The 61,616-nt window shown below is 41.7% G+C and overlaps 5 protein-coding genes across 11 annotated transcripts; 3 read left to right on the forward strand and 2 right to left on the reverse strand.

Annotated features, from left to right (window-relative positions):
• Nucleotides 1–13,533: 13,533 nt before the first annotated feature.
• Nucleotides 13,534–29,122, reverse strand: LOC117464506 (regulator of G-protein signaling 9-like). Of its 3 annotated transcripts, XM_034106963.1 has the most exons (19): nucleotides 28,991–29,122; nucleotides 26,613–26,709; nucleotides 25,130–25,180; nucleotides 24,919–25,025; nucleotides 23,941–23,992; nucleotides 23,809–23,867; nucleotides 23,657–23,733; nucleotides 23,491–23,572; nucleotides 21,690–21,752; nucleotides 20,329–20,358; nucleotides 20,107–20,168; nucleotides 18,898–19,011; nucleotides 18,706–18,821; nucleotides 18,483–18,570; nucleotides 17,825–17,963; nucleotides 17,657–17,739; nucleotides 17,016–17,133; nucleotides 15,504–15,901; nucleotides 13,534–14,765 (listed from the first exon to the last, which is right to left on the reverse strand). In XM_034106963.1, the coding sequence occupies exons 1-19, from the start codon at nucleotides 29,057–29,059 to the stop codon at nucleotides 14,603–14,605; spliced, it is 1,968 nt and encodes a 655-aa protein (XP_033962854.1). In that variant the 5' UTR covers nucleotides 29,060–29,122; the 3' UTR covers nucleotides 13,534–14,602. The 3 variants fall into 3 exon arrangements, with proteins under 3 accessions (XP_033962854.1, XP_033962857.1, XP_033962856.1); XM_034106965.2 differs by lacking the exons at nucleotides 13,534–14,765; nucleotides 15,504–15,901 and having other exon boundaries at nucleotides 16,465–17,133; XM_034106966.1 differs by lacking the exons at nucleotides 23,491–23,572; nucleotides 23,657–23,733; nucleotides 23,809–23,867; ... (3 more) ...; nucleotides 26,613–26,709; nucleotides 28,991–29,122 and having other exon boundaries at nucleotides 21,683–21,727.
• Nucleotides 29,123–29,888: 766 nt separating this feature from the next.
• On the forward strand, nucleotides 29,889–40,838 carry LOC117464507 (guanine nucleotide-binding protein subunit alpha-13-like). Its single transcript, XM_034106967.1, has 5 exons — nucleotides 29,889–30,240; nucleotides 31,371–31,597; nucleotides 36,753–36,803; nucleotides 37,522–37,722; nucleotides 38,492–40,838. Exons 1-5 carry the CDS (start codon nucleotides 29,958–29,960, stop codon nucleotides 38,861–38,863), a joined length of 1,134 nt encoding a protein of 377 aa, XP_033962858.1. The 5' UTR covers nucleotides 29,889–29,957; the 3' UTR covers nucleotides 38,864–40,838.
• Nucleotides 40,839–42,015: 1,177 nt separating this feature from the next.
• LOC117464361 (uncharacterized) lies at nucleotides 42,016–47,285 on the forward strand. Its single transcript, XM_034106742.2, has 5 exons — nucleotides 42,016–42,229; nucleotides 42,881–44,110; nucleotides 44,686–44,796; nucleotides 45,518–45,634; nucleotides 45,739–47,285. Exons 1-5 carry the CDS (start codon nucleotides 42,220–42,222, stop codon nucleotides 45,765–45,767), a joined length of 1,497 nt encoding a protein of 498 aa, XP_033962633.1. The 5' UTR covers nucleotides 42,016–42,219; the 3' UTR covers nucleotides 45,768–47,285.
• Nucleotides 47,286–47,764: 479 nt separating this feature from the next.
• bicral (BICRA like chromatin remodeling complex associated protein) lies at nucleotides 47,765–57,144 on the reverse strand. 5 transcript variants are annotated; one of them, XM_034106740.2, is made up of 13 exons: nucleotides 57,084–57,144; nucleotides 54,805–54,858; nucleotides 54,573–54,618; nucleotides 54,245–54,293; nucleotides 54,057–54,122; nucleotides 52,675–53,871; nucleotides 52,534–52,582; nucleotides 52,378–52,418; nucleotides 52,137–52,186; nucleotides 51,889–52,034; nucleotides 51,684–51,778; nucleotides 51,491–51,593; nucleotides 47,765–50,049 (listed from the first exon to the last, which is right to left on the reverse strand). In XM_034106740.2, the coding sequence occupies exons 3-13, from the start codon at nucleotides 54,611–54,613 to the stop codon at nucleotides 49,568–49,570; spliced, it is 2,319 nt and encodes a 772-aa protein (XP_033962631.1). In that variant the 5' UTR covers nucleotides 54,614–54,618; nucleotides 54,805–54,858; nucleotides 57,084–57,144; the 3' UTR covers nucleotides 47,765–49,567. The 5 variants fall into 5 exon arrangements, with proteins under 5 accessions (XP_033962631.1, XP_033962630.1, XP_033962632.1 ...); XM_034106739.2 differs by lacking the exon at nucleotides 57,084–57,144 and adding an exon at nucleotides 55,565–57,017; XM_034106741.2 differs by lacking the exon at nucleotides 57,084–57,144 and adding an exon at nucleotides 56,823–56,840.
• An 820-nt stretch (nucleotides 57,145–57,964) lies between these two features.
• Nucleotides 57,965–60,203, forward strand: tbcc (tubulin folding cofactor C). Its single transcript, XM_034107275.2, has one exon. It carries the CDS (start codon nucleotides 58,032–58,034, stop codon nucleotides 59,058–59,060), a length of 1,029 nt encoding a protein of 342 aa, XP_033963166.1. The 5' UTR covers nucleotides 57,965–58,031; the 3' UTR covers nucleotides 59,061–60,203.
• The last annotated feature ends 1,413 nt before the right edge of the window (nucleotides 60,204–61,616 follow it).

Genomic DNA, 61,616 nt, shown 5'->3' on the forward strand with positions numbered 1-61,616 from the left:
TCATGGCATTTCTTGTTCACCAACACGATTTTTAATCTATTGATTCGTGTTCACCAACACGATGTTCCCCCTTTTTTTCGTGTTGCACAGCACGATTTAAAAGCAATGTATTTCTACTGGTAATGTGTTTTGTGCCTGCAGCACGTCTTTTTCTCCGGTCGGGTCGTGGAAGACCGGAAGCTGTGTGGTTCATAAAAACATGTTCTTACTCAATATCAAGCCACAATTATTGCTTTTATTTTAAATCGTATAATTTCGGACCTTTGTTGCCGTCTGTGAGGAAAATAAATGGGGCTCAGACAATAAATGGGGCTCAGAGCCTCAGAATACTGAAATCTGTATTTTTAAATCTTTTTTTCCTTCTAATTTTTTATTCTTTTCAAAATAACACACTGTTATTTACTCACCAATAACACACAATTATCCTTGCTTTTATTTATTGGTTTAATTCCATAATCTCTGGCTTTTTTGGCATCCGTCAGGAACTGAATTTCAAAATAAAATTAACCGGAAACAGACGTAGGCCTATAAGGGACATTTCGAGCATCATTGCGATTGTCAACATTTTGAGTTTAGTATGGCCGAAGACACTACACTACCCATAATCCCCAGCTATCGTTTAGGACTACAGTCCCCGTGATTAATCTTCAAACTCTGGGATTGGATGTGTGGAGTGGCAGTGCGCCAAGGTTACGCCGAGCGTCAAACAGATGTTTGAAATGGAACGAAAACCACGCCAGACTATCCAAAACTGGAATCGAACGCCCCCCCAGAACTACACCATGCTGGCTATTGTGTTTCGCAAAATGTTCTATTGGAAGTCTCTACTGAACGTTTTCGGTTATTTCCCACAATTAGAAGTTGCCAGTATTAAACACATTGGTGTTATCAAATGTAAAACATATAATTAATAAATGGGTGAAAATCGCTTGTGTCCATAATGCGCAGCATTAATATATACCCAGATGACAGCGTCATTGATACTTTGTTAATTCTACTCCACTACAATTCAGAGGTTAACCTGGTATTTTTACTCCACTACACTTATTTGAGTTACTTTGCAGATTCTGATTAATGATGTGAAATATAAACAACCCTTAAAATCAGACTTTAGTTACACCTGAGTAAAATTGCCAACAATCAGGAGAGATATTTGATAGTTGGTGCTTGAGAAGACTAAACATTTATCTTTAATTGACATGAATGGAAACGAGTAATAAAGCATATTCATTACTCGTTATTCTCTACTAATAGTTCATTAAAGACTGTATATTATGGCTATTTTGCACATCCCTTTCAAGATTTCAAAGATTTTCAAAGGTTTATTGACATATCATATACACAACTACGGTGTAGTTATGCAATGAATGAAAAACTTGGGTCACAGGTTCCTCAACAGTGCATTACAAGACATCTATCAATATGGTGTGTACCTCCACCATTAAACTGTCATATTCTGAACATTTCTTATCTATCTAACATACATAAGAGTATAATTCATATGTATAATATCAGTTAAAATAAGTGCTTCAACATAGTTAACATTGCAGGAAAGCAATATATTAGACGTTAAGTACTTTGTCAGGCTTAATATTTATCTGTAGATAGATACCCCCAAAGTCTTTTTCTTATTTAAAAGAAGACCTTAATATGTTATGTAATGTTTAAATAAAGGTTAATTCGTTTTTCTGTTTTGCACCTCCTCCTATTAATATCTTTGTACATCCGGCACTAAACTGTTTTATTGTAGAGATCACTTATAGTATCTTCTTGATTTTTTATATTCTATATTTCTATCACAGACCTTCTACTTTCCCCTTATGAAAGTATGTACTCTTAATATTTTTTTAATCAAATATAACACATAAAAACAATAATTCAATAACGTGCTTTAACCACTAGGCGGTGCACACAAGGTACACACAGCCATAATAACTTTATATTATTAGTGTAGGACACTTATGTATGTACAACATCTGAAGATGTGTAGTTTTGTTCATGCTTTCACATAATTTTACAGCATATTGCTATACTATTTCAGACTCAGTATTTACATTCTTACATTCAAAGAAAATCAGTAATATCTTTAAAAACTCCTTTTATATCAGCTGTGCTGTGTTTATGGTGTAAATATACCTATCTATGAATTAGATCAAATGTAAAAGTCAGCCGAATTAGTGTGATACTGCAGGAGAACGTATTGTGTGAAGAGAAATTGAAGATGTTGTTAAATTGTTGATATATTTATGATCCACGTCAAGTATTCAGTTTCGGCGGCATTTCTTCAGTTTTTCCAAAGGTCTTCTCATCAGGGCTCTATATTAATGCCGTCAAAAATTATCGCGTTAACGGCGGCAATTAATTTTTTTAATGAATTGAATAAAAATATTTAACGCATTTAAACGCATGTGCAGAATGGCCCCGCCCCATACATCCCTCCAGTGGGAGCGCCAGGGTATGGCTGGGGTAGGCTACACCCATACCAAGAAATGGCTTAGCCCCACCATGAAAAATTGATGTTAAAGTAAGCTAAATAAAGTATGCCAACTCGCGCGGAGTAAATTGCACAGACAGCAGTTAGTAAGATTGATTTCAGCAGTCACTTGTCTGGAAATACGAAGACCACAAACGGTTTTGAAAACTTTTGTCACGTAGTGATCGACTTCTCAATAGAACATCTTTGATAATGTCTTCTAGCCAATCAGAATCAAGATAACGGCGTGGTGTTGTTGTAGGAAGTCCCGACGGAGAATACCTTTGCTGTAGTACAGAGGTGCACATAACTGGTACGTAGGTTATGTGCGTAATCTGAAATGCGTACCATCACTTGTGTCACAAAGCGCATTTGCGTACTGACATACTTGTGAAGCTTTTCCAGAAGGCGGTTAGATCACCGGACGACAGAGTCGGTCTCCGTGTGCACAGACAGGGCTGCTGGTAACGTCGGTCTGTACAACGGAATTGTGCCAAAACTACGCCAACAGGCTGCGGAGGGAGACTCCCCCCCTTCACTGGAGAACTGCGCTAAAACAGCTGATCACAAACGTTCACACTCTGTGGTCACGAAGTACTCCACTAGCCCCCCCCCCCGTCCCCCGTCGACTTTCCTGAAGTACTCCCCCGTTGATAGAAATCAACACGTAATGAATTAAGACCCCACAGTTTGATGATTGATAGGTGCTCTCTTTAATTTTGACACGCAGAAAAATGTTATAATAAACATAGATAGGCCTACTGTATGTTAAATGGATATATCCGCCTTCTTTCATTTATCTTTCCATTCCCACAACAATATACATAAAGAAATGGCATATTTTGGACATAGTTCGAATGGTGATTAATCATAATTAATTAATTTTTAAGCTGTGATTAATCTGATTAAAATTAATTTAATCGTTTGACAGCTCTACTATATATAAAGAACTACGGCAGATCTGTAATATGTAATGCAGCCGAATTGTGTATTACAATGCCGTTATGTGATGACTTTCAAAGAGAAAAGCAAGAGCACTCGGAATTAAGTATTCTTTTATTCTTTTAAAATGTTTTCCGGATTTCATATAATATAAACACCAAATCCCAGCATGCATTGCGGCTAAAACATCCAATCAGCGAGCTTAAACCATAGCTGAGGATCTTGGGTAATCGCTCGAAATGCCTACGTCTGTTTCCGGTTAATTCTATTTTGAAATTCAGTTCCTGACAGACGCCAAAAAAAGCCAGAGATTATGGAATTAAACCAATAAATAAAAGCAAGGATAATTGTGTGTTATTGGTGAGTAAATAACAGTGTGTTATTTTGAAAAGAATAACAAATTAGAAGGAAAAAAGATTTAAAAAATACAGATTTCAGTATTCTGAGGCTCTGAGCCCCATTTATTTTCCTCGCAGATGGCAACAAAAATCCGAAATTATACGAATTAAAATAAAAGCAATAATTGTGGCTTAATATTGAGTAAGAACATGTTTTTATGAACCACACAGCTTCCGGTCTTCCACGACTCGACCGGAGAAAAAGACGTGCTGCAGGCACGAAACACATGAAATACAGAAATACATTGCTTTTAAAATCGTGCTGTGCAACACGAAAAAAAGGGGAAAATCATGTTGGTGAACACGAATCAATAGATTAAAAATCGTGTTGGTGAACACGAAATGCCATGAGACTGGGTTGCTCAATCACAAGGTAGCTCTGCCCTAAAGCATTAGCTACATTTACCTTGTTAATTATCATAGACTGTGTAAAAGGAGCGGCCATGTTGATGTCACCAACTGGTTTGTGGACTACAATTTGAAAGTCTCAACATTAGAATTTAAAGTAACCAGCTAGCGCTAGCTAGCTTGGTTAGCAAAATGCTTAGGTTAACTGTACGTTAGCCAATGCTAATTTGGACTAGAAAAAACATGATTTAAACAACTTAACAGAAAAAAATGACAGCTGACTCTTTTGTATGTCTTTCAGCGCAACCTAAAGCTGAATAATGTGGTAGCCACGATTTTAGCAATTTATCAATCACATGGAAGCCCTGCCCTAAAGCCTCCCCTACTTATTTATTTGTATGTAGATGTGACCGCAAATTACCAAATGAATATTATGCTTTTTAAGAATATTGGTGGCATATGCTTCACTTTTTAGACACAGATGTGTTCTTGTCATTATTAGGTATCCATTAGAAATCATAAGATCTCACAACGTCTTACCTAAATAGAAAGTTGGCTTTAAATACTGCATATAAATTATAGGCTATTACAAATACATGTTGTGCGTACCTGTGGTTACAGGGTTTGGCATGTCGAATTGAATCAGCAGAATATGGCTCAGATAACTATCAGAGTCCTGCAGTAGGCTACAGATGAATAGAAGAATAATAAAAGGTTGTAGGCTAACACAAAGGGAGAATAGTAAGTAGGTGTGAAGAGGAGGCCATAAAAGGTGACCTAAATATAGTTCAAGTTTTAAGGTCATTTCTTCTCTTCCTCTTCATCGATGCTCACTTTCTCACATGGTCGGATTTTACGAAGTGGGGGGTCCTAGTAATTATCTGCTCTTGTCAAACCTAGGAGGCTCAGCTAGACGCCAGGTCACCTGTGATTCTGATTGAGGTTCTGGACACACACACACACACACACACACACACACACACACACCACACACACACACACACACACACACACACACACACACACACACACACACACACACACACACACACACACACACACACACACACACACACACAGGGAAGCAGCAGCAGGCGAATGTGCAGCGTTTCATTACGCTTCTGATTTGGTCATTCAACATCGGCCGACACATGCATTACTATACTTGTGGGGACCTACATCTGTTTACATAGTCCCCATAAGGGGAATCATTAATTTTAGGGTGAAGACTTGGTTAGGTTTAGGGTTAGAGTTAGGGTAATGGTTAGGGTTAGGCATGTGTTGGTTATGGTTAAGGTTAGGATACGTCTCTAGGAAATACATGTAAGTCAAGAGCCGCGTTCACACTGCGGTACTTTTCCCACAAAGGTTCATGCGAACTTAGTTCATGCGAACTCTTTAGTTCGCATGAACTAAGTACAGATCGCGTTCACACCAGAAAAAGTCCCTGGGGGTAGATTAGGCAAATGAAGCCGCTGACGTCACTTCTTCTTCTTCTGCTTTGGGTTTACTGGCAGGCTGCAAACCACTTCACGGCGTATCCTGCCGCCCAAAGTCCCCGGCCGGAAGTCCCCGGAGTCGGGGACTGGCTTCAGTAGAAGCTGCTGGGAGTCCCAGCAGCTTCTGAAGCCATCCATCCATCTTCTCCCGCTTATCCGTGGTCGGGTCGCGGGGGTAGCAGTTCCAGCAGAGAGCCCCAAACTTTCTTTTCCCTTCTGAAGCCTTCCGAGTAAATCGCCAGAACGCCAACACCTCCTCATCTCCACCGCTCCCATGTTTTATTTTGTGTTGCCATAAGTTAGTCTCTCTGCGTTTCTGCGCTGGGCTAATGCTAATGCTAATGCGAGGATAATAAAATGGCGGCTTCACAAAACTTTTTGGGAGTTTTACCGGGGCGTGTGTGTGTGTGTGTGTGTGTGTGTGTGTGTGTGTGTGTGTGTGTGTGTGTGTGTGTGTGTGTGTGTGTGTGTGTGTGTGTGTGTGTGTGTGTGTGTGTGTGTGTGTGTGTGTTGGCATGAAAAGGATGCTTTGTTTTCCTGTTTGTCATGTTTCCAATTCAGGTTATGCAAAGAGGAAGTGCCTCTTTAACTGTTTGATTTAAATCAATGTGGCGCAGGTGAAGGGGATTTTATGATTTTTGTTTTACATCTTGTAAAACATATTTTATTTTTATATCCTTAAAGAATGCACATATTGTACAATCGCTTTTAGTGCTTAGGCTAAGCTAATTGCCATGGACTTAATCACTACCTCGCAGGTATCCATATTATTATCTAATTCTCAGCCAAAAAGGTTGTGTAATTACTAAAATGTTTAACTTTTGCTTAATTGAACATAAGGGTGATTTCTAAAGCTTATTGACTCATCAATTTAGTGTATTCAGATAATATGACCTTTTTATTTGACATTTTAGTTGTAATTTCCTTCTTATAAATAGTCTATTTCATTTGTTTTCTTCTTTACAGATGTTATTCCAGCCATTGTTATAAGAAAAATAAAAGCGTAAAAGGTAGAGTACAGATATTTGAGAAATGTACAAATCAAACTGAGGCTGTGTGCCTGTAAAAAAATTAAAAATAACATAAAAGCCATGATAAGATGCATAGGCTACCTCTTGAAAAACTCATTCAGGTGTAACACCAAATACCAAGGGCCTTATTAAAAGATGCTTGCACGCAAATATATTTTAATATAGGCACACCTCAAATGAATGTTAAATGCATTGCATAAATTCCCTCTGCCTTGGTGAGCTAATGTATGAATGGACTGTGTGTCGATGTCCCTGTGTGGGTATTGCGAAATAGCAATTGGATGGTTCTGCACAAACAAACACAAACACAAACACAAACACACACACACACACACACACACACACACACACACACACACACACACACACACACACACACACACACACACACACACACACAGAGAGAGATCAAAGCTATGCTCCGTCCTCAGATCAGTAACCTTGGTGTAGGCATAACTAATGTTTACTACACGTTTTATGTTTTAATGTATTCTGCAACCTTTTGGATATTGGAGCAGTACTGTCCTGCTCATACTTACCAAACATATTGACCTTGGTTAGGTTTATGTGGAAATTAGATGTCAGGGGATCAGATTCCAGATTTCCCTCAAATTTGTTTCTGCCTCTGGTTAAGAATATTTCCCTTTTTCTAAATTATAAGTAAGAAAACCTTTATAAAAATATTTTTGATACATTTAAAACACTGATTGTCTCGGATTTAATATTGTAGGTTTCAGTGAAGTAATGCACCTGCATTTTGTATTCCCTGCAGCAGCTTGTATACGTAATGTAACTGTTGCCTTATTCCATCCCTGTTGTTATTTTGCCACCTTGTGGCCATCCACTATCATCACTAAATACTGAGGATGAAGAAGAATGTTATTGCACATCAGATAAACAAATGGTTGTATTGCATGAGTTGTTGTTGATTAGCAGAGCAGTTTGTGAATAGTTTCAAATTGATTGCAACACTTTCTATCAAATAAATAGTCCCTCTATTTAAATAGTCCCTCTATGTAAACTGTTAGGTGTGACTTAGCTGTGACTTAGCTCAGAAGATTTAAGAACCTGAAAACAAAATAAAATCTAAATTAGATATAGATATGCTGGAAAATGTTACTTTTTTATTGTAGGTAGATCAAGAAGGTAAGCCTTTTTTGTTAAGACTTTTATTTAGGCACTTCACACAAGCTGTGGAATGTACAAATCAAATACAACAAATTAAAAGGTACTTTTCACATTCTTGCATCTGTAAACATTGTAAAGATAATACATTCTGACAGTAAATTCACATTGTACTGTATCCCCCTCAAAGGAGATATGTGAGAAAAATACCAAAACCTCGCTCAGAGTAGTGCACAGCAACAGCTACAAAACATTAGTGAAGCTAAGTACAAAACTCTTACCCGGCCCCCATTACAGTAACAAAAAAGCAACATGCAGACGGTCTGTTCATGTGCTCTCATTTTAACCTGAACTGCATCTATTTATTTTCACATAATGTGTGTAAGAGGTAAGTAAAATGTGGACGAAGCATCTAAATCTAATGAGCAGCACAAAAACACTTCTCTACTTCAAAGATCATTATTCAATTGTTAGCAGGCATGTGCACAGGCAGAATCAAATGTGTCTGCCTACAAGATGTAAACATCATATTATCTGTATTATATAACGTTTATTCATGGTTCTTGACAATCACAAAAATAATATTTCTTCTCATTTATATTTTGTATCTTTAGGCCTAAATATCTGTGTACATGCGTGTGTACATGCAAGGATAAGGCTGCTGTCGGGCTACTGTTTGTTAATAAATACAGAATGAGTTTTGAATGTGAAAGCTAAAGCTCAAGAGTCCATAACTTGTGGTTCTATTTCGTCCCTACTGACCGCCAGAGGCGGTGCTTTAGCACTGGATATGTCCATCGCGCGCATGCGCAGCTCGAGTACCAATAACAACAAAGTCACCTGTGACCCACGTGACACCGGCTGTTCCTTTTCATCTTCTCGCTGCGCGAGAGTACCTTGGCTACATTTTTTGTAGCCTACAGCGTTCGTTCGTTCGGAACATTTGTTAAGGATTCTCTGCAAACAGCTGGCTGCGTGTAGCTTCGCGACTCATCCAGTCGGGGCCGCGGGATTACCCGTCCTCCAGGAGCTGCGGCTGGCTGCGCAGAGACTTCGTTCGGACAGGTTGGTGTCGGCTTGGTTGGCGACGGCAGTGTTTCTACTCCCTCTCCCAGCCTAGTTGTCCTGATTTCTGTCTGTTTGCTGAGTCTTTTGGTGACGGAGGTGTTTTCGCTCCCTCTCCCAGGAGTATTGCTGTGCTTTTGTACTGTTTTGGCCGCGGCGCTGAGCCAAACGTCATTAGCATTGAGCTAAACCTCATTAGCATTGAGCTAAACTTCATTAGCATTCAGCTAAACTTCATTAGCATTGAGCTAAACTTCATTGGCATTGAGCTGTACTGGCTAGTTAGCAGTAGCGGCTGCAGCCACTCGGCGGACGCTGGGTTGAGCACCGGAGTTTCCCGTGCCGTTCTTTTTTCTTTAGCTACAGCTGGCATTCGCCTTTGATTTAACGCTAAAGTTGCCGTGTTTATCCTGTTAAACAAGTAGCTGGTGAAGTCTGTGTTCCCACACCCGCTCCCGGTTACGCTGCATCTGGCGTTCGTCTTCAGTTTAACCAGTGAAGGCAGTGTTTGCGCCCCCGCTCCTGGTAGGCGCTAAACGGCCTGTTTTTTTCCGTTAAGCAGGTAGCTGGTGAAGGCTGTGCTCCCGCACCCGCTCCCGGTTACGCTGCGTCTGGCATTCGTCTGTAAATTAACCAGTGAAGGCAGTGTTCTCGCCCCCGCTCCTGGTAGACGCTAAACTGCCTGGTGTTTTCTGTTAAGCAGGTAGCTGGTGAAGGCTGTGTTCCCGCACCCGCTCCCGGTTACGCTGCATCAGGCATTCGTCTGTAAATTAACCAGTGAAGGCAGTGTTCTCGCCCCCGCTCCTGGTAGACGCTAACTGCCTTGTGTTTTGGTTTAAGCAGGTAGCTGGTGAAGGCTGCGTTCCCGCACCCGCTCCCGGTTACGCTGCATCTGGCACTCGCCTCGGCTCAACCAGTGAAGGGCAGGTAGCTGGTGAAGGCTGTGTTCCCGCTCCCGCTTCTCTGCATCTGGCTACCTACAGAATGGCTAATTCATGTAGCGCCTGTATGGCTTCTCTCGAGCCCGAGGACGGCCACGACCGTTGCCCCTCTTGCCTCGGCCTCGAGCATCTAAGGGAAGCTCTCACAGTAGGGGCCTGCATGAACTGTAGCTGCATGCCCCGGGCACTCAGAGTGGCTAGAATCACTGAGGTGGAACGTCTGGCGGCAGCCAACGGACACCTCTCTTGGTCACATCCTCCCCCAGATCAGTTCGACCGTCCCTGGCGACTTGAGGGAGCGATGGCCATGGGTGCACCCCCCAATAAGAGGACTAGGAACAGGCTGTCCTCTAGAGTGGATCAGCTAGCTACCGACATGGACACGATGAAGTCGCTCCTCGTGGCCCTTCAGCCGGGGCCCGGTATAGGGGCTGCTAGCGGGCCGCCTGCCCCTCCTTCGGTTGCTGCCCCTCCTTCGGTTGCCGCCCCTCCTTCGGTTGCCGCACCTCTGTACGAGGATGCCTTGTCGCTAGCGGCTTCGGCTAACCTCTTCAATGAAGAGACGGAGGACGAGGTCCCGCTCGAGGAGTTTTCCCTCTCCTCTGCTCAGGGGTCTCTGCAGGACGGGGGGGAGGCTCCATGGCGGCCATCATTCGTACAGCCTTGGCGCACCTGCAGATTCCGGTTCCGCAGGCCAACTTGGCTCCGGCTAGTGCCTTCTTCAGGCGTAACCCAGCCCGTGTCCCCCTCACCGTTCCTCCTTCAGAGGAGTACCTGAGGGAGCTCCAGGCATGCTGGAGGGACACCAGGGCCTTTAGCCGCACTGGTTCCGATGCCCGGACCTTGGCTGCCATGCAGGACCCGGCGAGGGCGGGGCTGGGTGGCATGCCACCCATTGAGCCTGCCATCGCCTCCCTGATTCTGGCTCCTGACGAGGCTTTAAGGCGTGAGGTCAGGTGCCCTCAGCCTCAGTGCAGGGTCACGGATGGGCTGCTCTGTAGGGCCTACGACGCAGCGGCACGCATGGGTCGTATCGGGAACTCCCTCTCCCATCTAATGCTGGCCGTCTCCGCCTCGCTGCAGCAGGCTCCGGCCGAGCCTTCTTTGCTGGGCCTCAGCGATGCATCACTGCAGGCCTTTGCCCTAATGACTAGGGAATTGGGACGAGTTATGTCTTTTCTGGTACAGACTCGTCGCCAGGTTTGGCTGGCCCAGTCACCACTGACGGAGACATGTAGGAGGGTCCTACGTAGCGTGCCAGTCGAGCCAGGGGAGCTGTTTGGGTCAGCTGCCCTGGAGACACTGGAGTGCGCTGCCCAAGCGAGGCAGACCAGGCAGCAGCTCTCGGGTCTTCGCAGTCCCGCGGCCGCTCCCGGCAGGCCCAGGGGCCGCTCTAGCAGCCGCGCTCAGCCACCGGCTTACTGGGGTGGTCGGCAGAGTTCCCAGCGGCCCACTCAACCGGCCAATGACTTTCGTGCCCCAGGTCGCCTGGCTTCCAGGCGGCCTCGCGCTTCAGAGCCTTACCGGCGCCCCCCGAGGGGCTCCAGGGGCCGGGGGGCTAGGCCCTGAAGTCCCGGGGCCGGTCGTCGGCTGGTTTTCCCAGCAGCAGCTCAGCTACTGGGCTGCCTGTATTTCCGACCCCTGGGTGGTTTCCACACTAACCCGGGGCTACAAGTTGCAGTTCCGACGCCGGCCCCTAGCCTTCGGCCGGGTCAGAATGACAGTTGTCAAGGACCCGGCGAAGGCCTTAGCGCTAGCCCAAGAGTTGTCCGTCCTCTTGGCCAAAGGCGCAATCGAGCCAGTGGACCCCCTGCGTCAGAGCGGGGGGTTCTACTCGACGTACTTTCTTGTGAGCAAGAAAGTTGGCGGATTCCGTCCAGTTCTGGACCTCAGAGGAATCAACAGATTCCTGAGGGTACTACCCTTCCATATGCTAACCACAGCAGACACCCTTCGTGTTGTCACACAGGGGGAGTGGTTCACAACCGTGGACTTGAGGGACGCCTACTTCCACGTGCCAATTGCATCCCATCACCGGAGGTTCTTGAGGTTCGCCTTTCAGGGTCGACATTATCAGTTTCGGGTGCTTCCCTTTGGTCTCTCCCTCTCCCCAAGGGTGTTCACCAGGGTTGTTGCGGCAGCACTCGCTCCCCTGCAGGCACAGGGCATGAAGGTCCTGCCATACCTGGACGACTGGCTGGTTTGCGCGCCCACTGCTACGCAGTCTCTGCGGCAGCCCACCGTGGCGTCTCCCCGACAGGAAGGACCTCCTGTCACAGCTCAAGGGTCAGATCTGGCATCCCGACCCTCGCCGCCTTCAGCTCTGGGTTTGGCCTCTGCAGGGCCCAACCCACTGTTGAGCGGTGTCACGGCATCTGTCAGGGAAACTATCCTGAATGCCAGAGCTCCATCCACTCGGGCACAGTATGAGTGCAAATGGAGGCTCTTCTCCCACTGGTGTGTGAGTAAGGCTGAGAATCCGGGACATTGCTCCGTGGCCACCATTTTAGAGTTTCTGCAGTCCCTTCTGGATAGTGGACGTTCTCACTCCACTTTGAAGGTGTATATGGCTGCTATCTCTGCCCGACATGTCGGAGTCGATGGCGCCACAGTGGGGCGCCACAGGTTGGTGTCCCTCTTTCTAAGAGGGGCTCTACGGCAGCGCCCCCCTAGCACCCCAAGGGCCCCGGCTTGGGACCTGCCCCTAGTGTTGGATGCACTATCATCTCCTCCCTTCGAACCCTTGGCCCAGGTCGGGCTTAAATGGCTGTCCCTGAAGGCAGCATTTCTGCTTGCCATAACCTCAGGGAAGCGAGTCGGAGAGCTTCATGCCCTCTCCGTAAGCAGTACATGCCTGAGGTGGAACTCCGATGGCTCGGGTGTCACCCTCTGGCCGAATGTGGCGTTCTTGCCCAAGGTGCTTCCACTAGCCCACTCCAATCGGCCTATCCAGCTGGCACGCTTTAACATTCCACAGGAGAACGGCACACCTGAGTTGCTGTGCCCTGTGCGTGCCCTGAGGGCGTATATTGATGCTACGGCCTGTATACGACAGTCAGAGCAGCTCTTCGTTTGCCATGGCGGCACTAGGAAGGGTCGTGCTCTCTCGAAGCAGCGGCTGTCCCACTGGGTGGTGGATACCATCACATGTGCCTATGGGGCCAGTGGCCGCCCCCCGCCATCAGGGGCCAGATGCCACTCTACAAGAGGCGTCTCAACATCGTGGGCTGCCCTAAGAGGGGTGCCCCTGGAGACCATCTGCGCCGCGGCGTCATGGGCGTCTTCTGGCACATTCTCCAGGTTCTACCGGGTCAATGTCGCCACTCCTCACCCCCTGGGGGTGGTCTTGTGGCCAAGCTCCGCTGCTTCCAACTAGGTGAGTAAGTGCTTGGATTCTTCATGACATGGTTGGTATAGGTCATCCAGTGCTAAAGCACCGCCTCTGGCGGTCAGTAGGGACGAAATAGAACGATAGTTACGGCTGTAACTACGGTTCTATGAGTCCCGGATGACCGCCAGAGTTTCCTGTCACTCAGAATTCTTGTGTGCTCGCGAGAAGATTCTGGGAACAGATCCTCTGTCGACACCGGCTGATGTAGCCGGTGTCACGTGGGTCACAGGTGACTTTGTTGTTATTGGTACTCGAGCTGCGCATGCGCGCGATGGACATATCCAGTGCTAAAGCACCGCCTCTGGCGGTCATCCGGGACTCATAGAACCGTAGTTACAGCCGTAACTATCGATGTGTGTACACCCTGTTGTCCTCTAGTTGAGCTGCACCTCACAATACTAAGGCTCCAACCTTTAAATCTGGCTCAGCCGGTGCTCACATCAGAAATGTCAATAAGGCTATATTTAAAGAAATACTCCACCAAAAACACATGTTGAGTAACCAACACTTATCTGTCTGTTGGCTTGTAAGATGCTATTTCCAAACAACAAATGTGCCAAAATATGGTTGATCACAACTTCCTCTGCCATGCGATAGGACACCAATAACCTGTATAATTGAGGAGTAAAATAAATATTTCGATGGGCACCTGAAGAGCGCAGACGTCTCTCAAGGCCATGATATATCGCAATGTTAGCGAAAGCGAAAAATAACTTCTGAATCTGTCCCTTAATTTGGATCCGCTCCAAATTGTAATGGGTTTTCCTTGCTATAATACATGCTACACTTCCACCGAGTTTCATGAATAATTGTTTTCTGTAATCATGCTGACAAACAGGCAAACAAACCAAACTGAAATATATAAGCTCCTTGCCAAAAGTAATACACTATCAAATACAAAATTAAAATGTCAGCCTTTTATGATGGGTAGTCAAGCTTATCTTAAAGGGAAAGGGTTGCACTGGAGGAAAAACTAATATGGTAAACAACTGAAAACATTGTATTTACTGATAAATTGGGGATATATGAATATGGTGATTATTATTATTCTGAGGCAAACATTACACTGGGTCCTTTCAGGCCTACAGGCAGTATGTGTTTAACGCTAGAAACCAACACTAGGTTGCCTTTAAGGAGTTTAATCTTGGACACAGTAGGTTTGTGCTCAGTCTAAACAGCAATCTCTAGTTTCCAGGATTGGCCGTTTGCGTCATGTTGTTTGGTGTTTATGTTGTGGCCTGGCGGTGATTATGTGGCCACATTTACACAGGGATTTAACCACTTCATGTCCTTTTTGAGATCTGTTATCTCTGTCAGAGCATGGGCAAAATCTGCCTGCTCAAACTAATTAAAATAACCCTTTTTTTATTCCTGTGTAAATGCAGCCGACTAGCCCGTCCCGTTCTGTGTAGTGAGGCTCTCCCAGGGGCAGATGATCTCTTTGGCTCCCACTCCCCCCCGAAAGGCCGCCCGGCTCTCCTCTTCCTCGTCCTCTGACTCTATGGGGTAGATACGGCACTCTGGGGGAATATCCACTTTAATCTGGAAAAAACTGTGCAGGGTGCAGAAAGGAAAGGTCTGATATCCATTTTCAGTTCAAATACACTGCAGGCAGAAAGTATTAGATGCACTCCAGACCATTACATTTATGTTAAAATGAGTATGACGTTGAAGTGCAAACATTTAGCTTTAATTTGAGGGTGTTTACATTCACATTAGATAAACTGTGTAGAATTTGTAGACCTTCTACTACCTAATTTTAAGAAAGTCAATGGACAATTTAACTATAAGTGGAAAGTAGATTCCACTAATAGTTACTTGTACTTTACTTGAGTAAAGTAAACTCAACTACTTTTCAGAGGCAAACTTTGCACTACATTTGCCTGGGAGCGTTATTTACTTTGCAGATCTAATAAGTTATGTTATATTATTAAAGGTTAGCGACACTGCAGTATAAGGTCATTACATTCAGCTCCATCTTTACAAAGTGATGAACACATTAATGCAACATTCTTTTGATCCGTAAAAGTAAAATACATTCATCTAAAATGGGTCATTCTGTATAATTTAAACCCTTTCAAACTGTACATTTACTTGAAATAACCCTTTAATTCATAACATTTTATTTTAACAGTGTGGTATTACTGTAGTAAAATATGTAAAATAGCCTACTCATGGCACTACTGAAGTTAAAATATAAGATAAATCCTCACATTTTAATAGTATTGTAGAGTTAATCAAATATCTGAGTGCACAGTATTATAGGTGCAACTTTTTGTCTCACACTCACTTTCCAATCCGTCGGGGTGGAGCCTGGCTGGGTTGGTCCGGGCCGATGGGCTGGATGCGGCTACTTGTCCCGGCTGCTGAGTGACATTTGGGCGACAGGCTGGCGAACATGGTGGCGGGGGTGCAGCCGCCCTTCAGCAGGCGACGCAGGGACAGAGCCATGCGAGACCTGGACACATTTCCACCCACCGGGGCTCGAGCCGCAGGGTTCCCGTCATCCTCTGCTTCCTCCACCCGCCGCTCAGACACCGAGGTGCTGTCCAGGGCCACGCTGATGGGGGACGGACAGGCCGGGGTGTGGGCCAGGAAGGTGAGAGAGGGTGAGGCGGTGGCAGTGGGGTAGTCAGTGAAGCCGGAGTAGACAGCGAGGTGGGGGACGGGAGTGGTGAAGCGGCACAGCTGTGAGGTCAAAGGGCAACAGACACAAGTCAGACAGAGAATAAATGGCATTTTGGGAAACTTACAGCAAGTGTTATACTTACTTAAACATCATGATGTTCAGAATAGGTCAAAACCAATAGGACAGAGAAATTATATGAAACGGTTTATGAAGACAAACAGATAAACATGAGGTGGTTTGTGAATGTTTTATTAGCTCATGACTGATGACAGAGAAAACATATTGTAAGTACAGAAGTGAGTGATATAATACATGAGTGGGGATCATATATACAGTCTATGGTGGGGATGGATAATATGACATATGAGAAAACAACAGGACAGACAACAGTTACAGCTGGTATGGCTAGAAATGCAACAGATGGAAAGAAATCTCAAAATAGCTGTTAAATGGAATTATGTCAGTAAATTCTCAACAGGATTTGAGTGTTTAAAGGATCAGTCGCCCCAAATCTAGCCTCTTATAGCGGTTATATGTACAACAGGACATGAGGGGGGGGGGGGGGTATTAAGGAGGTAGATTTGTATTCATATCATTTTGAGAATCATCCTTAAATGTTGAAAATAAAGTTTAAATATTGAGAATAAATCCAACCACTAGCATAAGAGCAAAGACTGATAGCCTAACTTTATTTTTGACATTTTTCTCAAAATGAAAAATGTAAACAAATCTTTCTCCTCTTATTTTTATTTCACGATGTGCGTAGTGAAATACCATTATAGTGAGGTGGGACATTTTGGGTGATCCAACCCTTTAAAAAAAGCTTTATTAAAGTTTACTATTTATGCTTCAACTACTCTATTCTGCATATTTAAAACTGTCTTTAAAGAAAATCAACTTAATGATGTACTTTCTTGAAGAAAATGTCTTTCTGCAGCACTAACACAACAGCAACATCTGTCTGCTGTTTGTTTTGAGCAGGTAATGAAAAGAGTATCTTTCATCACATACTACACATTAAGAGCGGTGGAGTAAACTAAGACAGTAGTATTCAGAACCTGGAGTGTTTATTTTAATGATTCTTCTTTATAATTTAATAAAATCACTGATTGCTCATTTTTTAGGAGGACGAGGGGGCGCCTCCTTGCCCTGCTTGCTGAGTTTGCTCATAACCTGTGTGATGTCAATGTTGGCGGCCATCTTGGCCCTTTGCTCCTGCTCCATCTGCCGCAGGATGATGGGGCTGAGACTCGGCCGTCGCTTCTTAGAATTTTGCTCCAACTGGGCACCACTGGGAGGGAAAGTACAGAGATGGACGTGGTTTCAGAAAGCTACAGTGACACTTGTACCAGGCTGAGAGATGAGACACTTCTAAGTCATAATTTGCATTAATGAATCACTGCCTTCATCTCCCTTTGTGTTCCTAATCAGGCTGGTTCAAGGATTCATTTGGTTTTGTAGTCACTATAGCTACAGTGTAGTTTTGGCAATGAAAATCTTAAGTCCAGGGCTCCTCCAACAATGCAACATAAATATATATAAGACGTAATACAATACAAATATAGTGCTAGAGAACAGAAATAAAACCATGCAAGGAAATGTTGCAAGTGACCACTTTGCCAGTAAATGCATAAATAAGTCAACTATATACATGTAAAATATACATGTATGTGTAAAATCGCAAAACATACGATAAGCTGAAAATGTAAAATTAAATAGTGTGCAGTGGAATAAACGGTCGAGGTAATCACATCAAAAGAATAATGCCTTGAAGATCTTATTCCAAATAAACTGCTTTAAGAACGGTCACTTACCTGAAACGGTGCTCATCAGGACAGATGGCCTTCTTCACCGTATCCTTAAACACCGGAGATTTTTGGTACCGGCCGTATGAGTCCTGGGAAATACAAACAAATTCATCATTGACTACTTGTTGGCTGATCTTGGGAACGATCGTGCCAACTACCGATGTGTTTCCTGACCTTCTTCATGAGCATGTAGATGTGAGTTTGTGCGGGGTCCAGGACGTATCTGTGTGGGTGTTTCAGACCTTTCACCGTGACTTCCATGGTCTTGCCGTCAATGTTGATCCACCGCGGTGCACCTCGTGCCAGGAATGTTCTGGGATCAGGAACATGGGAGAAACAGATACAAACCAAGCATCAGTGGACTGTAACGCAGTACATTCACTCAAGATCTGCATGTGAAATACACCTTTGAGGTTCTTGTGCTAATTCAATTCCAAAGAATTGTTAAGAAAAAGTAATGAGATATTCAGTATAAGATGATATAAAACTGAAACATTTTTGAAAATCCTCACAACCGCAAAATTGATGGATTAGAATGAAATCATGAATAAGAGAGATATATAAGATAAGATAGGACTTTATCCCGAAGGAAATTGTTGTGCCAGTGTTCCAACGATACAATAAACACAGCAGCATAATAATACAACTGTACACTAACAGTGCAGTAAAAAGAGCTAATTAAACAACTACAAAAAACATAGATGGTCAAATAATTAATATAAAAAACTGTAAAAAAATTATTATCAGTCGCCTATTGTGCCTGCTTTATCAACGACTTCTATCAAAACTCATCACTTAAATATTCTACACAGAGAATTATTTAAGACATTACTTGTAGATATGCTCTGCTTTCTCTTTAATCGACGCAGCTTTGCCCCACTTTAGATCTTCGCAAGCTTCCCAGAATGCCAAGTTCTCACCTAAGGTGGTGCAGAAAAGAAAACAATGAAAATGAAAAATATATTAGTCCCTTGGAATTGTTTAAATATTAACATTGTGTGACCAAAAATGGATCTACAGTGCAGGGATATGGCAATAATAAATATAAATTGTACCGCTGAATTCTTTCTTCAGGAAGAGTCTGAAGTCATCTCGTCCTCGGGTGTCTGACAGCAGCTCTGCGAAGCTGAACGTCCATCGCTCCACACGCATCTTAGTTGGTATTTCCACACTGTTACAATCACAAACAACAAGTTATTCCAAATGTTCTCGGATTATAGATAACGTATGGTCCTCAGATGACTCACCAGGGCATGTTCAAGGTCCAGAACGTGACATCATCGGTGATCCAGGGGTTGCTGGGAAGACAATTGGAGAGGAAAGGGTCGTGGTTGTTGTAGGTGGCACAGTATTTCACCAATCTGCAAGAACAGAGGGAAATGTAGTGTTTTAATGTATCATGACAGTAAATTAGAGCTAGTGTTGGTGAAAAATGTTGTTGATCACACCACTAAATGTTGGCCAAATATGTGTGTAAGGCACACGAGTGGGATGTGGCTCGTTTATGAGGTAAATTAGTGACCAGAGAAAGTGAAAAATGCATAACCATCACAGGAAATGTATGTTTTGGGCTTGATTTTATTGATTGTTGGATAGCAGGATGACTGACCCCTTTTAAAGTTTTTGCTAATTATTAAAATGCCCAAGACAAAAAGAAGAATCCCTAGCATTATATATTTATAACGTGTACAAAAACCAGTTATTCAACTTTTGTATTTGTTTTTATTTTTCAGAAAAAGCTAGAGTGGGATTTTAAGGGTTAACTTTTCAGGAAATGTAATGCAATGTTGCTACTTATGATCAAGACCGCAGTTGGTTTGAAAACCTGCTGGCCATTTTCAATTATTAAAAACAACTGATTTTGAGGATTTTACAGTCTCCAATAATCCAATTTACAAAGTGCTTGTTACACGCCTCTAACATGATAACATGATAACTCCTGCAACGCAAACATTTCCCAACTTGGGATCAATAAAGTACCTATCCATCTATAAAAAGTCACTGAACGCACAGATTCTGTCTCTATATCATCTGTGATCTACATCTTCTTCATCAGGTCAGTCAGTGGAGAGCTATGTTGAAACACACACAAACACGCTTCTTATCATTTTGCTCCAACTGGGCACCACTGGGAGGGGAAGTACAGAGAAACAAGAGAAAGACAAAAAGAAGAAAAAGAAGAGGAGGGAGGTAAAGAAGTTTGGGAGAGTGATGGATGTGGTTTCAGAAAGCTACAGTGACACTTATACCAGGCTGAGAGATGAGAGACACTTCTAAGTCAAAATGTGCATTAATGAATCACTGCCTTCATCTCCCTTGTTGTTCCTAATCAGGCTGGTTCAAGGATTCATCTGGTTGTGTTGTCACTATAGCTACAGTGTAGTTTTGGCAATGAAAAATGTAGATGCGATCAATCTAAAGAGACGGACAGATGTAGTATATGAGTAGCAGCTTACGCGCCAATAGACACTGATGACTTCACTCTGGGCCTCATGATGGACTGCTGCGTAAAGATCATCTACAGTGAGGCGGAGGAGAGATGACAGCTATAAACATGTCAGGAGAACAGTTCTCTCTATGGATCACTAGTGCTTAACACAACTGTTAGCCGAGAGGAAACGGGCTCACGGGACAAATGATGGAAATGTCAGAGAAAGAGTCAATACATCTCCACTCACAATTCTCTCGTAGAAGTCGGGTGTAACTGCCTAGGGGAGACAACATAGATGTTACATTAAATAAAACAGGTCATCGCGAAACACACAATCTACACAAATGTATTTGGCTTTTTGAATGTTTGAGAACATGGTTTCATTTTTTTGAAAGGGCTTTTTAAATAGTTGACACTAAAGGAGAAGCCATTGATTTAGCCTTGCAATCCTATAACTCAATATCATTGTCAGAATCTCTGAGGAAAGTAAAAACAAGTACAACTCGATGGCAGAAGAATCTGCATTATGTCTTTTTTATTTCATTGATTCTTCTTCTTTGTCAACTCCAGAACCCACAGTGCAAATTGACTGCCGACAGTTCCTTCAGATATGTATCTGTGATGATAGTAGCAACACAGTTTCGTTTTGTTTAATCCATGGACTTCCCTCACTACGGTTGGAATTAAGTTCAAGTTTTTTTTGGTGCAATTATGCGTCTCTTCGTTATTTATTGATAATAATTCATTTAACTTTTACAAAAAGTGTACAAACATTCTATAGACTCCTAAATAAAACATTGCTGCAAAGATGAGGAAAGAAACATTGCAAAAGGTTTTTAATAAAATACTGTTACATTAAAGAAGCCCTATTGTGCTTTTTGGGGTTTCCCTTTCCTGTAGTGTGTTATAAGATAAAATAAAGATAAGATATACTTTATTACCCAAATTGGGAAATGTTTTAGTCACAGCAGCGTTCAAATCCAGGCATTGCACATCATTAGAAATGGAGTAGAAAATAAAACGTCTCAAAAAATGTAAGAAAACAGAACAAAAATGTAAAATAAATTGGTGAAAGAAAAAGCCAAAATAAGAAAATTAATTAGAAAAAAGACAAAAAAGTATAAACACAAAGGGGGCTGCTTGCAACAGCCTGCCACCTAATATGACTATTGGGTAGCGCTCCAACAAATGCTAAGTGATAGTCTAAAGGGCGGGACACCTGAAAAAGAGCATAATAGGGCCCCTTTAAGTGTTGTGCTTAGGTTGTGAGAGTCAAGGTTAGGGAAAAGGAATGTAGTGTTTAAAGTACAAACATGGGGGTTGTGTGTGTGTGCGTGCGTGCGCGCGTGCGTGCGTGCGTGTGTTCATATCCAGTGCTCAAAACAAGTCTGAATCACAAAGAAAAGTCCTGCAGAAGAAAAGAGAAGAAAAGAAGAGGGGAAGGGTTAGTTTGAGTTAGATAGGATTAGTAAGATTATGACATGGAAAGGAAAGAGGAGAGCCACGTTGTTGACTGCACCTGGATCCATGCATCAAAGCCTCTTACTGAATATAAGCTGATTGGCAGGAGTTATGTTCATGCAGGTCACAGAGAGACTCACCTGTTACCTCATCTGAGTTTGGATCTATTTGTCGATCCAGACCATAGTCCATTGCACTCACTGTCCCCGGCTACACAGAAACAAATTAACAACAAATAAATGATATCACAATGTGTGTTAAACAAGGGCACATTATTATAACAGATGCTAATGTGTCACACGTCCCCTGGCTGTCTGAGACAACAAGAGGCCAGTCACGTGTCAAATGTGATTTATGAAATGACTGTTGCACATGCATAACTTACAGTAATCGGTTGGTTTCCAGCTGAGGCTTTAAATATATATGACTTGTAATCAAATGTAACAGCAGGATGCCTCTGTGTACAGTATGTGAATGTCAAGTAGGAACAAAAGTGTAACATACATCCTGATTTCTATGCAATTGAAACACCATTTAAGCTGTGTTGGTCCCCAAAATAAATGTATAATAAGTGCTCTTATCTAATAACGCATCTCAAGAAAAAGTGTTAACATCTAATACTTCCATGTCTGTATCTGTAAAATGCTCTGCTCGGCTAAATACCTAAATAAGTTGGGCATTGGGCTAACTTAATTAAACACCAAAATAATTGCTACTTTGCCTGTCAGCAACCTCTCATATGGTAATTTAAGGATCTTTGTTCTGGTTAATTTGGCGTTTAGTTAACAAAAGAGTTCAAACTGGAGTCCTTGCATTTGCTCCAGGTATCCTTAACAGTCTGCGAAATACCGGCAAAGAGACTATAAAGTTAATTTATTTTAAATAAGTGCTGTGTTGGTGAAATTAAATATGCCAATGATAAGTTAACCGACATCATGACTCGCCACTACTTATGCTTCACTTTTGTTGTTTAAGTGCTTATTAAGTACAGTGCAAACAACCGAATGCTCATTGCCTTTTTATAATATGTTGCGTAAAATTACTTTGACAAAATACAGATGTATTCAGGAATATGCAACATATAAGCACAATTTCACTTAAAGGTGGGGTAGGTAAGTTTCAGAAACCGGCTCGAGATACACTTTTTGTTATATTCCATGGAATGCTCTTAACATCCCGATAGCAATGAATATCTTAAGTGCTTTGACAACAAATCCATAAAAAAGCCGTAATACTGTAAAAAGTACAACCAAAGTACAACCAAAGTTCAACCAATCCGTTTAGCCATTGGATGGCCTACCTGCCTGTCAGCCCTCCATCGGGGCACAAACTTATCTCGTGCCCTCATTGGTCATGTGCGCGTTCGTGTGTGTTGGAGGAGGGGCTCTGTAAGGAAGTGGCAGATTTTCTCCGGCTGTGTATTTTCAAATTCTAGCGATCTCGAGCCGGTTTCTCAAACTTACCTACCCCACCTTTAAATTATAAACGCATTAGCCTCAGGATTACGTAATACAGCCGAACCATGTCAGCTGATGTTATAGTGGGATATTAAATTACTAAAAGCTCACTGACTCATGGGTTGAAGATAAGCGTCCTAGCCTAGTCAGTAATCATGAAACAGGGCGAATCTCAGACTCAGCGTGCCCCAAGCACAAGGTGCAGAACTCTGCGACACATTCCCATTACGCGGTGTGAAAGATTCATCAGCTGTGCCCTTTTCCTCTGACTGGACAAGTCATGATAATGAGGCATCATGGGTAGAGATAATGAGATACCCTAGGAAGTATAGAGGTCGAGGACAATTTATTTCTAGACGTCTCAGTCTGCTGCCATACATGAAGCTGTATCCTGTGTGCAGTACATGTCTGATAACTATCTGTGTGTGTGCGTGTGCGTGTGCGTGCGTGTGCGTGTGCGTGCGTGTGCGTGTGCGTGTGTGTGTTCCCACCGGAGGTCTGTGCACCACCCAGTAGGCTCTCTCCTGGCAGTCGAACACCACTCTGTCCGGTTTCTTCCTCTCCTTCGCAGCCCTTCAAATCAAACACAAACGTTGAGCATCTTGATACTTTGTTTCTGAAAACGGAGTGACGTCTTTGAGTTCCTCACACACCTACCTGTACTGTTCTTTAGCTTGCATCACTATAAAATCCCATTTATGATTCATCCACTTGTGAAGACGGTTATAGTGTTCCTGATGGGGATATGAAATGACACATGAGAAAATGCCAGTGGGAAGAATAAATGACTCATTTACTGTGGTTCTCACCTGCTCGTGCATCTCCAGGATTCCTTTCTTACGTATGTTTCTTTTCGCCAGGTAGATTGCTTCAATGATTAAAAGGAATGTGTAAGAGTTGGTAAGAGGAGGTGAGATAAAATGTGTTTCTGTTTCACTCACCATAATCTGTATCCTCAACAGGCAACAGCTGTGTGGGCCAGAAGTACGGGGTCTGGAACGGACAAATGTCAGATACATTATTGTGATTTGTTTGTTATACAGACTAGAACCAACAGGAGGGGTTTAATTGTAAGCGCTCAGGAAACCAAAAGCAGACAAATGTGAGGTTTTAAATCGTAAAATTGAAAGTAGGTAATAGCAAACCCTTGTTTTGCTTCTGCGTCTTCTATCCTCTAATGGTAAACTCTTTAATTTGCAGAGCAGCAGTTTCCACATTTTGTGAACTAAACTTTTACCAAAAATTGTAAATAAAGTTTGAGAATTACCTCTGTTCTCAATTAAGCTTAATTGTTCCGTCTTTAATATCAATAAAGATAAGATATATTTTATCTAAAAAATCAGTTTTGGCCTGATAGTAGGACAGGACCTCACTTTAGGCTCTTGGACATTATGATATGGACTTTTGAGATAATCTTTGAATAGACTGTACAACTATTATCAAACTAAATATTCAACAGATGAATCAATAATGGAAATAAAAATGTACTGTGGCCAAACATAGACTTACTTACTCAAATTAGTTATAGAGCACATTTATAGCCAACACATATTCACTAATGTGTGTTTTCATCAGCATTCAGCTTTGATTGACTACATGAAATCCTAGTACTTTAACCAAATAAAAACTGCCCATTGGTTTGTATTTGAATGTATGAAAATAACATCATAACTGTATATATTATAGCATCAAAACAATAGTACCAAAATAAGTAGTTTTAAAAAAAATGGTAGAATTAACTTCCTTTCTCATAAGTCACCAACTGCTGTGAATCCACTTGTGAATGCACGACATAAACAAAAACAGGCACCCACTTGTAAAAACATGGCAGTATTAACAGTTAAAAACTCTACAGTGCAGCTTTAAGACAAAGTGGCTGCACAATATAGCTTTGTTGGTTCGGAGGCTTATGTGTTTACCTGGAAGCGATAGAGGGACGCATCCAGTTTGATCACTAAGCGCTTGTGGTCTTGTAGAGGGTAGATGTATCCCAATGCTACCAGCATAGAGCCGAAACTCCTGGCCTCTGACAACAGACAGAGAGACGAGCAGGAATTTAACATAAAAAACACACTTTTAGCTGGTACTCCATATACCTCATATGAATACAATCGATCGCGTCACATCTACCTTGAGTGTTTACTTGGAATCTGTCAGCTAACCACGCAATGATGTCTTCGCCTGGGAAAGAAAGATGGAAATTATAAAGCAGAAAATATTCACCGGAAGCTCTGAGAGCAAACATCAAGACATAAGTGTTGTTTGTGTGTGTGGAGAGGTAGGTGGGCTTCTAAATGCCAGACCTCTGATACAACAACACCGACTTTATCTGTATATAGCCTGTCAGCCTCAGCTCTGTGGAGGAGGGAGCACAGCAAGAAACAACAAGGAGACGAGAGACAAGGAAAGAGGAGAGACCGGAAATAAAATGAGAGTAAAGGAGAAAAAGAGGGGGGGTGGGATTAAGGAAAGCAATGAGGAGAGGGAATAAAAGGACAAGAAATAAAATGAAAGGAAAGGAAATTAAATAGAGAGAAGGGAATGAAAGGAACGGAATAGAGATAATAGGAAAGGAAAGATAGGTTAGGGAAGAAGAGGGGCGTAAAAGAGAAAAGGAGAGGAAGGTGAGAGAGATGGGAGTAGAGGAAGGGAAGGGAAAAGAGATGGGAGAACATGTGAGGATATAGAAGGACATGAAATGAGAAAAGAGAAGAAAAAAGGGAAAGAGAGCAAAGAAAGGAAGAGGAGAAAAGGAGAAACAGGAAATAAATGGGACGAGAGATAAGAGGACAGGGTAGTGAACAAAGGAGAGGAGAGGAAATGGATACAAATATAAGAGGAGAGACAGAAAAGTCAAGTCAAAAAGAGGAGAAGCTGTTTTTCATGTTTTCATTCCTTCAGCTGCTGCCTGGACTCAAAGCAAATGACGTAACAGCTGAGGTTTCCTCTCCTCCTCCTCCTCCTCCTCCTCCTCCTCCTCCTCCTCCTCCTCCTCCTCCTCCTCACTCTCTGTTTTTCTCTTGTTCCCGTCTCTGTTACTTGCTCTTTTTCCTCTTGTCCGCTCAATCATCATCTTCCTCCTTCACCTCCTACTTTTCCCTCTCCCTCACTCGGGGGTTGTCATGGAGATTAAATCTGTAGCTCTTGAGTGTTGAGCCCGAAGCTCCGGTATCCTCCAGTGAGACTATGCAGGCACAATCAGCCGGCTGCTGATTAATACCAAGTATTTGCTGCTGCGTATGGGCAATCATCCCTAAGTGTAAGTGTAAATGTGTGTGTGTGTGTGTGTGTGTATATATATATATATATATATATATATATATATATATATATATATATATATATATATATATGTGTGTGGTGTGTGTGTGTGTGTGTGTGTGTGTGTGTGTGTGTGTGTGTGTGTGTGTGTGTGTGTATATATATATATGTGTGTGTGTGTGTGTGTGTGTGTGTGTGTGTGTGTGTGTGTGTGTGTGTGTGTGTGTGTGTGTGTGTGTGTGTGTGTGTGTGTGTGTGTGTGTGTGTGTGTGTGTGTGTGTGTGTGTGTGTGTGTGTGTGTGTGTGTGTGTGTGTGTGTGTGTGTGTGTGTGTGTGTGTGTGTGTGTGTTACCAGTGATAGCGTGTGGTATTGTTGTGATCACCAGTCTCTGGGGCTGGGACTTCAGCCCTGTTTTGGGGTCCTGCATCTCCAGCAGCACCTTCTCCGACTGCAAATTAATATGATGTTATCATTATAGGGGTGAGAGGATGTTACTACGACAACTGATTGTGAGTTGAGGGGGAAGGGGTCACCATGCCAACTGGTTGCTTTGACAACAGGTTGTGGGGGCAGCTGTTATGAAGAGAAACATAGTACAGTAAATGCTGGAATTTGTGGGTAAAAAAAGCAGGTTGGACGTGTTTCCGGCCTTTTAACACGATCAGTTTCGGCCCTTTGATAGTGTATTGATATACAATAAATAGCGTTTTTATGGGAGCATTCTATTTATCAACATGATCGATGGTGGGAAATGTTGACGCTGTTACTGACAACCACTTACTGTTTTTTTTGTTAAACAGAATGCTCACATTGTTTATGTGTTTAAGTTAGCGGATGTTTACATGTTTTGAAGATGCACCTATATTGATAGAGGAAATTCCGTTTTCCACTCTTTTTTTATTTTTGGATTACATAAACAGTACAGGGCAAATAATACACACCTGCTTTGGAATAGTGGTATAGTTGCTCAAATGCCTAATACAGAGCAATGGGGATTTCGGTGCCTTGCTTAAGGGCACCTCGGCAGTGCCCAGGAGGTAAACTGGCCCCTCTCTAGCTATCAGACCACACTCCAGATGTATTTGTTCTGCTTGCGACTTGAAGTGGTGACCCATGGTTACGAAGCCAAGTCCCTACAGCCGCGCACTTACATGATTGTTATAAAATCATCATTAATTAGTAATCATCAAAACTCAGGCTGTTCAAACCGGGAAACAAAAGAAAGAAATACAACATTAAAACAATAGCCTACTTCTAATATTGAACATGTGAATTGTTTTCACATCTGAAACTGTACAGGGCAGACGTAGGAAATGTAAATGTCCGTCCCTTTGGCACCGGTCTAGGACAAAATGAAGGCGATAATGATTATCATCTTCATAATCATCAACCCTGTTAACCTGTTTTCAGTTCAGGATCTAATTGCCTCTCAGTCATTTAAAACTCAGTGGCAAATTGTCCTCCCTGAGATACTAAAGCTTGCTTGTAACTAATGCCTCTTATCACTCAACCTTGCTATTACAAAAACGACATTACAATTAAGTCAGAACCTTTTACGCTGCAATGAAACAAGGGGAGCAGTGAGATGAGAGGCTTGTTTATGCCCTGATCGAATGGCCTTTGTTTGCCGTGTGTGGGAGGTTTGCGATGAGTCACTGCCCTCTAAACAATTTGTTGAAGTTATCATATCATCTGATCCCAAAGCTCCCACCGCTCTGATGAGAGCTGGAAAGCAAGAAATCATGCAGAACATTAATGTAATTTGTATGAGAGTGTGTCTGTGTGTGTGTCAGCGTAGGAGGCTGACTCCCGGGCCTGTTTGAAGTGGCTCAGTGCTTTGAAGTCATCCTGGAGAGGCTGTAAGCCGCAGCCTGAGCCGGACCAAAGTGGGCTTTCATGGACTAAAAGCACAAAGTTCTCGCTGAAATGAGTTAGCATTCCCCTGGAGAGCAGGACATTGTGAGTGCTGCATCTGGGATCAATAGACTAAGATAATATTCTAGTGAAAGAGCTTTTGTCTTAATTATTTCCTAGACTCTTTTCCAAATACCAAAAAGTGAAGTTACTGTGCTTAATATGCAGCTTCTAAAGTGGATAAAATGTGAGATGATGAATGGATCCAGGCTCTGGCCACACTGTTGTTGTCCAATTCATGGATTAACTCCTCTCCAGCGGGTGGTTGGTGTAGATAAAGCACTGACACTTATCCAGGCGTAATGCTTATTAAAATGAGTGACCTTATCACTGTGAAAAGGTTGCAACAAAACACAGTGTAACATTTAGTGTGTGTGATACACCGCTGAAACCAAGATGACATTTGTTTATTTTGATGTCTTGTCATTCTGCTGCATGCACTTTTTAATGCTTAGTTATTTTTTATATGTTTTTCCCACTTAATCTGAACAATTGGATTATGACAATTCAGATGTACATGCATAATAAAAACATGGCATATTTGATGTCTGTTACATTTTCTCGAAGCATGCCGAATGGCACCTGTAAGATTCCTGTAAGGACCTGTGGAGAATATCGATAGTTTTTCTAGTCTAACGCAGTTTATAAAAGAAAATGCCAATACAGTCAGGGTTAATGAGGATACATACTGCATCCCAAATATTGCGTTGAAGAATTAATTTGGGGGGACCTATGTATAGGTGCATTTGCAGGTATATTCTACAAGACTGAACAGGGCTGTGTTCGTCATCTTTGAAGTAAAATGGATAGCCTACCTTCTTGAGAGAAGCCATACGTGGTCGGTATCTCTGGCCATGGTCCTGGAGAGTGTTTCTAATGGTCATGGTGTCAGATGGTCACTCCTCCACAAACATATGCAATGCTACTGTCGTTTGTGCGACCTGTGTCGTGTGGGGATGCTGGAGAGGCGAAGTGAAATGACAGACACTGATGCTGCCTTCAAGTGTTCTCCAAAAGCACCTGCTCAGAAGGTTGGGAATTATAAATGGTTTTTTCGCAATAAAGTGAAAGTTGAGATAAGTTTCTGTTCCTTATATGACATTTATTCGGTGGAAGTCACCTCATGAATACGCCAAAGACTCTACACACCCACTACTGATAGAAAATCGAGGGATTTCCAGTATGTATTTTCAATTGTTTGACCACTTGACGTGCGTTCAAGTACTATCTCTCATATTTCCAACAGTCTTTAAAGGCAGCATACCAAAGCGGGAATCAACCAATCAGAGCGCTGCTTTTCTATTAGGTGTGCAATTACCAATATTCACCAGCAGATGACGACATGGCACCACCAGTGTTTTACAAATCTAGCGTTTTACAAAGTAAACTCGTGTATTTTTGATTATCCGAACACTTAAACTCACTCAAACACCATACACAGCGTCTAAGTTGAGTTTCACATGTCTATATAGTAGAGCGTTTTAATGATAAACTCTGTGATAGTGTCGTTAAATCCGCTAAAGCTAGTTATTCATAGGCCTACTTTAAATGACTTATTCCTACTTTAACCTCATGTAGTTATATTTGTGCGGGCCAACACGTTCTTTAAATAAAATGTCTTATTTGTGTGAGTAAAGAACACACATAGCACTGCATAAAGAGATTTAAGATTGGTGGTAAACTGTCAGCAGTACTACTTCCTGAGTTTAGGGAAGGGGCTTGGTCCCGTGCCTGCGCCCCGCGAACGCGCATCAAATTAGCATCGATGAAGTTTGTGCGAACATGGCGGATTTCCTGCCGACCAGGTCCGTGTTAAAAGTTTGTCTACCCGTCTGCCTGCTGAACGGGGGCGAGGTTGATCAGCTTCGAAAGTCCAAGGAGATCGATAGATGTCTCTCCCGGGAGAAAACGTACGTGAAGCGGCTGGTGAAGATCCTGCTGCTCGGCGCTGGCGAGAGCGGCAAGTCGACTTTCCTCAAACAAATGCGGATCATCCACGGCCAGGACTTCGACCATCAAGCCCAGGAGGAGTTCAGAGCCACAATTTACAGCAATGTTATCAAAGGTAACCTCACTGCTAACCAAAGGTGCATCAGGTGGCGAGATAAGCCGTGTTTCTGCAACTAAATGCGGTTAAAATGGATGGGAAAGTTTCCACATCTGTTTAGCAGCGCTTGGTGAGAGGACATAAACAGTCTACATCTGCTGTCGGCACACCCATGATCCATTTTTCTGAATAAATATCACGGTTTTTGAAGGAGTGTATAGCCGTGTAGCTACAACACAGTTAATTGTTTTTATCATAGCTTATACTCGCCAACAGTTTCAAATAGCCATCGGCAAGTTGTGTTGCTCAACAACTAACATGGATGTAGCTAATGGAGGGTAGAACCCACCACTGTGCTGTAAGGTGTTCCTGTTTTTCCACTCTTATGTATGTACAGGGAGTATTCTAAATAACAGGGACAACTTGCAATGCTAATGATTTCAGTGTAAACAAAACGACCTAAAATGCAGTTCTATAAGTAAATACCGCCCTGACTGTTTTAAAAACAATGTTATAAAAAGTTTCACCCTTTGCAAAATGAAGTATTGCCTTAACTAGGACTTAACAATGTATCGACATTCTATTAAACACAATGCAATGTTTAAGGCAGAAAATGTCAAAATATTGTTTGTATTTGTATTATTATTGTGCTACAGAGACGCGCCAGCCTTCAATAGGTATTCTTAACTTAGAACACATATTAGTTTGGTACTAATCTCGTAAAAACAATCATTAGATCTATTTTTAAAACATTTTTGGTAGTAACTAAAAATAATTGTGCAAAGATGACAACTTCCTCCAATCATTTCAATTGAATACTGAAATATTAGTAAAACAAATCATAAGTATTTTTGTTTTGAATAAAAATGTAATGTTTATATAAAAATCCTTTGCATGTTTATTGGGTTGATTATTATTACTGTCAGTTTCAAATACTGGGAAATCTGCATAAATAATTCTGATATAGTTTTGTGTTTTCCCTTTTTTTTTTTACATTCTGCTAAATTACTCTAGTCAGACAAGACACGTTTTTAAGACACCTGTTATTTCTGTTCACCTACCCTACTAGTCTCTCTTCCACTTTAGGTTTCATTCACATGTGGCCTGGTAAATTCTAACATAGGGGCCTCTCTTCACTTCCTCTCCAGGTATACGTGTGTTGGTGGACGCCCGCGAGAAGCTGCACATCCCGTGGGGTGACACTGACAACCAGAAGCATGGAGACAGTGTGATGGCATTCGACACCCGGTCGGCCAAGATGGCCATCGGTCAGCTGGAGACGTCCGTCTTCTTGCGGTACTTGCCAGCCATCAAAGCTCTGTGGGCCGACTCGGGTATACAGTACGCCTATGATCGTCGTAGGGAGTTTCAGCTGGTAGGTGACACGCTGATGTAGCTTTGCTGAAACTTAGCCATGGTCTGCATTTTGTATTTAATGTGGCTTTTACCAAGGCTGTGGTGGGAATAGAAAGTGAAACTGGTTTTCTTCTTTATTCATCCTCCCTTTCCTCTCTCCCTGAGTAGTACTTGCTCTGCTTCTCTCTCTCTTTGAGCTGCAGACATGTGATTGACTCAGCTTCCTGTTTATACCTCTCCCCAGTCCTTATGTCTTGGCTGTCAGAATGCATGTTTTAACACACCCATAAATAACATCTGTTTGTCGCCAGTACCTTCACGTGTCCTTAATGGCACCTCCCTGTGCTCTTATTTGGCCTTACATTACTTTCACAACCTGCTGCCATTTTTTTAAAGAAACTACATTTCTTTCATTGTATGTGAGCAGTCAGGTCATGTGATGAACCTTCCACGCTATCTCCAGCACTTGAGGAGAACTTCTCCAAGTTGCTGTCAGTAATGCGAGACATTTCCTGTCAGTTGCATAAGGCTGAACAGTTCTCAATGGCGTTTTGTTAGCAGTCTCACACACAACTTGTTTTGCAGACAGAAGGGGGAATAAGAGTGATCAGAGCTGGAATGTTGATCTGTAGTTAAACAGCTTTATGCTTACAAAAAGAGCCCCGGCTCTCCCCACTCAGCGTTAAACACATCTAGTTACACAAGGACACGCGTTCTGTGTGCATGTAAGACTTATTTTCAATCATATTTGGGAAAATAAATATTTAAAAGTGACATACAGCTCCACGGCCATTTTTTATAATGGGGAAACAAAAAGTCTATAATTCATTTTAGAAACTTGAAGTTCCATTTAACAAAGAAAAAATCAATCATTTTGTAATTTATAGTTCTCATACCACACATGTTTCTTTATATCACTCTAAATGAAAAACTTGGGCTGTGAAACTGACTTTTGACTGTGAGGGAGTGCGGTTGTCTTTCGTGCGGGAGGTTGAGGGTGCGATGCCAGCCCTTGCTGTCAACATGTTGCTCCCGGTGGCATGGCAAACGGTGTGTGAATGTTAACCTGAGCAAATGGCACTGTATGAATGGGTGAATGAGAGGGGTCGTCAAGACTGGATAAAGCGCTTTATAAATGCTGCCCATTACCATTTTATAGGCTATTATTAAGAAAAATGTCTCCTTAATAAACAAGAATCTTAATATTTTTGGAGGTTTGGACCAAACAAATATCCTCAGGGGGTCCGCGGGGTCTTAAAAAGTATTAAAAGTTGATAAATCAATTTAGCGAAAATTAAGGCTATTAAAAAGTATTAAACGGCATTTTCCAAGGTATTACATTTTCTAGCTTGTTTTTAATAAGTATATCAATTCAAATTCAAATATATCAACCAAAGAGGTTGTATTGTACAGTGTGCCTGAATGTACTCATTGCGTAGGTGTGTAGTGTGATTCTTTGTAGTTTATTTATGGCATCCCGTTGGGTTTGACGTCATCTGAACAGGACATCGCACGCTCACTGCTTGATGGCGCGCGAAGGTCCGTTTACGCCAGTTGTTAAACAACATCGTTATGGGGAAATGCAAGTCTGCGTCCAAATGGTTGGAAGATCAGGAGGAAGGACAATCAATACTGTATATCAGAGGTGCCCAGTACGTAGACCGCGGTCGACCGGTCAACGCAATGCTGGTAGATCGCAAGTCATTCATAAAAAAATAAATCCAGTTCCGTTAGAATTAGGCAAAACAGGTTTTGATCCCTCCTCCCTTGGCCTCCCTGCCACTTAATTCAGGAGTTTACTTGATTGACAGAAAAAGCGACCTATCGCTTTCCAGTCTGTTAACCCAGAATGCAAAGCGATACAAAATCAGTCAAGTGCCTGGAAAACTCAAACTCAAAACTCAAAGAGACAAACAACACATTTGAGTGCGGGACCGAGCAAGAGGCTAAAGACATACCACTTCCACCCAGAATGGGAGGAAGAATATTTGTTTGTGATGTCACATTCAAAGGTTATTTGCCTTCCGGAGTGTTCACAAGGCACATGACAGCGACTTCCCTCCGAGTAGCGAGTTGAGAAACCGAAAGGTCATGTATTATTGCTACACAAACATTATCTCGCAGTCTTAGTGTCGCCAACTCGTTTCTAACATGCAAAAAGATGGTGTATTTTCGATCTTTCCGATCCAGACGAGATCTCTCTCCCGTCTGTGTGCGAGGGGGCGGGGCAGTTTACACACACGCAGCTGCTCCATGCAGCAACACACGGAGGAGATGGCGGAGAGAAGCGCTCCAAGGTGTGGTTACATGTTACCCATCTTGAGGTGGACAATGCTCCTTGCCAAGAGTGTTTAGCATGTAAGGGTGGTAACACGAGTAATTTGTCCAATTTGTCTTTGTTTAGCAAAAGTGCACCACATCCAGACGGAGGAATGCACCGGGTTCAACTGTCTTTCTAGTATCTCTGTAGCGAGTAACTTTTCCACGTCAGGTGTTATGTATGCTAGCAGCAACACACAGAGTTAACTCAATGATACAAACATGGGTTAATGATTAGAGGTAACTGAGTTATTTAGTTTGTTAAAGTTTCAGCTATTCTGTTTACAGTTCTGTCATCAGATTATGTAATACGATTTGTTAAAACATTGTTGTTTCTTTTGATGTGAAATATTATTTATTTAATTAAAATAAAAACCAATGTTAGTTTTGTAAACAATTTGTTAAATTAATTGAATAATATATGTATTTTTGAATCAAGTATTCATCTTTTTTGTCTTCATTGTTAGTTTCCACATGCCTAAAACAACCTCAAGCTAAATCTAAAAGTTGATGGCTAAATAAGAGCGTTTGAGAAATTGTGCAAGGCATGTAATAGTCCGAATAGTCGATTAATCGTTTCATTAATCGATTATCAAATTAGTCGTTGGTTGCAGCCCTATTATCCCATGTATAAATAAAACGTGTTATTCAGCAACCCTTGCAATTTGGGATTTTATTTTTGGTGGGTAGACCTCGGTGAGCTGGTCATTTCAAAAGTAGCTCACCAGCCAAAAAAGTGTGGGCACCCCTGCTGTATATAGTCAATGTGAGGTAAAGTGTGTCGCCAAGGTAACCGGTTAGAACTCGAAGTGGTGATGAGCTCTTAAAATGTATGGAAAGGGTCTTAAAAAAGGTCTTCAAAGGAATTCAATTTGACTTCAGGATTCCTGCATATACCCTGATCCTCCTTCCTTTGAAGAAAACACATTCCAAACTATTTTCTGAATTTTTCCCAGACCAATGTCTGATCAATTATCATAACAAATAGTTACCATATAAAGTGATGATGATATTGTTGTATAAAACATTGATATTCGTTCATAATTCAAATTTAAAACTCAAATCTGAGAGCATCACTCTCCCATTCAGACGATGACACTGGAGACCCAGAGGCAGCAGCTGAAGACTTGCTGTGTGGCAAGCTATTTACATTTTCCCAGCCCTTGTTTGCGAGGGCTAATTTGTTTTTCTGCCAGCAGATAGAACCCATTGTGTTTTGACCAGGCCTTTTTTAAGTATTTGCATCACAAATCACACGTGCCCCCAGGCTCGCTTGTTAATTACCATGGAAAACGCATGCACAGGCTGAAACTCACAGATATCCTCGTCGCTTTGCTGAGTACAAAGTTCACAGAGCTGCTCTTTAGAACCACCCATAAACATTTGCCTCTCGTTTTTTATTTTTTTTATATAAATCTAGCAACACTTACTTGTGAAAAAAGTGGCTACGATTGAAATGACACGCTGACATTGCTAGGTATTCTTATGTTTCAGTTTTGCTTTGTCAGCGCTCTTGTATAAACTGCCGGCGTGGTCATGCTTTCAAATGAACAGAAACTGAGTGATTTGCTCTACTTGTTTCCCTTCTCCTTTTTATTTTTGTATTATCAGACTGATTTATGACTATTTCAAAACCACCAGTCCTCGTCAGATTTGAGCTTTTTAACTCGTGGCAAAGCCTGAAATGTTGCAAGAATCAGAATTGTCCTTAACAGAACTCTTCTTTCTTTCAGCTTTAGCGTAGCACCACGCCACTCTGCTCCTTCCTCTTGTAATCCTAGCCCTGCACACACTTTGCATGTGTGCGCGCACACACAGGTTTTTCTGGTCAGGTTAGTTTTTTAAAAGATCAAAAGGTTAGTACAGGAGATTTCGGGAGGGGAATGGCTGGTGCTAAAACGGACAATTACAACATAAATAATCACTATTTCTGATAACATTGGAATTTTAGAGCACGGGTGTTTGTTTACTGCGTCACTAATGCAAAATAAATGCAAAGCAATCCCCTGATGATGCGTGGTGGCATAATAGAGACGTTGTTGGTCACAGGAGATATGGCCAGGAAAATCTGCAATGCTTTTTGAAGTCAGATTTTGGTTTATGTTGAGGACACAAACATATACTTTCACACACACACACACACACAGATAAAGGAATGCAGCCCAGTCTTGGCAGCCTCATGCCTGGGCTTGCACTAATTGCGCATGAACAGTGTAAGAAAAAAACACCCCTACACACACACACACACACACACACACACACACACACAGTGACGTTTCCATCACTTTCAAGGACATAACAGGACTAACATTAATTTCCTCTGGACTTACTCTTACCTTAACCTAAACCAAAACCCTGCCCGAAGTCTTAACACTAAAATCTACCGCGGTGGGGAATTACATGTTGTCCCCAAAAGGAAGCCCGGTCCCCACAATGTGAACAGATGCATGCCCCCACAACACTAGTCAAACACGGCCACACATGCAGATGTAGCCACACTTCAGTACACATCAAAGACACGCTTGCAAACGCGTGTCTACTGCAATACCAACAACTTGTGTGTGTGTGTGTGTGTGTGTGTGTGTGTGTGTGTGTGTGTGTGTGTGTGTGTGTGTGTGTGTGTGTGTGTGTGTGTGTGTGTGTGTGTGTGTGTGTGTGTGTGTGTGTGTGTGTGTGTGTGTGTGTGTGTGTGTGTGTGTGTGTGTGTGTGTGTGTGTGTGTGTGTGTGTGTGTGTGTGTGTGTGTGTGTGTGTGTGTGTGTGTGTGTGTGTGTGTGTGTGTGTGTGTTTTATAAAAGACCTGAATCTAATAATTGGTGTAGAATTAACAGAAATTCCTCCCGTGTCCTGTCGCAGGGTGAGTCGGTGAAGTATTTCCTGGATAATCTGGATAAGCTTGGCGAGCCGGTAAGTTGTTTCTTTCTGCACTGATTGTTATATTCAGACGTGCACATGTTATAGTTGATATTGCAACTTGCCTAGACAGTTTAAGGGTAGATGACGACAAAGATAACGCAGACATTTAGCCAAAGATGCTACTGTTAGATGGACAGTACATATGCTTATCTGGATCCAGCATACATTTAGTTAATGATATTGCTTAGTGCTTATATTCTGCTGGGAAATGGGGACGGCATATTGATACCAATACCAGGGAACTTCCTTGATACTTGATACCCACTTCAACACTACAGTAAACAATAACTGTGTATCTACTTCAAGACACACTCCTTTATTCCTGTTTGCAGACTTATTTTCAGGAAGTTAAACGGGTCATAAATCGCTCTCCAATATCTGCATTATATTGCTCTTTTTTTGTTTTATTTCCCTCCAATTGCTGCCCAAAATCAACATTTTGAAGAAGCTAAAATAAGGATTTTCTTTAGCAAATATTCACCTTATTATAAGTTTTCATAAAATGTTACCTCAGGATGTGAAGTAATGTTCTATACAGAAAGATCTTCTGATTAAAGGCCTAGAAATGAAATGCAAAACAAAAATGTCTCTACTTTTAGTTGTTATACGTCTAATTCTTCTTAGTCCACTACCACCATTTTTGTTTTCATCTTGAGATGTTCTATATATATACATGCTGGTATTCATTGGTGTGTTTTCTCCCCTGCAGGACTACCTCCCCACTCAGCAGGACATCCTGCTGGCTCGTAAACCCACCAAGGGAATCCACGAGTATGACTTTGAGATCAAGAGCGTTCCCTTCAAGATGGTGGACGTGGGGGGGCAGCGGTCAGAGCGTAGGCGCTGGTTCGAGTGTTTCGACTCGGTCACCTCCATCCTCTTCCTTGTCTCCTCCTCTGAATACGACCAGGTGAAGGGAAAAAAAACACACCACTGTTTTCAAATGCTGGCCATGGCATCTTTGGTACACAAGCAAGCACACAACCCTGATAGCCTGATAAGTGAAACACTAATCAGTTTGTTCAGGCAGGTAATGTGTAGTGACTTTTTGATAAGTCGTCTTTGCTTTGTTTATATACCCACTCGTAGTCGGTTGAGCTGTTGTGATTCATACAAGTGTAAATCAGATTCAGTAAATGATGTATTGTGTTGACCGTTGTATAGTAAGGCTGCACAAAGTCTCAGCTTGATGTGAAGCTCAGTTTTAGGGGGATGGTTCAGTCGCGGGGAAACACCAGAAATAAACAGGATTTTTTTTTGCAATTTATTTATCTTTTCTTTGCAGCAGTACTGTTTTGAAAAATGTATGCATTCTATTCGAGGTGTGACCTATGTTAGAGGAGATAACAATCTTTTATAGTTTGAACCATTGAAAACAATATATTAGTCAATCTACATCTTTTGCAATAAACGCATAGGAAACATTCTTTGATTGAATTTCTTAAATTCACTTCAATAAGCTTTATTGTCCCCTGAAAGCAATGCTGTCGTAGCATAAAAGCAACGTGCGGCTAGCTATAAGTTGGGGATAGTTTAGCATCTTCTGGTTTTTTTCTGCCAGCGAATCCTCGCAGCCAATCAGTTGAACTACTTGATAAAATAATAATAATAAAATCTAGTACCAATCAAAACAGTACTATCTGTACAATTGTATTCAACCCCACCATTGCTGTTTACAGGTGCTGATGGAGGACAGGCAGACCAACCGGCTGCGTGAATCACTAGACATCTTCGAGACCATCGTCAACAACCGCGTCTTCATCAGCGTCTCCATCATCCTCTTCCTCAACAAGACAGACCTGCTGGAGGAGAAGGTGAAGAGCGTTGCGCTCAAGGACTACTTTCCCGAGTACACTGGGCAGGAGCACAACCTGCCGGACGTCCAGGCGTTCATGGTGGAGTGCTTCCGGGCCAAGAGACGCGACGCCACCGTGAAGCCCCTGTACCACCACTTCACCACGGCCATCAACACGGAGAACATCAGGCTGGTGTTCCGGGACGTCAAGGACACCATCCTGCACGACAACCTCAAGCAGCTCATGCTCCAATGACCCCTGTCAACCTGTGAAACAAATAGACAAACCCGCCCTGTGCTCCTCCTCGACGGGGACTCGGGAGAGACCGGCCTCAGACAAATCCGATAGACGTCAGCGTTCTTCTTCAGCCGTTTTTATATTAGTTTTTACTCTCCTCTTCGAAGAGTTAGCCTTCTTGTTAGTTTGGTATGGGAACGAGTCAGTAGGGCAGACTGTCTGTGGTTATAAGCATGCCGATTAGATAACATCTGATCTTGTGCTGCTTCGTTTCCAGAGTCTCTCCTCTGGCCTGAGCGCTGCCTTCCAGCACAAAGACTCGCTGCGGCTTTTCTACTAACAAGGTGCCGGTGATGGTGCCAATGCCAGCGCCTGGATGTGGAGACTTTGAACAAAGCGGGCACATGGCCTCTCAACCAGATACACAACCTGCCAAACGACAAATACAAGAACGAATATTTAAACATGTATGCAAATGACAGTTAGATGGTCAACATGCATCAAGCTCAGCTGTCCCTGTGTTATAATGCCAGTCTGTGTCCAAGCACTGAATTGAACTATTCCAAAATCAGTCCATTATTTCTGCCGCAACCTCCAGTACTGCATCTTGAACATTGTTTCGAAGCCCCTGTAGTTTGTAGAAGGGTTTGCCAACTGATCAGGAGACTGCAAAACGGTCCTTTTTATTGTCCTCTTATTTCAGCATTCGTCTCCCGTCCCAGTCATCACTTATCCCGGCCTGAGATCAGCAGGCTAAACGTGCCGTCACAGGGCTATTTCTGCAGAGAGAAGGACCTCTTTTTTGTATGGTGAAAGCGGCTCAGAACGGTTCAATATTTGATGTTGGAAATGGCTCCAGCACTGGCACCTTCTCTTGAGAAATGCTATAAAATGACCACAAGACTGAACCTTTCCATATAATGTCTTCTGTAGACCTAATCACTGTTTATATCCTGCATTTGTGCCTCAATAGAATTAAAAGCCAACCCTAGCTGCCTTTGACGGATAATTAAGACGCAAGTTTTCATGTCCTTCTGTTTTTTAGTTGTTGAGGACAACATTACCTTTAAATGGCACATTAGGCAGGTGTGTCAGCAAGTGAACATGCAGTCCACTGTTTTCTCAGGTCTGAATCAGAACCAGCGTTTAATGCTGATGTTGTTGTTGAACTAACTGAATAATTTAATCTTTATCTGGGTGGCAGAGCGGTGAGACTCTGCCCGTTCTGAGTACAGTTGGCTGGGTGGTTGTTGGTACTGTATCCTCATGGCTTTGACCCCTGAATGTTGACCCAGAATCCCCCCTTTTCTCTTCTTATTTTCTTTCCATCTCTGATTAGATGCCTTGTAAAGGGACAGACCTCCCCTGTTTTCCTGGATGATAAATGTCTGTTAATAGATGTACAGAGATTTGCTCTAGATTTTATGATAATACTGTAACCAACATTGTAATAGTAAGGTGTAACTGACAGGGTTGTGTCTCAAGTCATCTTTGTTAAAAACCTTGAAGATTTGATTATATTCCACAAGCCATCTTGTTTTATTTAGAAGTCCCCTTTAAAAAACATTTTTTAATTTGTTATTAGAGTTGAATACTTTGGTCAAGTCTATTCTGTAGGGAGCCAGTGTTTTTTATTAAAATGTTTTTTTCCTGCCAAATCACCCTATGCTTTAACATCAACAGTGTCGAGTTTTTTCTCCCAGAATAAAGCTCCTGTGAGCTTTAGTTTTGCTTCCAGTTCTGGCTTTGTATATACTGTAATCTGTTGCCATGTAAATAATATTCAGGTTTATCTCTGTATATGTAAATGGTTGTAGAAATTGAGTATTCTTTTCCATTCTGAATGTGTTTCAAATGACTGCTTTTCCAATGAAGATGACCTTTTTATGATTTAGATTTGTGTGTAATCTTTTTTCCTCACCTTAAAATTCATCCCTGTGCCAAGTCTCATGCCACTCTAACCCTATCAATAAAATACACTTTTCTAATGAGAGTGAGGTGGGTTTTTTTTCTCTTCATTTTGTACAGTTACGTATTAACATGGGCCCTAAACAGACGTTTATATCGTCTTTTTACTACTACTGTTATTTTATCTTAAAGGTCCCCTATTATACTGTTTTTTAATAATATATAATAGGTCTCAGATATTTACAAAACATGTCTCTGAAGTGTTTAGTTTGAAATACCCAACAGATGTAGCATCCCATAAACCCCTCCGTTTCAACCCTGTTTCAAAAGTGCTGATTCTCTTTTACTTTAGATGAAAATAAGGAGCCCCTCTGAGAGATATTTGGTTAAAAAGAACACAATGGTGCTCTAGGAGGAGATTCAGGTGATAGAGGAGGGGGGGGGGGTACCTTGGTTGGTTATTGGCTAATGGTTACACAAGCCAAAACATCGTTAAGACATAAAGTGGCCAAAATATGATCAGTTCATTTTCAGACAGGTTTTTATATAAATGGATCAGGACAAAAAGTGAGCGAATCTTTTTTCCTGAAATTTTCAGAATCTCTTTACACAAAGGTACATGTTGTCTAAAACATGAAAAAGTGAATTTTGCATAATTAGGTGACCTTTAATTATACAAATGCATGTTAAGTAGCCTACCTTGTTTTAGTGTTATAAACCATATCTCCTCTAAAACTTGCAATTACAAATCTATTTCTTTGTATTTTATTGTTAACACAAAATATACATCTCTAAAATGAAAGTCAATCATTGTTTCATGCCTACTTACTACTTGATTTAAACTATTTTTGACAGATGAGCAACTGTATCTGCGAAATAATGTCATACAATAAGCCTGAACTAGCGTATTAAACTAAATTGACCTTGTGTAGAGGGTTTTGTGAATAAACACCCTAACTTAGTCTGAGTAAGAAAACGGTTCTAGCAGTCTACTGTTAGCCAAAACAACTAAAATAAATACAATTCTTGTTCTGCCAAATCATGTCGCCAGTACACCTGTGGACAATTTAAACAATGAGAAGCGGTTACTTCAGGGATTAACGCTAAACCGGAAGTGAATCATCTCAATTGTGTCGATGCACCACACCCACTGAACAGACTAATGCACAGTTGTATTTCATCAAATGTTATATATATATCAAATAACCCTTTTTAACCCGGTCCTTATGAATACATTATTTATTTTCTCCCTTTTTAACCATTTACAGTCAGGCTCCTAGCGCGCTACCTAACGGGTCCTTCCGTGTAAACGCAACATGTGAAATGTGTTTTTAGGTTGACACTTTGCGTGAATGCGATCATATTTGTCACTTTACATTTTTCTTTCACGCTTTTACAACTTTTTTCGCTGTAACTTCTTCGAACATGCTGAAACCTGATTGGCTGTGTTGACAGACGCGTGCAAAATGAGCTCTGGTAAGTGTCATAATCGCATAAAATTGTTGTGTGATTCACATAAACAGTCACCACGTGACCTAATGACAACATAAATTACATGTGGTAGCCTATTATTTTTGATTGGGACTCCCTGCACTGCTTAGTAATGAAATAAAGTCTGTAGAAGAGCCTGTACTGTAAGTACTTTTCCTTCAAGGTCAGCCCATATAGCAGTGGTGAAGTATTCACATTGTACTTAAGGAAAGGTTGCAATATTAGGCTATAGTGTAAAAATACTCTGTTAAAAGTAATGAACAAGGTGTACTAAAGTGAAATGTTAAATGTGGACACATTTTCTATGTTCTACTTTACAAATCCATTCCACAACAGATTTGATCATTTACTCCAGGAAATGTTCTAAGCAACATTTCAAAGGATTTCTGGTTCCATCTTTTCAAATGTACAATTTTGATGTTTAAAATGTGTATACCAGTAAAAGTAAAATATCTTCCAGTTAGAGAAAACATTTGTCAAATAAGGCAATTTGAAAATATCACCTTATATTATATTATTGATTTATCATGAAAATGATCAGCAGAGAATTTAGATAAAGTAAATACATTTACATTTAGACATGATCTAAATGTCGAAGTGTTAGTCTACTTTGTGTTTTGCCATTTTCCCCCTCAGAGGTGTGCCCATTCTGCGGGAAAGCTTACAAAAGGTTGAAGCGTCATCTCCCACATTGTAAGGCAGCAGCAAGCTCCAAAACCCCTCCAACCAAACACGATGTCCCGGGGAATCGGACAACATCGTCTTCTCAGCTCACTGCAAATGTATCCAAACCAACAGCAGACTCGACACAGACATTGTCAAAAGAAACAAGTCCACGATCAATGAAGAGTAATAAGATGTCTCTGGCATCAGCAGCAGAAACAACACAGCCATCGGCCCCGAGTTCTGCGTCACTTCCAACATCAGCTAAGAAGAAGAAACAGAAGCTGTCCGAACAAACAGCCAACTTTCCCTCATCTACAACCGACTCCATTAGCTCCCCATTGCAACCTTCCACTATCTCTAAACCCAAAAAGCAGAGTTTGATAGAAGCGGAAAAATCCAAACAGGTTTCTAAGGGCCCACTGGAGGGGACTAGATCTGCCTCGGAGGACCTGCCCAAAACTAATCCTGACAAAAACTCAATAAAAGACGGGGCCAAACCCACTAAAGCCAAGACGTCAAAGACGAAAAAGGCAGCAAAAGATACCTCTCCCTCTCTGGGCTCTAAAGATGTCAAAGACAACCTCTGGGTGGACACTGAAAGGAAAGTGGAGGATTTATCTGAAAATGAGATGTTCTTGAAATCAGAAAGCGGTCACCAGGCCAGGATAACCGTCCAGGGAGTTAGAGCCATTTTAGGCCGAGACAACGTGGCCCGTCAGTCCAGAACCGCAAGCATACTGAGCCAGATTGATACTGCGGATGATCTGAGCAGCAAAATCAGGCTCAGTGCAGTCCCTCTCCCAACAGGGAATAAAGACAGCTGCTTGGTTACAATGAATACTCTGTCAGACCAGCCACCTTGCACCCCTGCACAACATACAGAGCTACAATCAGTTATGAGAATAAGTTCAAAGTCTAAACAATTATCACTAATCCCCCTGCAACAGTTAGAGCTAACCCCCCCTGCAGCTCCCCTCTCTAGTGGCCCTCTACCGTCTCAGACGAGCAAGGACACGTCCCCTCCACGTACTGTCGGCATGCATGAGGGGATGAAGGTTCCAGGACTCATCACAATATCATCATCACTCACAAGGTTTTCCCGCCCTCTGACGGCACTGAGGTGTGACACATCGAGAGCTGATGATGGGTTGAAGATGCGGCACGAGGTCAGGAACCAAAACACTGCTGATGGTACTAAAGGTGGGTGTTTGGCAGCTGGGCGAAAGACCTCCACACTACAGACTGAAATTAATCTTAAAGGCATAATTTTCATAATTGCAGGGTGCATATCCATGTTTATGGGGGTTCGTTAGCATTCACTAAAGTCACACAATAACACAAACTATTTAACCAATCAAGGCAGCAGTAGACTAACACCTGTAGTCTGGTGGCTATAAAGAGAGAATAGATACTGTCCTTGATGGCAAGCGATGTTTGACAGCAAGGTAATGCTGTCAAAATATTGTAAATGTAGCGTAAAATCCAACTAATATTGTTATTTTTTAAGATGGCTAAAATACATTTAGCTTTTGCCCCTTCTACATTAGTACCATGCTTAGTTTCAGTACCAGTACATCATCTATAGTTAATATACTACATATGGATGAAGTACCTCATACCACCCACTTCAAAAAACACAAACTATCCCTTTAAAGTGTTCTTGTTTACTTGTAATTCCAAGTTCGATTTTTTTTGGATTTTGACAAATGGTTATTTTATATTTAGTTTTTCCTCAGAGTGTATTCATCTGTTTTTGTTATGTCTTAATTGTGTAGGTGTTCTGACAGAGCGGAGTCTTGGACAGGTGAGACTGAGGGAGTTGCCTCAGTGGCTGGCCTACAAAACCCCCAGCCATCCTAAAGATGTAGTGAAAATGGTGCAAGGAGGTGACTAACACTCACATCCAACACATACAAATATGTGATGCACATAGAACAGACCAGTAAATGTACTGTGTTTTATTGGGTCTTTTATGTATGTATCTACCTGTGTTATACAGAGTGTTTCTTTGAGAAATCTGTCATTTTAAACAAGATAACAGGCATTTGGTCACCTACACTGAAGAAATGTTCATACGTTGACTTAATAAATGTATTTAGTAAACAAATTACAAATAATTGTATAAGGTGAGTTGAAAGCAATAGTATTACGTTTAAATAAATAATAGGTTCAACTTAATACTATTGCCTTCAACTAACCTAACTCAATTATGTGGAACCTTTTGACATACTACATTTAATCAAAGTCTGTTTCATTTTTTCAGTGCACAATCTCCTTTGAGGAGGTGTCAGGGAGGTGGTTGTCTGCCAGAAGCAATATTAAACTGACTTTTTATCCACTTTTATGCCAGAATTGAACAGCCCACTTTTATCTTGCTCTTTTATAATTATTTGTTTTTCCTGGATGAAGGGTTGCAGTCATTAGACGTCTTGATCTGCAGATATCAGAGAAACAAACTGAGCTAAAGTTATTGGCAGCATCAGGGAAAAACTTAATTTTACTACGAAACTGCTTTATTCAGAATGTGTCCAGCTCACTCACCGGGTACAACTCTTTGTATAAGGTCTGCATGTTTATATCTCCTCTCCTCTTCTGTGCTTCCATCAGGCTGGCAGTGGTATAACAAGAAGTATTTTGAAGTAAAGAAAGGTGGAATAGGTGGCCTGAGCATGTTGTTAGCAGGATACTGTGCTATCAGCTACATCTGGAGTTACTCTCATATAAGTAAGTGTGAAGATTTCTCTCATTGTTGCTTTATGTAATGGGCTACATATATTTTGATATATTTTATCTGAGCTTGTTCATGAATGTTATTTGTTTTTTTCCAGAGCGAGATCGCAGGAGGAAGTACCACTAATGTCAGGGGAGGAAGTTAGGACAAGCGTGACTCTGTATTATAAAACCTCTACTTTCTTCAGCACTTTTTAGGCATCTATTGTCTTTATAGTAATATAATTAGCCCAGATACAAACATTTCCACATATTTAATGTATTGAAGCTCACCTAGATAGGAAACTACAAACAGCAGCTAGTTAGCTTAGCATAAAGACTTGAAACACGGACAAACAGCTAGCCTCGCTCTTTCAAATTGCTAATCTACCTACCAGCACTTTAAAAAGCGACCATGTATTTGTTATCTAATTTTTTTTTATCCGTAGAATAACAGTTGTGTGGTTGTATGCCTTTTCCCACCACTCCAGTTGCAGTTTACATTAATGTCCCTCCAAAATGTCCTAATTTTATCGTATTAGATATTTGTGGGAAATGTGTATAATTAGCGTATGACTTTGTGAGTTATGTCCACAAATGGGTTTAGTACAGTCAGTGCCCTTTAACCTTTGACCTTCAACTTCTGATCAGTTCCACCTCGAGTCAAAGTGGACGTTTGTGCTAAATATGAAGAAATTCCCTCCAGGCGATCCTGATGTGGTTCATGTATGGAGTCAGATTTGACTCCATAAGAAAACCCAGAAAACTTGATGCCTCCGGTCACGGCAATTTAGCTGTTTCCAGGCCTTATGCTAAGCTAACCAGTTGCTGTCCGTAACTTTACATTATAGACGGGAAGGAATAAGGTATTCATTATCTTATTTAACTATTGAACAGAAAGGGAATAAGTTATTTATCTAAAATGTATAACTATTCCTTTAGAACTTGAGGGGTAGTAATTCTGACAGTAGCAGTTCATTCAACTTTGCACCTGCATTATTCATATGAAGTGAAAGCTGTGTGCACTGCATCAAATTATTTATTTACTTGTATATGTTTGTATTTAAATATAGTTTAATTTGTATCTTATTTTACTTTGAGAAGGAAAAATGTTCTAAAGAACCACTAAATATTCGCTTTTATTGTGATTGGTTTAGTCCCACTGTTGTTCCAAAGGGCTCCACTAGGTGTCATTGTTGTGTTTTGTTACTAAAACCAAAAGGGCTTTGCAGTCAAATGTTTGCTATGCAGAGTTTTCTTAGCTCCTTTGTGCAGAGGCAATGGGGCTGGGGTCCATGAGGGGATTAAAGGGAACCAAGAGATTTTTTCTCTTGATTAAAATCTTGCTGTGGCAGTGCAGATTCAGACAAAAATGAACATGTCCTGACTTCAGAATGTGCAGAAAGATCTTATCTAGACTAACAAATGTGTGTGTCTGCCGGTGCCTGGATGTGAACACTCACAGAATGGTAATGGAGGAACGCTGAAGGAGGATCTGGTCTGGACTGCAGCGTATTGTTATTGTATTCAAAATGAATTTATTGTTGATTCTCTTTGCTGCTGTAGTGAACACACATTGGCTACAAATGAAGAAATTACAGTATTTTTGTAACCATTTTTCTCGACTCCACTTCATAGCCAACACAATAAAAAATAATTTCCATTTTCTCATTTACTTTGTTCGGTTTTTTTTTTACATTCTTTTTTTTTCTCCATACAAAAATTATAAATATTTTGTGTTTCACTTTTCATTTTTGTACAAAACAACAAACTATACAAATCAAGTGAGACGAAACGACAGTGAAAATTAAGGAAGAAAAACATCATTGAACTCATAACGGGAGGAAAAAGCACAGTAGCCTATGTTTCAACCAGGCCCTCGGACACTGAAGTGCATCCAGATAACATGAACCAGCTCTTACTAACTTTCCCGTAGAGCGCTATTGAGGCACAAAGTCTTGCAGCAGCCACTTAAGAAGCAAATCTCACGTGGCACTTACATGACAGAGATTTCCTTTCAAAAAGGGAGTTTTTTTCTCATTGTGAACTGGTAGATATGGGAGAACTATAAAGGTTGAGGCAGAGATACAGGCTTGCTGCGATGGCCACTGACACTCAGACACAAAAATAGACGTTTGTTCTCTACCCCCCCCCCCCCCCCAATGCAAAAGGCCTTCAGTCTGCTCCTGTAGCAGATAGGTGACACTATCCGGAGTCAGCGTTTAACCAAGCTTTGGTGCTGTGTCGGTTTGTAAATTGCTTTGTCTTGCTTCTACTGTAGTGCAGATCTCTGTAGGTTTGCTAAAAAATGCACTTAAAAAAAAAATACTTGGCCAATATTTCTGATTCATTCTACAGCATGATAAATTCAGTTTGGACTATAAAAACTACAAAAAAAGAATCAAGACATAACCATTACACACTAGGAGCTTTAGGGGCACAGCTCCAGAGGAAACACTACAAATCTGTTGTCCCCAGCACAAAGACGTAAAGATCTGACTGGGATTCTGGACAAAGCCACTTTTTCTCCTATTTCGAGTTTTGGTTGCGCTGCTGAGAGGGTAAAAGAGAGGAAATGCTTTAAAACCAACTGGAAAGTGATGAAAACATCCTGTGAGACTGAGTGAACGTGAATAAAGTCAAGAGTATGGTAATCAAACAAGCCAACTACATGAAAATATAGTCATAGACCAGTGTGTATGTGTCCAGAGTAACACACACACACACACACTGCCATGTCACTGTAGTAAAGCATAGATAGATGGATATGATCAGTATATAATTATATGCAGAAGGCAGATCAACATACGTACAATCAATGACCCTTCAGGATCATATAAACTAATGACCATATTGTCATCTTCACGAAGTCGGGGAACAACAAACAGTCATCTTTTTTTAATGTCATTAAAAAAATTAAGAAAAGTAGGAAATAAAAAACAAAACAAAAAATCATAATGTAACATATCTTCCTCAATCTGAGGACTAAACTCCCCCTGACACAAACACGCTGTGAAATGATAAAAGTGGTTGAGATCGAGTATTTGTCCTGTGTCTGTGTCGGGGCTTGCATACCTTTAAGGTACAAAAGAAAAAAATGCCAAATAAACTGTGACTTGAGCACAAGAAAAAAAAGCATTGCTGAGTACAGTAACACTACTATGCATGTTTATATGTGACTAGTTTGACTGGTTTATAGAGTGATGGAGAGGTTATCCTTGTTGCAGGCAGCTGAAAGCAGGAGAACACATTTTGTTTTGGTTCCAAATATTCACATTCTAGTTAGCCTAGCGTTAAATCAGCAAGCCACATATTCATATAGTTCCTGAAATAAGCAAAAGTATGTTTAGTGCAATGTGTCTATGTGATTGTGTCTCGACTGAGCTTACCTAAGGAAATCTATACCTCTGAACCATGAATCTACCTAACACGGTGCAATAAGCATGTATGCATGTTTGTAATGCAGGAACGGAAGCAGTGGATATTTTTGAATAGAGCTCCTTCATGTAAACACTTCAAAATAAAAACCTAGAATTAGGCACAAAGTCGTAATTTTGTCCCTCCTTTTTCAGCATAGGTAGTGGGGGGTGATTAACTGGCACAAAATATTAATAAGGTGTGTGTGAAGAGAGGGACTCTTATATTCAAGTTACTGAAATTGCAGACTCTTAAAATGTTAAAGTAATCAAAACATTTTCCGGCTGTGAGTACATTGCATTGCACACATTCCCGGATGTTCATAGGTCATATGAAGTGCTTTCATGCCTCAAACGCCCCCCAAAGAAAACAACGGGGAATAAAGACAAACTAAATACATGCTACATGGCCGGAGATGGTATCACAAAGAGTAAACCTCTCTTCACACAGATTGTGGGGGGAATACAACAAATATAACAGGGGAGATTGATACACAGGGGGAACAACGATACATTAGGGATGATAACAGTCCTAACATTCCAAGATGCTGTTGACTGCCGCTTCGAGAGCAGAGTCTGTGTCGGCGTGAGGGGGGGAGGAGAGCTGAGGGGGTAACTGGGGCTGGATCTGCTGCGAGGACAGGTGGTGAGACCCCTCGTAGTGCGTCTGTCCTCTTGATGTTGCTGTGAAAGGTGGGGGGGTACCTTGGGGGTAACTGTTGGCAGCTGGGAGGCTGTTGTTGCTGCTGGGCCCGTAGTGTTGCTGAGATTGCTTCAGTTCCAGAACACTCTTGTTTTCTAAGAGCGGAGGGTGGAGTTTATCTACTGCACCTGGTCCTGCATCTCCACCCCCTCCCGGGTCTCCAAACCCGGGCTTGGAGTCTGTCCTGTGCGGTGGCTCCGTGGAGCCTCTGTCCGACGGATTCAGGCTACAGCTGGACGTTGACTTGGAGGGGGAGGGAACTTGGAATAGTTTGGATTTACTCCCACAACAAAAGTCTTCCAAGAATGTGTCTTGGGGGGAAAAAAAGTTATATAAAATGACAGGTGCTCTATAACAAAAAATTGTTTGAAATAATTCACACTTCCTGAATCCTAAGTGGTCGAAGTCTAATGTTCTTATACTAATGGCGCAATTCCACTGCAGTGTGTAGCACGGTTTAAGCGTGCCGTGCCAAACCCAGCCCATTTTTTGTTGTGTCACTCGTTTAGCATATTCAGGCCGGTTGTTGGCCCGGAAAGAACCACGATTTTGCCAGAAAAACTGTGAAACAGTACCCGTTAGCCGGAACTACCCCTAGTGGAAACACAACAAAAAACGGGCCGGGCACAGCACGCTTAAACCGTGCTACGCACTGCAGTGGAAATGCGGCACAAAATCCAGGTTCTTTCCGGGCCAACAACCGGGCTGAATATGCTAAACTAGTGAGAGAATCGCTGGCAAGGGGGCTACAACAAAATGAACATATTTTACCGTGATTTAATTGTAATACACGTTTCAAAATTATGCTGAAGTAACAACATGCTGATACCGGTTAGTAAAAACCATTAATGTTTTGACAAGTCTGCAGACAAGACAGCAGGCGAAAAACCTTTTAAAATGTGTGTTTTCTGAATGGAGATCGGCTAAGCTAACATTGTATATGAGACATAAATACACCAGCGACTGTATTCGCATGACACAGACAGTCTGTGGTATGTACTTGTTTAACTTTTGTCTATAGTTTCTGAACAGATATGAGGAGCTGTGAGCTCTGAGTGCTAACAGCTAACGGATGATGTTGGTTTTGTGTTTCGCATTGAAGATGACGTCACGGCTCCACCTAAACTGCGTTACTATAGTTACTACCCCAGTTCCTAAACTGTAATGGAAACGCAGCATAAAGTGAGCCTGGCCTACAAAGGCCTAACTATACCATACTAAGCCGTGCGAGGCCCTGCAGTGGAAATGCGCCATAAAACTACCACTTAGTTTAGCTAACTAACAGCCATATAAAGCATTAAGTATATGTGTTAGCCAGGGTGTTCACAAACCTTAGTTGACGTTTAATATTTTGTGACGTCGTTTAACAAACGCTTGCGCAAGAATAGTAAGTCCCAAGACTGATGGTTTACCACTGTGTTGTCGGATCTTACAAGAGTGTGTTGATGGGACAGTTCCTGACTTATCTGTCTAAGAAATGCCATATTAGTGTCAGAATGTTTGAAAGATATGTGACTTGTGTGAAATTGGTTCAACTTTGACTTTGGAGAATATGGGACAAAAGAATTGGACATATTCTGTGCTCATGTTTATGTCTCCGATTGAATTGAATAGACCTGTCAATATACTCCTAAGGGGGCCAGTCAGCCAGTGGTGAAAATCATTAATTTCAGTGCACTGTGTCCTTGCTGAACTATCTCTTATAAAATGTTTTTCTGTTGAAAATGATTTGCTTTCTGTTGTTTCTCTTACCTGGATCCACTAGTACCATGCGCTTGTCTTGTGTCAGGTTGCTGCGCTCCTCTTGGTTGAACGTTCTGTCAATCATCACCATTTCTGATGACGGACTGGAACGCTGTAGGGAAAGGAGAGGCAACTTGTGAGTCCTGTGCATGCCACCACATGATACACCTGTTTTTGCAAGTATTTACTCGTGTGTGCCTACCTCCGCTTCCACCATAAGTAGCCGTCTGTATTTGTTAACCATAGCATGAGTCCTCTTCAGCACTTGGGTTGCAACTACTTCAAATTCTTCATCCACTGTAAAAAAAATGAAAAACAATGCAGGTACTTTTCATCCGCAAAAGCCACGCCTTGACATGCAATACTTCTGCAGATTTAGGGTGAAGCTAATAAATGCAAGGCTTTACCCTGTGAGAACTCCTCCTGGCTGGGTGGAGTTCCCTGGAACACGTGGTACGGAAGGATTTTCTGCAGTGCATCATCGATTGAATTGAATCGACGCAGATCTATAGTCTGAACTCCAGCATGATCCTTCTTCAACTGTTGTAAAATCCTATAGAGACGACAGGAAAAAGAAACAGGCTCATTCATTGGCTGAACTACAAGCTATACAAAAACATGGCAATAAATAGTACACAGTAAGTTCTATTCTCACATTTCTCCTCTTGTAAGTGGTGGAAGGGCAGGTCTCTTCTGAGCACTGATCTATTAGGAGAAAGAAAACACATTTTTCAAAACAAATAGGGTGTCAGAAATGAGCATAGTTGAGGCGGCTAAAACAGCATTTCCTGAGATTTTTCAAATAAAAACGTAAAAGATTAATCGATTATCAAAATAATATTTCTGACGCTCTATTAATCGTTGCAGCTCCTGTGCATGATGGATGAGCGACATACCTGAGAGTTCATATTTGAGTCTTGAGTCATTGTTGTCATGGCTAAAAGAGATAATTGAAAGCAACAAGGAAACATTAAGTTTAGCAGATTACATTTATATATATATATATATATATATATATCATGCATTGACAAAGATTTGTCGGCCTTTATTACCATGGATGCTGCTGAGCTGCACCTGATTGAGGGCAGGTGATGAAGAATTCTAAAAATTAAAAATTAAAGGGATGTCTTTCATATAAGCATTTTGAGGAAACAGATTATGAATGTGTAAAGAAAAACCAGCGGTGATTATACCTGTCTGTAGTCTTCCTGTGTCCCAGTACTGGCTAAAGGTGACAGGGAAGTGAAATTCTGAGTTTGAGTGACCAGAAGGCGCTGAACGTGGCCCCCCTGCACTTGGCCTTGACCACCGATCCCCGTCGTTGCTGGACCCACCAGAGTCAGCCGCCCGGTAGAGCACGACGTCTGCATGGGGGCTGGGTTCGCACAAGAAACCCCTGTCCATGTTTGAGTTACACCCCCTCCAACCTGACTCCTGCAGACTAATCCCTGGTTCAAAATGAGCTGTCCTCCCTGCTGTGGAGTAAAGTTCTGCCCCTGAACAATCTGCACAGCGTTTTGATTGGTAATCAGGGGGTTTGAGAACTGTCCAGGCTGTACGTTTGTCTGGGCCTGCGCTTGCTGCTGCTCCAGTGATGACTGCACTACGATAGAGCCATTGGCTGTGTATTGCCCCCCAGGAGAAGCCATGTTAGCATTCACTACATTAGCCATGGTGGTGGAAGTGTGCTGAAGACCAAGGCTGTACACAGTCTGAGCCCCGGTTTGGAGGGGTTTAGGCTGGATGGGTCTAACAAGAGACTGGGTCCCCCCCAGGCCTCTCTGGATGATGATGTTTTGAAGGGGGATGTTTTTGTAAGGTAGGCCCACCTGCCCTTGGGTAGGGGCGAACACCTGCCCCCCTGCTGTGGCCCCCCCTGACGCTACAGGCGCACCGGGCCTCAACACGAGCTGGGGAGATCTCTCCAAGTTGCTCAGAGTCATCACACCACCCCCCGCCCCGAACGAGCCCAACACCTGGATGTGCTGGGCGGAGCCGTTGGGCAGCGGGGACACCCCTTGTAGGAACTGGCCTGTTGGGAAAGCAGCTGTCGCCGTGGTTACAACTCCTCCGCCATAACCCCCCCCAGAAACCAGCTGGGAGGGGAAGGGTACCGGAGCCTGCACCAGAGTGGGGGCGGGCTGGGAGTCCAGTAAGGCCTCCTGAGCCAACGTCTGCTCTGTGATGTCAGCCTCCATAAGGGACTTCTGTAGGATGTCAAAGGGCTGGTCCTCGCTCCCAAGATCCACCCCTCCGGGAGAATTCCCAGGCCCCAATTCATCCTCGATAAATGAAAGGCTTCCGGAGAGCTGGAGGCCTGCCCCTGTTGAATCCTCGCCGAAATCTCCCATTGTAGAAGAGCCATCCTTGAGGCCAGAGTTGGAGCCAGCCTGAATGAAGCATTTAGAGAAAATGAAAAGAGAGTTTGCATGTGAGCTGCATACAAGACACTTTCTTGTAGGTCTTTTTTTTATAACCTATACATAAAGGGTAAACTATTGCATAACCTTTTTTTATGAAAGGTGAACAAATTTAAAAAAAAAAAACAGTGGTTGTTGGATCAAAGTGCACTTACCGTGTCACTAGAAAAGAAGGACCCATCCGACCCGTAAGCTGCATTTGTTACATCATCCTCCTCAATCTGCAGAAACAGAATACACAGAGTTTAACAGAGGATCAGTGGATCCTTTATGCATCAAAGACAGTGATGTAATTACTCTGACAAACATATGGCTGTGAATACATTATGAAAGAGTCACTCACAGACTTGCTGTTGCTGCCATGGAGATAGTCATTCAAAGCATCCACATCTCTGAAAAATGTGCAGAAGGAAATTCAACATTAGAAACATTTATTTGTATTTACTGTGGTTTAAGGAGTGACAGAATAACCATAATTTGAATGCCTGAATGGGACATAGGATTACCAACTTTCCTAATTTATCAAAAGTTAACAAATAAGTTGTCAGATACTTGTAGCTTTGATTGCAAAGTGGGACCCTAGTAACAATAACTAACGAATAATTCACATTGTGAATGGCATGTTAATGACCAATATTAGTGTCTATTATGTTTATTAAAGGGTTTTTTACCCTAAAATATCAAGAAGATGGCGATCGTCCTCATCATCCATGACACCTGAAAGAAGAGGAAGGTATATAGAGATAGAAAGGAGCAGGTTAGGAGAGGGCTGATGTGAATTTTAGAGTAGGTAATTCATGACTGCTGGATTAATTGATCATGACAATAAACCTTAATGCACTTAGTTGTTATTCTGAAGTAGGAGCATATGTATTCTGTTTGTAGTAAAGACATCTCACTCACAGATTTCCAGCAGGACGCATGGATTCAGTCATTTAACACCCTTTGTTTTCTGGGCTGCAGGGTGAGAAACTACATTTAGTATTACATAAATAAACGTGTGAGAAGCAGGTTGTGGGAACAACGTAGATGAGATTAAGGAAAATATGGGTTTGTGAAATGTGGGAGTGAAGAGGAAGCCAAATGTGTTATTCAGTGCTGTGGTAAATAGGGTATGTATTGTAAGCGAAGGGCAGGATGGCCTTCACCCCCCCCCTACAGATGTTTGTCTCACACATAAAACTCCCACCCATTACCCTCCTCTGCTGTCGCACATTGGTTGTCTGCACAGACTGAAAATGGCCATTAGAGTGTAAATAACTCCACCCTGCTGCTCCATTTATACCATGGTTGTTTGAGTTTCTACATAGAAAGAGGTGTTGGCTTTAAGTTGTCAGCCTGCAAAGGTATGCAGCGATCTTAGTGCTTCATTATAAAAGAGGGACGACAAGCCAAACTTATGATCACTAATTTGATGCAGCAGTGAGGGGTAATGAGTGTTTGAATATCTTATGAGGTTACTATTTTTAATTGTATTTAAGAAATGTGGAGCACATTACAAGGGAATTTAGCTATATGTCAGAACAATTATTTGGTCATTCATCCAACAATGTATTAAGATGATTTGAAGTCGTAGTTTATGTTGTACTCTGTTAAGTCATTGAGAAATACACTCTTATGTAGCTGCGTAGATGAAACTGCAATGCCACAAAATGGCTGTTACCCTGCCATAGGCTGTCCTTACAACAGAGCCACTTCAGCCTCCATCTTTGGTTCAGGGAGAACAAAGAACGACAGGGCTGCTGTGCAAACTAGGCTCTGCTAACTGACTTTTAGAGACCATAAAAACCACTAAACGCTTCCTCAATTATAGAATATTGCAATTCATTTAATATCCACACTAAATGTGCAACCATTTATTTTTCAGGAGATATGCTACAACAGGCAGAGGGGCTCCTGTGTCCTTTAAAAGTGGACACAAAGCTACAAAAACGAGGGGAAGCAATGACGACCTTTCCCAACAAAAAAGGAAACCAAACGATTAACACAGTGACATTTTATTTCACAAAAGAAGCTCCATATGTGGACTGAGTAGATCAAATACACTACAAAAGAACACTACACTCATTTGTCATCTATCAATGTATTTAAAAAGCAAAGCAGTAGTTAATATACACGTAATCAATGTTAACAATTAAGTGAGCTACTTTTCACCATAGTTAAGCGGTTAGCTTACTTTATTTCATTTTTAAAAAGACGACAGAGCTAAAGTACCTAAGCTGACTAAAAATTGCGTTTTAAGTAGCTCAAAAGCAAAAGATTTGCAGACATGGAGGCAATTCTGATCAGTGTTGTCGAAAATAAAGTTATATTTTCCGATACTTTGTACAGTTTGTATAATTTAGGGCTTAAATTCGTAGTCTCCGAAATCCGCATTAGCTTGAATGCTTCGACGCATACCAAGCTAGTCCCTACTGCAGTCCTGCTACTACTGCTGGTACCGCGGTTGGTTTAGAAAGCCAGCTAATGTACAGCTTGCGAGTTTTATTTCCAAAAATAGACTGAATCGACAGAAAGATAATCGCATTCAAGCAGCACAAAACGCCCGTCGTCCAGCCTGTGGCTGGTCGTCGCTGACGTGATCTTTCTTTCTCTGTTGGGGAGGCTTTCATTTGTCCTCAATGTGGCTCATCTGCCAGGATGAAAAACGTCACATTTGTCTCGATATACATAACCGACGCGTTTCAACCGGGGGATTCTGTAGCAGCCCTTGTTCTGGTCGGGTAGCTCTGCGGACAGGACGCTCCGTAACATTTTAACAACTAACACCGGCCTGGTCTGGCTAGCTAGCCGCGGTGTCGACGACGCCTGTTTTGAAAACGTCGGGTGGATTCGTCGAAAATGCTAGAGGACTAAACCGTGTAAAGCCGTAAACATTTATCCCGATTAGCACAACATAAAGACGACTCAAAGAGGCAAACCCTTTACTCCTGTCTCACTCCTCTTGAAACCCAATATCTCCATTTGGCAACTTTTAATTTGCTCCCCCCCTCCTTCTCCTCCTCCTCCTTCTCCCTCTCCCACTCATATATTTTTCTCACTGTCCCTGTTCTGTCTCAGATAGATTTTTCTCTCCGCTCAAACTCTCTTCCCTCCCTGAAGGAAGGGAGGAAGGAGGTTGTGTGTGTTTTTTCCTTGAAATTTTTATCACAAAATTATAATACACTCAAAGGGAAACTCACCGTCATGAAAAAGCAGTGCCTTGTCAACGGGGTTTCCTCGCCATCACCGCACGGGTTGTTGGGGTAGTGCACAGAACAAGGCAACCCAAATCATCCTCAGCAGTGTTTACGACCATCAGAAATTTGAATAGGAATTTTATGGATAAAATAACCACAAATAATTTATTGACATATTTATATATTTACATTAATTATAATAACATGCATCAATGCCATAATGAATAGCGAATACATTTTCTTAGACTTAATCATTACCAACGGTAGAGGGCGGGCCTCTAGTGTGTGTGCCACACCTTAACGTTGCTCAGGTATGACGATGTTACTGTGGGGGGAAATGTTTCTTCGTAAGACCTACCTACTAATCTACACATAATAAACTTTGAAAATATAACTTAAATAAAAAGTCCAAAGTCAACTTCATACTGTGAACTATTTTTATTTTATTCAGATAAAGGCATTTTAATGAATTCTTATTTATTGACATTTTTATCATAGTCTATTCTATTGGGTAAATATGTGTGTCTGTTTTTGCACTTACAGTATCCTACATGTTATCTTTTAACTTCAGTTTCTCTGTCTGGTTTCCATAATACAATACAAACTGTACTTGTCGTACAACATAAGTAAAACAACACAAAGAACATGCTGTAACGTACAGGCATCATGTATAAACCCAAAAGCACTATTTATAATGATAATAAGAGTAAGTAAATTGGTAAAGAAAATAAACAAAACACAGAAAAATGTATTAATAATATTATTGCTATAAATAAAGGTACATATAATATATAATAAAAAGTAAATAAAGTTGTTATTATCATGGTCCAGATCACTTGCCGCCGTGACATGTCCCATACAGCAGGTGGCGATAAGCTCCATTATTGGCCCCACGAGTCACGAAGAAATAAATGCTGTTGTCACTTCCGCAACAACTGACAGTGCAACAACATGGAAGCAATGGCTGAACATAGCCAGGAAACGGGGGTTACTGGCGAAAGTGGCGCAGACAAGATACAAGAGCGGCTTCAGAAGCGGCACCAGGCGAGGGCAGAGGATGCCGAGCGGAAGAAGGAAGCTCAAGCGAGCCAGTCTGTCGCCGAGGAAAAGAGCGGGTATTTCAGCAGTACTTTCAACGCAGAGCGGGCCTCCATCGAGGATCTGCTGTCCAGCTGCTCCGGAGCGGACCGTGCGGTGGTGACCCAAACACTGGAGGAGGCGACGGTCAAAACGCTGCAGCTGCAGAAGTTTCTGAACGACAGCATGTTGTTTCTCACGCAGTACCAGCTGAGACGAGCCCAGGATTCTCTGAAGAAACTCTTCACCTCCTCAGCTGACATCAGAGAGGAGGCTCTGCCCAAGAAGAAGTTTGCCTTTCGAGCTCGCAGTAAAGCAACAGATAAGGTCTCTGCACCCCCAGTGACAGACACACCTACAGTTACTGATATCACCAAGGTGGATGTAGCTCCTGCAGAGTCTGTGCAGTGCTGCTTCTCCAACATGGACAATGTGTGTGTGATAAAGACAGCAGAGGAGATTCATAAACAAGACGTGCTGTTGACTCATCTGACTAACTGTAAAGTGCGTCTGTTTGGGTCTCCTAGCACGCTGCACATGACTCACATTGACAACTGTGAGATCCTCTGTGGTCCCGTGTCAAGTTCAGTATTTGTTGATCACTGTAGGAACAGCACTCTGGCCATCCCTTGTCAGCAGCTGCGGACCCACAACACCACAGACACACAGGTGTATCTGCACATCACCAGCCGAGCAATCGTAGAGGACTGTCGTGGGGTTGGCTTTGCCCCGTTTACATGTTCTTATCCCACCCTTGATGAGGACTTTATTGTCTCTGGATTGGACCGGCATCGAAACAACTGGAGCCAGGTGGATGACTTCAACTGGCTCGCTGCAGGAACGCCTTCCCCTAACTGGGCTGTTATCCCAGAAGCAGACAGGAAAACCAACTGGGAACTCTAGATTTGAAAGACCTTAACTTGTTAAAGTAACATTTCAAACAATCAAATGTTTAATTTTCAACACAAATATACACAATGCATCTTGTCTAGGTTATTTCACAGTTGCATGAAGGTTTTCAGTAGGTTGTCAGTTAATACAAAAAAAAAAAAAATTCAAAAGGCATTCAGGCTTTTAGCTTACACTTGCCAAAAAGACTGAATAACAAAATGCTAAAAAATAGTTTGAATGTGTCTTCATAAAGAGAATGCTCGACTCTTCATCCTTAGATTTGATGCCTATTAAAAACATTTTGTTTCCCATGCAGTACGAGCTGATTCGAGCCTATTTAGGCCGTTTGCACTTTTTTTGGAAGATCCCAGCCAATATACCTTGTAGTAAATAGTCTTTCATTTGTAATGCTGTGTTTGTCAGCCAATGACTAACAAGAAACAAAATAAAACTATTACTACTAAAAATGTTCAGATTAGTAACTATCGTGGTCACATTGTTAAAGAGAGATCTCTACCAAAAAAATGACTGAGAGGCTAATAATTAGTATTGTGTCAAAGTCTTTGAAGAGTAAACTCCTGTGCTGTTTACTAATCATGAATTGATTTCCCGGAAATCTTCCAGGAAGATTTTAAAAAAGGAGCCTCCTGCTGATACATGCTTACAGATTTCACTGTAGTCATTATAAAAGGCACAATTTCTTTGTCAAAAATAATGTTCTGGCGCGAATAGAAATTCCAATATGAAAATTGCTGTCGTGGAGGGAAAAATATAGAAACTATTGTCCAAGAATTTACATAATGACAAAGCACATTGAAATGTAGAATACTGTTCTGTTTCCTTGTCATTTTAATAATGATACAAACCTGAAACCTATTGTGTAATACATCTACAGTAACATCCAATATTCATTCAAAATATTTAAAACCACTCAAACCCTCACGCTAAGAATGAACTTAAAAGCACTCAATGGTACAAAATTCATTTACATTTTTATTATTTAAGGGTCAAGAAGGCCTGGAATGAGCCCAATGTTAAAATGCTGCTGGCGACCATCAACCTTGAATGCCACTGGCTCTGATCTACAACTTGTCTGTACTCTTGAAAAGTAACTGCCATTGAAATGAAACAAAAATAAATCATATTCCTGCTCTACATGTTTGTTTGTTTGTTTCTGGTGTTTCCTAATGATACCATAGCCCTCTTACAAAGAAACACAAATATTATGAAGTAGATCACAAAGCATTTTGTACAATTTAAGCACGACAAAGAGTACAAAAGTTGATGTACATACAGTACAGCATACATCAGTGTATAGAAATAGTCCATATTTCTGTCTGTCCATCTTCTGTGGCAACATTTGTGAACACTACACAAACAGATACAGAAGGACAATATTGAAAAATAAAACTAATAATTCACAAATCCTATAATTTTTTACAACACTTATCGTCATATTTCTTCATTATAGTTTACATGATTAATTACTCATGCTTAAGAGCAGGACTTGTTACTGTTCACTTAAAATCCACATCTGTATAAGATACATCAGAAGAATTCTGAAATTAAAAGATGATAATACAAAGACAGACTAAGACGATACAAAACAAGACAGTAAGGTGACATTATGAAATTGCAAAGGGGCTGTGAGTTGAATTTGGCCCATTGTTGTAGCGTTGAGAGGAAAAAGAAAGTGGGACGTTTGGTTTTAAATTTGCATTGTAGCATGTTTAATACAAAGGGAAACTGCTTCATTGTAATCTTGAGTAATTGAAGACAGGAAAAACAGCATTATTTTAATAACCATAAATGTGGTTATAAAAACAGTTAAAAATACAGATAAGGCCTGGATTAAAAATCTAATTAGAGAGGCAGCTTTGCCATCAATACGTTATAACGGAATTTTCCAGCAACAACAACAATTCAGCTTGTGCAGTAAGCAATGGTGTGGTGAAGTATGAAGGAGTCAAAGAGGCCGTTCAGCTAAAGGCGCGGCTTTTGTCAACATGAGCATCTGACTTGAGTTTGTGCCAGAGTGTTAATCGAACTGCCAAGATAATAAGTGACAATTAGACAATAAGCTAATTGAGAGCACTTAAAAATATGTATTGGCTTGTGAAATGATGTTTTCTACAACAATCTTATGTGCATGTTTATTGATGTGTGATCTTTTGATGGGTTTAACTTTTATCCATCAAATGTTTCTGTGAATGGGTTACTAGGGCGAGTGGTGTATTTACTCCCCTGGGAAGACATCCGGCTTGTGTTGAATGCCAGCAAACTGTGAATGAACATGTTCCATTATTAACTCCACTTTCATGTCCATGGTCTTTGTCAGGCTTCATCTGATGCCATTACAGCTCCACGGTGTGTTCGATCTAGGCACCCATGACCACGTGAACGCTCAAACCAATTATGGCCCTTGGCAACGGCTTACGATCAGGCTCATCTTGTATGAAGGGATTTCTGAAAATTGGTTAGGCTGCTTACAGAGGCTTAGAATGACGTACTGAAACTTTGAGTTTAATCATTAGGATCTTAGGCAATCCTCCACCTTTCCAGGAGAAC

Source organism: Pseudochaenichthys georgianus, chromosome 19 (assembly GCF_902827115.2).
Source record: "Pseudochaenichthys georgianus chromosome 19, fPseGeo1.2, whole genome shotgun sequence".
Lineage (NCBI taxonomy): Eukaryota > Metazoa > Chordata > Actinopteri > Perciformes > Channichthyidae > Pseudochaenichthys > Pseudochaenichthys georgianus.

Bases quoted from the DNA above. Each gene is read 5' to 3' on its own strand.
- LOC117464506 (XM_034106963.1), bottom strand. From the start codon at position 29,059: ATGACCATTAGAAACACTCTCCAGGACCATGGCCAGAGATACCGACCA. The intron at 25,181-26,612 runs GTAACACACACA...TTTCTTTCCCAG, and splicing joins AATACCACACGCTATCACTG to GCGAAGACATCATTGCGTGG. The intron at 21,753-23,490 runs GTGGGAACACAC...GTTTCTGTGTAG, and splicing joins GGGTGGTGCACAGACCTCCG to CCGGGGACAGTGAGTGCAAT.
- LOC117464507 (XM_034106967.1), top strand. From the start codon at position 29,958: ATGGCGGATTTCCTGCCGACCAGGTCCGTGTTAAAAGTTTGTCTACCC. The intron at 36,804-37,521 runs GTAAGTTGTTTC...TCTCCCCTGCAG, and splicing joins TGGATAAGCTTGGCGAGCCG to GACTACCTCCCCACTCAGCA. The intron at 37,723-38,491 runs GTGAAGGGAAAA...TGCTGTTTACAG, and splicing joins CCTCCTCTGAATACGACCAG to GTGCTGATGGAGGACAGGCA.
- LOC117464361 (XM_034106742.2), top strand. The intron at 44,111-44,685 runs GTGGGTGTTTGG...TTAATTGTGTAG, and splicing joins CACTGCTGATGGTACTAAAG to GTGTTCTGACAGAGCGGAGT. The intron at 44,797-45,517 runs GTGACTAACACT...TGCTTCCATCAG, and splicing joins AGTGAAAATGGTGCAAGGAG to GCTGGCAGTGGTATAACAAG.
- bicral (XM_034106740.2), bottom strand. From the start codon at position 54,613: ATGGATGATGAGGACGATCGCCATCTTCTTGATATTTTAGG. The intron at 51,594-51,683 runs GTAGGCACACAC...CTTTCCCTACAG, and splicing joins TACTTATGGTGGAAGCGGAG to CGTTCCAGTCCGTCATCAGA. The intron at 50,050-51,490 runs GTAAGAGAAACA...TTTCCCCCCAAG, and splicing joins CATGGTACTAGTGGATCCAG to ACACATTCTTGGAAGACTTT.
- tbcc (XM_034107275.2), top strand. From the start codon at position 58,032: ATGGAAGCAATGGCTGAACATAGCCAGGAAACGGGGGTTACTGGCGAA.